General features: G+C 36.8%; 4 protein-coding genes across 8 annotated transcripts in view; 3 read left to right on the forward strand and 1 right to left on the reverse strand.

The window, feature by feature from the left end:
* The first annotated feature begins 17145 nt into the window (after positions 1-17145).
* LOC131165007 (cytochrome b5 domain-containing protein RLF) lies at positions 17146-31201 on the forward strand. 4 transcript variants are annotated; one of them, XM_058122613.1, is made up of 6 exons: positions 17146-17495; positions 17990-18083; positions 18495-18888; positions 20985-21119; positions 30251-30301; positions 30889-31201. In XM_058122613.1, the coding sequence occupies exons 2-6, from the start codon at positions 18051-18053 to the stop codon at positions 30963-30965; spliced, it is 690 nt and encodes a 229-aa protein (XP_057978596.1). In that variant the 5' UTR covers positions 17146-17495; positions 17990-18050; the 3' UTR covers positions 30966-31201. The 4 variants fall into 4 exon arrangements, with proteins under 4 accessions (XP_057978596.1, XP_057978598.1, XP_057978594.1 ...); XM_058122615.1 differs by having other exon boundaries at positions 17246-17500; XM_058122611.1 differs by having other exon boundaries at positions 17263-17495; positions 30251-31201.
* Positions 31202-32330: 1129 nt separating this feature from the next.
* LOC131165008 (protein DUF642 L-GALACTONO-1,4-LACTONE-RESPONSIVE GENE 2) lies at positions 32331-35417 on the reverse strand. The gene is made up of 3 exons (XM_058122616.1): positions 34777-35417; positions 33699-34196; positions 32331-33150 (listed from the first exon to the last, which is right to left on the reverse strand). Exons 1-3 carry the CDS (start codon positions 34853-34855, stop codon positions 32630-32632), a joined length of 1098 nt encoding a protein of 365 aa, XP_057978599.1. The 5' UTR covers positions 34856-35417; the 3' UTR covers positions 32331-32629.
* A 17020-nt stretch (positions 35418-52437) lies between these two features.
* Positions 52438-65188, forward strand: LOC131163591 (secreted RxLR effector protein 161-like). The gene is made up of 4 exons (XM_058120181.1): positions 52438-52504; positions 64468-64556; positions 64659-64917; positions 65100-65188. The coding sequence occupies exons 1-4, from the start codon at positions 52438-52440 to the stop codon at positions 65186-65188; spliced, it is 504 nt and encodes a 167-aa protein (XP_057976164.1).
* Positions 65189-71335: 6147 nt separating this feature from the next.
* LOC131165009 (DNA topoisomerase 2) overlaps positions 71336-72089 on the forward strand; it is a 7534-nt gene continuing 6780 nt past the window's right edge. For both annotated transcript variants that reach the window (XM_058122617.1, XM_058122618.1), the window contains exon 1: positions 71336-71958. In XM_058122617.1, the coding sequence (XP_057978600.1) occupies positions 71407-71958 (552 nt within the window). In that variant the 5' untranslated portion in view covers positions 71336-71406. The remainder of the gene's footprint in view (positions 71959-72089) is intronic.

The raw sequence follows: 72089 nt of genomic DNA on the forward strand, positions 1-72089 counted from the left end.
TGCCACTAGTAGACCTTACCTATAACAATAGCTTCTAGGCTAGTATCGGGATGGCACCGTTCGAGGCTTTGTATGGTCGAAGGTGTCGATCTCCTCTGTATTGGGATGAGGTTGGTGAACGTTAGGTGTTAGGACCTGAACTTGTACAGCAGGCGTCTGAGAAGGTGGGTTTGATCCGGGATAGGATTAAATCAACTCAAAGTCGACAGAAGAGTTACGTGGATGTTCGCCGTCGGGAGTTAGAATTCGAGTTGTGGGGTAAGATATTCCTGAGAATCGCTCTGATGAAAGAGGTGATGAGATTTGGGAAGAAGGGCAAACTAAGCCCGAGATATATTAGACCATTTGAGGTACTTGAGCGAGTGGGTCCGGTAGCTTACAGGATTGCACTACCCCCAGCACTCTTGAGGATCCACGATGTGTTTTACGTATCCATGTTGAAGAGGTACATGCTGGATCCATTACATGTTATTAGCTATGAGGACTTGGAAATTGGGGATACTTTAGCGTACGAGGAGATACTCGTTCGAATTCTGGACTGTAAAGTTTAAAAGCTACGTACCAAGGATATACCATTAGTGAAGGTGTTGTGGCAGAATCACGAGGTTGAGGAAGCTTTTTGAGAATTGGAAGCGGAGATATGTCGGAAGTATCCACAGTTGTTCTGAGTATATGAGTATTACCTTACTTTGTATTGGAATAGGTGGTTAGTTTTGGGAGTGTGTGTTATTGTGAATTCCTGAGATGATTTATGTGTGTAACCACGGTATTCCTTCGCCATAAGTGAGGGTATGTATATATATAGTGACGGGGCTATGTGGTAAATGGCCTCCGATCCTTTCTAGAGTCGAGTGTGTGTTTGGTTGTGTGAATAAGTTCGTAAATGAGAGATTACAAATTTCGAGGACGAAATTTTTGTAAGGAGGGGAGGTTGTAAGGACCCGAACCGTGATATATGGAATAAATATCCATTTGGTTGCTTCTAAGCTAAGAAATGAAAATTCCACCCTCTCTCTCTCTCTCTCTCTCTCTCTCTCTCTCTCTCTCTCTCTATCTATCTATCTAAGAACTCGAAATTCATTCACTCTCTCTAGATTTCTTTGCCGATCATTGCCTGAATCGACAATCCAATGTTACTACGAGGATCAGGGAAGGATTCTCTTCGAGATTTGTGGAATGGATCTTTGTTTCGAGCATTTTCAAGTTTTGTCTCAAAATCGAGGTAAGACTCGGTTTTCATTTCCGTTCCAGTAGTTCTATAGGGAATGGAATTGTGAATATGTTTTGTACTATGATTTGTAGGTTTTGGGAACTCGGTTCGCTATTTAAGAGTCGTAGAGTTTAGGTTTGGATATTTGGGGAAAGGTAAGGGGAATTCTGTTTATGTCGGTTATTTTTGAAATCGAACTCGATAGAACTGTGGTTCACGGTCCTGTGGAAGTTTGGCTACTCATTTAGGGGAATCTAAAGGGTAAAATTATGGGTTTTTCATGTTATAGTTTTGGGAAAAATGGGGCATTTGGTTACATATCTGGTTTTTTTGGAAAATCGTGAATATAATTGTGATATATATTGTGTTACGGAGATGGTCATGCCTTGACTTGTTTTAAACTGTATTTTGAAAACCATGATAGTTGTGATTACCAAATGAGTGTGGATTGATTTGTTATATAAGCATGCATATGTTGTGATTTTCTGAAATGAGATATAGGAACTAGGTTCCGAATTGTTCTAGGTTGTGAAAGAGTGTCCCGGCTCTATATTCGAGGGTGTGAAATATCCCCTGCCAATCAATTGGGAAGAATGTCTGACTCTATATCTAAGGGCATGCAATACCGCCTTTCCGGCTGATCACTGAAGGGTGTGGATCCACCAATTGTACCGGTACGATGCCATGGGAGCCTGGGGCTACGCCATGTGTCGGGGATGCCATGTAATGTGGGTCGGCTTTGGGCCGAAGGGTTTGACAACATCGGGTTACTTGATCATGTGTATGTGCGTGATGTGCACTATACTGGGACTGTTTTGTGAAAATACTGGAATTGTATTAAACTATGTATGTTTATGTCATGATAACACTCATATGCCACACACCGATATAACCTGATTCTTCCTTACTAAGAAACGTCTCACCCCTATCATACGTACATGTTTTTTAGGTTCTTCGAGTAACTAGAACTAGCGTCATTGTGTTGGAAGCGTAGTGGTCAGTGTACTGCGAGAAGTACTTGTGTAAGTACTAAGACATTGTCGGGTTGTCATTTTGGGTTTTAGTTGACACTTGGGTTTATGTTTTGTACCATGGAGCTCAGACTCGTTTTGTATGGACTCTGGTATGGTACAGTATATGTATAGAAAGAACATTTTCCGCTGCCTATTTTGTCATCAATGTGAATATGTTTAGGGTGTACGAGAACCCCACAGGGTTGGACCCTCATTCAATATGGTGTATCATTAGTATTTTGTATGATACAGGGATAGGTTAGGTTATTAATTCACCCCTGGGTCCCATTATAGGGTTCAGGGCGTGACATGTGTATTGATTACCGTGGACACTCATGAGCTAGATTATGAAAGGAAAATGAGAAATAAAAAAGTGTGGATTTAATGGTTTGAATAATTAGGGCGAAGTAAAACTCTCTATTTGAGGGCTTACTGAGTAAGATAAGTGCCCTAATAAGTATCAGTTATAACCGCATCCGAATTAATCAAGCAAGGTTACAAACGAAATCAGAGTAGAGGGGCGCTACATGTATGGGCATGTAATCTCCCTTCTCCTTGAGAACTTTCGTTGATAAATATTGGTTGCATGTGTATGAGTTTGAGAAATGGAATTAAAGCTTATGAAAGATTGTGTTATATATCTATATGATTATGAGTTCATACCTGTATATTTTCTCAGATGATATAATCACTTAATTGAGTATTTTATGATATAACTAAACTCATGTGCCACATACTATAAATAATTTATTCCGTCTTACTGAGAGGTGTCTCATCCAAATATTTAAATATTTCAGGGAACCATAACAGACCAAAAGATAGAGCTCTGAGATAGAGGGGAGCTGGTACCTTGATAGATTGGGTAAGCGTTTTGTGTTGGGGATGTGTTTTTGTAATCTCCTAGAGTATGTTTTGGATTTTTGGAATATATATGGATGTATAGAACTTTGGTTATTTGTGTTCGCGATTGTTTGTAAATATTAACTTCCGCTATTAGGTTTGTTTGTATGAGATAGGTTGATTACTAGATACCCTATTTCGGGTCGGGTTATATTGATATGGTATTAGAGTTTGTGACGTGGCAGATGATTAATTTATTGATTATTGTTTATATAAAAAAATTTGTATGAAAAATCAGGGTGTCATAGTTTGGCATCAGAGCTTAGGATGTTAGGTTCTGTAGACTTTAGTAAACAGCGAAATGCAATACTAGAGTATAGGAATGGATTTTGATAAGAGTAGAGGGTGGGTAGACTGGGATATGAGTCAGTTATTGTAGAGGATAAGATTGAAATTTAGGATTCTATCTTTCGATCTGGAGGCAGGAGTTCCGTGGTTGTTTCTGTATTTTCTTGGGGTGACGACTTCAGGTAAATCATAGTAAACTATCGTCGGTTCTTGTTTCTGAATGGTAGGATTGAATCTTAAATTGGGATTAAGGATGTTAAGATGAATAGTTATAGGAGATTATTTTTCGAGTTTTAGTTTGTTGGGTGTATTAGTGGTGTTACGAGGATAGAATTTTAAGATTGCTTTGTATCATTTTTAGGATGGAGCCTGAGAGTAGCAGTGCACATGCTAGAGGTGATGAGGTAGGGCCTTCCATTATGGGCAGGGGAGACCCCAATGCAGTACTACGTAGTGTCACCCAGCAGGTGATAGCAGAGATGGCTAGGAGCTCAAGGGAGCAGAGCTGCACGATTGAGCAGTTCACACGCATGAGACCCCTGCTATTCTCCGGAGGGGGAATCCCAGGAACTGAATCTGAACTGTGTTCAGTAAAATTTCTTTGCTTATTTTCTTTGGGATTACATGAAGTCTGGAATTAAACTGCATTCCCTGAGGAGACGATCTGACCCATTGAGCTAATTATTACACGACTGAACTCCTATACTTGGGATAGCCTTTACGCTACTCATTTTTAGAGTGAGTCACTTATGTTATTTTCTTGGCTTGGAAGTTGCCCGATCTTCTAAAGGAATTCACTTATGCCAACGCAAATATGCATTAGATATTTTGGCTGACTTAGGAACCCTTGGGAGCAAACCCACCAAGCTGCCTACTGATCAAAATTTTAAATTGAGCAATGATTCTGGCAACCCCATTTTAGATCCAAGCTCTTATAGGAGGCTCATTGGTCACTTATTGTATATATACCTCATTCGGCCTGATTTTTGCTATGTTGTCTAGCTCTTTAGTCAATTTATGGACAACCCGATGGCTCAACATTTAGCCATTGCGCACAAAGTTTTGAGATACATCAAAGCAACCCCGGGACAAGGTATTTTGCTACCTTCTACCTCTTAACTTCAGCTTAAAGCTTATTGCTACTCTAATTGGGCTTTATGCCCCGACACTCATTGATCTATTACAGGGGATATTGTATCCTTCTTCGTAATTCACTTGTTTCTTGGAAAAAAAAAAAGAAGCAAACTATGGTATCTCATTCATCAGCTAAAGCTGAGTACCGTTCCATGGCCTCAACTTGTTCCGAACTCACTTGGTTGCACTACTTACTTTCTGATCTCAGAATTCCATATCCACAAGCTGCAATACTTTATTGTGTCAACCAAGCCGCTCTTCACATAGTTGTCAATCCGATTTTCCATGAACGGACTAAGCATAGGTTTGTCACCTAATAAGAAATAAAATTCAAGAAGGAGCTTGTAACGACCCGAATAAAAATGTGTTGACCTTATTGGTCACGCCCGGTTTTGATTATGACAAATACTCATTGTATCTAATGAGTAGTTGAGCTTTTGTGCAGGAATCAAGAATGATAAAATCAAGATGTGCACAAAGCAAGAAAGGCTTGAAGACAATTTCATAAACTCTTAATTATAATATTTTCCAGTGAAATTGTCTGTAATAGTAATTAGGGTTTTTCGGTTTGTAATAAGCTCACACATATCACATGAATGATTTACTTTGTAAGCTCAAACCGAACCATAGAAAGATCTTAGGGTGTACGTCGACCGACACCGGACTTTTTCGGTGTCTTCAAAATTGGACCCCAAGTGACCTTAGGACACTCACCTTTGCACTTGTATGTAATAGGCACTTGAATAGGGTTTGAATGTTGCAAGAAGGGACCGAAATGCACACTTGGTGCACTTTCGGTCGACCGGCCAACTCAGTTCAATTTGTCTCGGTCAACCGAAATCGGTCCGGGTCAACTGTTTGACCCAGGCCCGGTCGACCGAGCACTTATAGGTCATTTGACCTCGGTCGACCGAACCTCCTGGGGGTCAACAGTTTGACCTCCCGGTCGACCGACCATTTTTGTTCGTCAACAACTTGGTCGACCGAAGGGTCTCGGGAAAATTCCCAGCGGTTCGGTCGACCGAGCCATGTAGTTCAAAAAGTGTCCGGTCGACCGAACCTCGGAATATTGAAAAATCGCCCTGCCCGGTCGACCGATCCCTTAGTTCAAAATGCCCCCGGTCGACCGAGCTACTTGAGTCCCGGTCGACCGAACCACTTTTGGTCGACCGGACCTCTCGGGTTGCTCCCATTTTTACCGTGGTTAATATTTTTCTAAACAGGGTTAAAATGCATTAAACTCTATTAAACTTTTCTAATAATACCCTATAGGTCCCCAATGGTCATATTTTCTCCCTTGCCTATATATATGCCTTCATTTGCAAAGATTAAAGGTGATTAGCCACTTTGATCAGGGAAAATTCTTTGAAAATCCAAAACCCTATAATACTCATTCTTAAGCCTCCTACACTCATACTTACCTTCTCATACAAATTAAACCCTTTGTAAGTTGATTGAGTGCTAGTCTAAGTAGGTTTGCTCTCCCATTCATATTTGATTGTTCTATTATCCTTGAGAGCTAAACCTTGAGTATTCTTAGGGGACTTTATTAATAAGTCTATCCTAAGAAAACTTTGATAGATCTTCTAAGATTTGCACCTCCATTGCAACATCTTAAGAAGATAGTATTTGTATTGTGGTTGCAAAACATTTTCAAATATCTACTGTGTTATTAATCTTGAAAATATTTGATGAGATATTTGATAGTGTGATAAAATCTTTGTTGCAATACTCGTTAACTCATATATCTTTTGCTGAATACAAAGATTGAATATCCTTTTGCAAATCAAACTTATACGTTGCTAGAGCTTCATATACATATGTGTATTGAGAAAACTTGTTGATTGAAATATATGAAGTCTGGATGATATCTTTGTTTGAGCACTTAGATTGAATATCTTGTGATACAAAGATCATTTGAGTTTGCACTCTCACGCACTCATTACAACGATAGTAAATCTATTTGAGAGTTGACATCTTAGACCACACTGAGCTTACAAATTATTTCATATTTGTGGTGTATATTATTGCGCGAATTTGGGTACATATCTGCTTTACTTGAAAGCACAATCACTGTACCATTTCAGTATAATACACATTGGTTGTATTTCCAGGCACGGGCCTGAAGAGGGAGACTAGCCCTGGAATAGTCCCGGATTGGCTTAGACCCGATTAGGAAAGCTAGGTGCGTCGTCCTGTTAAGGCGTGTAGGTTGAGGTCAGCCCCGCTAATTGACCTGGTTAAGGTTGAGGTCAGCCCTGTGTTAATTTGACCTGGTTGTAAACGGTGCCGCTCCACCCTTAAGTGAGCTCTTAGTGGAATCCTCTAGCTTGCGAGCTTGAGGCGGGGACGTAGGCACGGTTGGCCGAACCCCGATAACATATGGTGTGTTCATTTATATTTCCGCACTTTATATTAGCCGCACATGTATGTTATGGGTGAATGATGCGTATGACTTAAATTTCACATTATACTTATCTACGCATTTGGAAATTGAATAGGCAGACCCTAGGTTGTGTATATACTGCTGTTTATCCGGCTTAACCTAGGTGATAAATTTTAAAATTCCAATTCACCCCCCCTCTTGGGAATACACCAATTCTAACAAAATGAAATTTAAATAATAAAGAAGAAGAGAAATGGAGACCGGAAACAGAAGGAGGTTGTCATTGAACTTTGGAAGGAATAATGGAAAAAGGGGATCAGCAGAGCTTCGTCGACGAATACAGGGGATTTATCGACGAAGGCTTAAGAGAATTCGTTGACGAATATAGGGGACTCGTTGACGAAGAAATATCGAGGGGGGGTTGGAGCTAACTGAATTTCGTCGACGAAATTAATAAAGAATTCATCGATGAAGGACGGGCTCGTCAACGAAATCCCCTGTTCTATAAATACGAAAAATCCAAATTTTAAGCTTCTCTGAGAAGCTAACTCTCTCTCTCTCTCTCTCCTCTTCGGTTGTCCCTCTTTCTTTCGTCGATTTCGGGCCAGATTTACGTCAGATCGACAATCCGAAGTCATCACGACGCTACTCATGGAGTTCTCTCCAAAATTGCTGGAGCGGATCATTGGTGAAAGTAAGTTGGGAATCATCCCTAAGTTGGGGTAAGGCTTTTTAAGCCAAAATTGACTTTGTGGTAGTTATCGAAAATGTTGTACATATGAAAATACTGAACTTTAATACTGGAAGTTTTCATTTTCAGGGGTGTTGAGTTGAGAACCCTGCGGGTGCGGGGAGGATTTTCTGAGGGGCTTTTCAAGAATCAGGTAAGGGGATAAACTAAGCTAGTTTTGTTTTGAGATATATATATATATATATATATATATATATATATATATATATGATTTATACTTGGAAAATACTGTGAAAACGATCGTATGTTGAATATATGAAAACTTGTTAGTGTGGCATGAATATAAAATGCTGAGATACTGTTTCTGGAAATGTGTTTATGATATGGATTTTTACAATGAAAAACTGGCGTACGGGCCAAGATTTTTATATGTTTTGCAGGCGTACGGGCCGTGCTATGTGACTGTGATTTACCAACGTACGGGCTGTGCTATGGTTTGCCGGCGTACGAGCCGTGCTATGTGGATATGATTTGCTGGTGTGTGGATATGATTTGCTGGTGTATGGGCCGTGCTGTATGGATGTGATTTGCTAGCATATGGGTTGTGCTATGATTTACCGGCGTACAGGCTGAGCTATGATAAAATGTATAATACTGGCATACGGGCTGATGATTTTCATGATACCCGTATATATGCAAAATGATATGATTGCTGTGAAAATAAATGATATGAGATATCTATGTACCACAGTTTTAGTATATGTATATGATATCAGAACCTGGTTGGCTTGGTCTAGGCTAGCATTTGCACGATACCATTGCTATGTGTCCATGGTCTTCGTGATCATGATATCTGTGTTAACTCCGCTGTACGAAGTGGTGTAAGATTGGATGGTCGATGTGGTTATTTTCAAGAAGTGTGCTGTTATTGTCCCTAGTGTATGGACCAGGTCTGGCAGACCCATCAAACCTACAGACTACTGTTTGACTTGACAGTGGTCGGCCAACCATTATCAGGTCCCGCCTTTGGGCCACACAACCCAGTCATGTGGAGGTAATACATGACAACAGCCAACTAACCTACCATGATGGTTTTTATGTTATTATTACTATATGAGATGAGATATGTTTATGAAAATGCAATATGTTCTGCTATTATGATTTTTTATATACATATTTTCCTAGATTTGACGAAACTGTACTGAATATGTTATGTATGGTATGTGTAGAACACAAAATACTCATGTTGCCACGCGCTGATATTAGTTTATTTCCCTTATTGAGAGGTGTCTCACCCCTAAATTTCATAAACTTTTCAGGAGCCCCTCATAGGAGAGCGAGAAAAGCCCCACTGACCTAATGCTGATTATCTGCCCTTTTTGAAGAATAAGTTTTTGGTAAGGAAAATTAGATTTTGTGGGGTATGTCCCTAGATTTTATTTTTTTGAGATGTATATATGGAAATACAATGGGTATAGTAACTCTGGTATATTGTGATATATGGTATTTAAATGTACATGATTGTATGTTTTGTGCTACTTAGGCTTCTGCTGTATGTTCTGATGTATCCCTGGTACCCACGGGTCCAAATGGATTGTGACCTGTTGAGTTGGGATATGAGATGTGTGGTATTGGTTATAATATTAAAAAAAAAAAAAAGTGGAAAAATGAGTGGATCGTGACAGCTTGGTATCAGAGCCTAGGTTGCTAGGTTCTGTAGACTTTAGAATGCAGCAGAAACAATACTAGAGTTTAGGAAATGATTTGAGGTTTTGTTCTACAGACTAGAGGCAGGACTTTCATGGTAGTTTCTGTGTTTTTCCTGGGGTGACGATTTCAGGAAAACCATAGTAAGTTATTGTCGGGTTGTGTTTCTAGAATGTAGGACTGGGGGTTAAAAATGAGTTAGAAATGTTGAGATAAGTGGTAAGGATAGGTGGGTGAAATAGAAGGATAGGATTTCTGAGTTGTGTTTGTTGTTTTCTGGATGGATTCGGAAGGAAATAGTGCCCATGCCAGTGGCAGTGATGGAGCAGGACCATCAGGTGCAGCTGGGACCGACTCTGACGCGGTATTACGTTGCCTGACTCAGCAGGTTATGGCTGAGATCGCTAGGAGTTCGAGGGAGCAGAGTGGTCCATCTGCAAGCCATGGGTGCACCATAGAGAAGTTCACGAAGATGAATCCTCCAGTGTTCTCATGCAGAGTTGATCCTGCAGCCATTGAGAATTGGATGCAGGAGACCGAGAAGGTCTTGGCCATGTTGCAGTGTACAAAGGAACAGAAAGTCCTCTTTGCCACCTATAGATTGACAGGAGATGCCGAGAGGTGGTGGATTGCGGTGAGACTATTGGAGCAGCAAAAGGTGACTCCGATAGCCATGACATGGGACCAGTTCAAAGATTTGTTCTTTGATAGGTATTTTCCAGCTACTGTCAGGGAGGCTAAGGTAGAAGAGTTCCTGAGTCTGAAATAGGGACAACTATCCGTCCAGCAGTATGCAGCATGTTTCATCGAGCTCTCTCGTTTTGCCCCATACATTGTTCCTGATGAGGTGAGGAAAGCCAAGCAGTTTGAGAGAGGCTTGAGGCGGAGTATATTCAAGCAAGTGGTGGTGCTGCGGATCCAGGACTTTGCTGAGTTAGTCAACAAGGCGGCCTTGGCAGAGATTGGTGAGCGTCATGATGCAGAGGAGTAGGGGCAGAGGAAGAGATCTACATCTACCGACTACCAGCAAGGTCATAGACCGAGCCAGTGGAGGAGAGGAAATCATAGCAGAGGACAGAGACTAGATACGGGAGGACGTGAGGTGCAGACAGAGCAGGGTCCTCCAGTTTGTCAGACTTGTAGTAGGAGGCACTAGGGAGAGTGTCGAGCTGGTGGTGTAGTGTGCTATCGCTACGGTAGATCGGGGCATATAATGCGAGATACCAGATGCAGCTCCAGTGTGCTATCGCTGCGGTAGATCGGAGCATATGGTACGAGACTGCCCTACCCCACTAGATGCAATTCCAGCTCCTAGATCATATCGGGGAGGTTATCAGGCACCACGTAGGGGCCAGCAGAGGAATACGGCACCAGCTAAGGTGTTTACTCTGACGCCGAGTGAGGCTGAGACGTCAGGTGACGTGGTCATTACGCTTTCTTTTAAAGTTATTGCTTTGTTTGATTCTGGAGCTACACACTTGTTCGTGTCATCGGGGTGTTTTAAATTATGTGGGGTTGGAACGCGATCATTAGATGTTGAATTGTTGGTATCTACACCGACTGGATCGGTAGTGAGATGTAGTAGGGTGCTCTGAGATTGTCCAGTTGATATTCAAGGAAAGATCTTGTCTGTTGATCTGATAGTGCTAGACATGCATGGGTTCGATGTTATATTTGGCATGGATTGGCTAACAACTAATTTTGCCAGCATAGATTTTCATGCACGAGAAGTGATATTCAGACCCCTGGGAAAAACAGAGTTCAAGTTCGTAGGGTCGTAAGTGCAATCCTCGCCTCAGCTAGTTTCAGTTATTCAGGCCAAAAAACTACTGCTGAGTGGTTGTCAGGGGTTTGTAGCTGTTGTGAAAGAGATGTCGAAGAATGAACTGAAACTTTCTAGCATGCCTGTAGTAAAGGAGTTTACAGATGTTTTCTTAGATGAATTACCAGGCTTGCCACCCGACCATGAGGTAGATTTCCCTATTAATCTACCTTCCGATACAGCGCCGATTTTTAAGGTACCGGATAGCGCCAGTAGAGTTGGAAAAATTGAAGAAGCAGTTGCAAGATCTGCTTAATAAGGGCATCATACGACCTAGTGTATCTCCGTGGGGAGCTCCAGTGCTGTTTGTGAAGAAGAAAGACGGGACCTAAGGATGTGTATAGACTATCGGGAGATTAATAAAGTGACAATCAAAAACAAGTATCCTCTACCCCGTATCGACGATTTGTTTGACCAGCTCCAGGGTACATGGGTATATTCGAAGATTGACCTCAGATCCGGCTACCATCAGGTGAAAGTGAAAGCAGAAGATGTCTCGAAGACGACCTTTAGGACCAGGTACGGGCATTACAAGTTTCTTGTTATGCTGTTTGGTTTGACGAATGCTCCTATTGTATTTATGGACTTGATGAACAGAGTCTTTCACCAATACCTAGACCAGTTTGTTGTTGTGTTTATTGATGATGTACTAGTCTATTCGAGGAGCATGAAACGCACCTGAGGCAGGTTTTGTAGACGCTTTGGGAAAAGAAGTTGTACATCAAGTTCAATAAATGTGAATTTTGGCTGGAAAAGGTCGTGTTCTTGGGGCATGTTATATTTGGAGATGGTATTTCTGTGGATCCTAGCAAGATTGAGGCGGTAGTGAATTGGGCTAGATCGAGGAATGTTCAGGAGATTAGGAGTTTCTTGGGTTTAGCAGGCTATTATTGCTGTTTCGTTGAGGGATTCTCAGCTTTGTCAAGACCTTTGACACGACTAACGAGGAAGAATGTCAAGTTTGAGTGGGATGACAACTGTGAGTAGAGTTTTCAAGAGCTGAAGCAGAGGTTAGTCATAGCGCCAGTGTTGATCATCCTGTTTAGGGGTGAGGGTCATATTATTTATAATGATGCGTCCTTGAAGGGACTTGGCTGTGTATTGATGCAGCATAGTAGGGTAGTGGCGTATGCGTCCAAACAGTTGAAAGAATATGACATGAACTACCCTACCCATGATCTAGAGTTGGTTGCAGTGGTACATGCATTGAAAATTTGGATGCATTATCTGTACGGCGAGCAGTGTGAGATCTTCTCCAACCACAAGAGCTTAAAGTATTTCTTCACGTAAAAGGAACTGAATATGAGGCAGAGAAGGTGGTTGGAACTGATTAAGGATTTTGATTGTACCATCAGTTATCACCCAAGGAAAGCAAACATGGTAGCTAATGCTTTGAGCAGGAAATCCAGGGAACCAGTGTTGGCAGCTATAAAGATCCATCATCCGATCATGATGGATCTGGAGAGACTTGGCATAGAGTTGGTAGAGAGTTATCTTCCAGTATGTATTGCCAGCCTAATAGTGCAACCTACTCTACAGGAAATAATTAAAGTCGCTAAAAAAGGAGATCAAGAATTGGCAGAGGTGATAGACAGAGTGCAGAGTGGTCAGGGGGAGGAATTCAATATTGCAGATGACGGAGCCTTGCGGTTCCATACCAGGCTATATGTTCCTGCAGATACTGAGATCAGGAAGACTATTCTAGAGGAGGCTCACAGATCTTTGTATACGATTCATCCTGGTAGTACGAAGATGTACATAGATCTGCGAGAGTCATACTGGTGGAGTAGTATGAAGAGAGAGATCGCCGAGTATGTAGCCCAGTGTTTGACGTGCCAGCAGGTAAAGGCTGAGCACCAGAGGCCGGTAGGGCAGTTGCAGCCGTTGTTTATCCCAAAGTGGAAGTGGGATCATATATCAATGGATTTTGCGTCAGGACTACCGACGACATTACATGGCCAGAATGTCATCTGGGTGATTGTTGATTAGTTGACAAAGACTGCCCACTTTATACCTATCAAGATCAGCTACTCCCTCAGTTGTTTAGCGGAGATCTACATTCAGGAGATAGTTCGTTCTCATGGGGTGCTAGTATCGATTGTGTTGGATCGAGACCTGCGATTTACATCACGTGTTTGGAAGATCTTGAAGGAGGCTCTGGGGTCTCCTTTATCGTTTAGTACATCATTCCATCCACAGTCAGATGGGCAAACTGAGAGGACAATACAGATACTTGAGCATATGCTCCGAGCGTGTGTATTAGATTTTGGGGGTAGTTGGACTCAGTTCATGCCATTGGTAAAGTTCGTGTATAATAATAATTACCAATCCAACATTGGCATGGCACCTTTTGAAGCTTTGTATGGTAGGAGATGTCGATCTCCTTTGTTTTGGGATGAAGTGGGTAAGCGGCGAGTTGTGGGGCCAAAACTGGTACAGCAAGCGCGTGATAAGGTTCGGTTTAGCAGAGACAAGATCAGTGCAGCTCAGAGCCGACAGAAAAGTTACGCTGATAATCGCCGCAGGAATCTAGAATTTGATGTGGACAATCATGTGTTTTTGAAGATAGCTCCGATGAAAGGTGTTATGCGATTTGGGAAGAAGGGTAAACTTAGTCTTAGGTTTATCGGTCCATTTGAAATTCTAGATAAAGTGGGACCGGTAGCTTATAGGCTAGCTTTGTCACCTGTGTTGTCAAAGATCCATGATGTATTCCATGTTGCTATGTTGAGGAAATACGTCCTAGACCCTTTTCATATCATCAGTTATGATGAGTTGGAACTTAGTGATTCACTGGTGTATGAGGAGGTACCAGTACAGATGCTGGATAGGAAAGTGCAGGAGTTACGTAACAAGAAGATTTCTCAGGTAAAAGTTTTGTGGAGGAATCATACAGTAGAAGAGGCTTGTTGGGAGTCCAAGGAGCAGATGAGGTAGAGGTATCCACATTTGTTCCCAGAAGTTTGATTTGATAAAATGTAAGTAGTGAAGTAGTATTTTCTTTTGCAGGTACATGTAATGGTTAATTAGTGTAGTATTTTAGTTCTGAGAGAAGTTTTCTTTTGTACATGTAATCTTCCAGGACTTGGAATCTAACCACGGTATTCCTCCGCCATAAGTGAGGGTAGGTAATAAAATGAGTAGACCATTTTTCCTGGTTAAGGGATGACGAGTTGCGGGAACAGTAAATTTCGAGGACGAAATTTTTATAAGGAGGGGAGGATGTAACGACTCGAATAAAAATGGAATTTAAATAATAAAGAGGAAGAGAAATGGGGACCGAAAACAGAAAGAGGCCGTCATTGAACTTTGGAAGGAATAACGGAAAAAGGGGATCAGCAGGGCTTCGTCGACGAATATAGGGGCTTCGTCGACGAAGGCTTAAGAGAATTTGTTAACAAATACAGGGGACTCGTCAACAAAGAAATACTAAGGGGGGTTGGAGCCGACTGAATTTCGTCGACGAAGGACGAGCTCGTCAACAAAATCCCTTGTTCTATAAATATGAAAATCCGAATTTTAAGCTTCTTTAAGAAGCTAACTTTCTCTCTCTCTCTCTCTCTCTCCTCTTCGGTTGTCCCTCTTTCTTTCATCGATTTCGGGCCAGATTTACGCCGGATCGACAATCCGAAGTCATCACGACGCTCCTCGTGGAGTTCTCTCCAAAACTGCTGGAGCGGATTGTTGGTGAAAGCAAGTTGGGAATCATCCCTAAGTTGAGGTAAGGCTTTTTAAGCCAAAATTGATTTTGTGGTAGTTATAGAAAATGTTGTACGTACGAAAATACTAAACTTTAATACTGGGAGTTTTCATTTTCAGGGGTGTTGAGTTGAGAACCCTGCGGGTGCGGGGAAGATTTTCTTAAAGGCTTTTCAGGAATCAGGTAAGGGGATAAACTATGCTAGTTTTGTTTTGAGAAAATACATGTATTTATATATATATATATATATATAGCATTTGGTTTCAGGAAAAATAAATAAATAAATATATATATGTATATATATATATATATGATTTATACTTGGAAAATACTGTGAAAATGATCATATGTTGAATATATGAAAACTTGTTAGTGTGGCATGAGTATAAAATGCTGAGATACTGTTTCTAGAAATGTGTTTATGATATGAATTTTTACGATGAAAAACTGGGTACAGGCCAAGATTTTTATATGTTTTGTCGGCGTACGGGCCGTGCTATGTGACTGTGATTTGCTAGCGTACGGGCCTTGCTATGTGGATATGATTTGTTGATGTATGGGCCGTGCTATGTGAATGTGATTTGTCAGCGTACGGGCTGTGCTATGATTTGCCGGCGTACAGGCCAAGCTATGATAAAATGTGTAATACTGGCGTATGGGCCGATGATTTTCATGATACACGTATATATGTAAAATGATATGATTGATGTGAAAATAAATGATATGAGATATCTATATACCACAGTTTTAGTATATGTATATAATATCAAAACCTGGTTGATTTGGTATAGGCTAGCACTTGCACGGTACCATTGCTATGTGTCCATGGTCTTCGTGATCATGATATATGCGTTAACACCGCTGTATGAAGTAGTGTGAGATTGGATGGTCAATGTGGTTATTTTCAAGAAGTGTGTTGTTATTGCCCCTGGTGTACGGACCAGGTCTGGCAGATCCATCGAACCTACAGACTACTATTTGACTCTACAGTGGTTGGCCAACCATTGTCAGGTGCCGCCTTCGGGCCACACAATTCAGTCATGTGGGGGTAATACACGACAACAACCAGCTAACCTACCATAATGGTTTTTATGTTATTATTACTATATGAGATGAAATATGTTTATGAAAATGCAATATGTTTTGTTATGATTTGATATATACATGTTTTCCTAGATTTGACGAAATAGTACTGAATATGTTATGTATGTTATGTGTAGAACACAAAATACTCATGTTGTCACGCGCTGGTATTAGTTTATTTCCCTTACTGAGAGGTGTCTCACCCCTGAATTTCATAAACTTTTCAGGAGCCCCTGATAGGAGAGCGGGAAAAGCCCCGCTGACCTAGTGCTGATTATCTGCCCTTTTTGAAGGGTAAGTTTTTGGTAGAAATAGTTAGATTTTGTGGGGTATGTCCCTAGATTTTATTTTTTTAAGATGTATATATGGAAATACAGTGGGTATAGTAATTCTGGTATATTGTGATATATGGTATTTAAATGTACATGATTGTATGTTTTCTACTACTTAGGCTTCTGCTGTATGTTCTGATGTATCCCTGGTACCCACAGGTCTAGGTGGATTGTGACCTGTTGAGTTGGGATATGAGATGTGTGGTATTGGTTATAATATAAAAAAAAAAATGTGGAAAAATGTGCGGGTCGTGACAAAGCTGTCACCATAACCCATATTGCATCCTAATCCGAGCTAGCCAGTATTTTTGTAAAGGCATTGCCTTCCTACCTTCTCCAAAGGCATTTATCTAAGATGGGAATAGTGAATCTCTATTCTCCATCTTGCGGGGGGCTATTGCATAATGAGAGTCAACATCAAGCTGCAAAAGTGCTGAAATGTAAAGAAGGATGACGAGCTATATTCCTTTTATATGTTGATTATTCTTTTCATTATTCCTTTTATTATTCTTTTGTTATTTTGGTATGCAAATCAGTTAGTTTATTAGGAAATATGTGTATAAAATAGCTACTTGTATTGTATATAGCAATTCAATTAATCAAATACAACATTCTCCAAACTTCCATGCCTCACGCTCTCTGAGCTCTCTCGTCTATTTCCTCTATTCTCTTACACCGAATAAATTACTTATGTTAAATATGTATAATATTTGTTAGGTTTTTGTCATTTCTTACATATTCAAATAAGTAGAAAAGACTTATCTATGTATATATTTTAAAATTTTAAATTTTAATTTATTTATTACAAATGAAATTATTTTCTTTCCATGTACAAACTACGCTATGGGCTATATATTTTTCCTAGTCCCTTTTAAATTTAAATTAAAATTCAATCGCAAGTTCACAAATTCTAATACATCACATCCGGAAATTTGGAATCGGATTTAAGATTTAAATTTGAGTGAAGTGAAAAATTGTCAATAAGCAAATCCACAAAAGTACAATTTACCCCGAAATTACATGCCAAACACAACCTAACTTTCCATAGGGTATCGTATCAAAGTTTCAATACTCGCGAGCCGCACGCATGTCATGTAATTTCCCAGTTAGCCATTCAAGCTGACGACGTCGTAGACCCACCACCAGACCAGAGCTCCAAGAAGAAGAACAACAACAAGAAGAAGGAGGAGGCGGGAAGGAAGGAAGAAGAGGCACCTATCGATTCTCAGGTTAGGTAAAGAACGCATGGTAAAGAACGCATTATTGTATTATGTTTTTAGCTGCTTCGAATTCACCCCACTTAATTGTCTTTCTTGAATCGGGCAATCTGATCCAGAGGGCTAAAAAAATCATCAGATTGAAGAACACTTCGAGAAATTATCTGGGTCGTGTCTAATGAACGATAAATCCTAAAACCAAACTATCTACCTGATTTCTGCTTTAAGGAATAAACGATGTTGTTCCAATAAATTATATATCTGGGTTGTATTGCATTCGTTGATTTTAAACGCTGCTGAGCTAATAATTATTTGCTCTTGTTTGAGAAGGAAATGCTAATAATGGGTTGTTCAAGTGGGTAGATGAGAAATTTCTGTTTGGTTTCTGAGAGAGGCGAGGAAGGAAAATGCTTGGAATTGACTTCATTGTTCTCGAGGACTTTGTGAACGAATATTTCCGTTTGGGTTTCTTAATTTGTTATTCATTTGCAATGAAATTGTTGCAGTGAACGAAACAGTTCGATGAATTGATCCGTGTACAAGTTTAATCCATAAAAAATACGTGGGATGGATAAAGATAACGACTTCACCTTTTGTCAGGTAAGTTCAATTTTTATGTTCCACGGAATAATTTTCCTGCTTCGCGATATGCTTGCATTGAATTCATATTTTTTTGAGGCCTTTTGTCGCTCTGCTTGAAGCTGAACTTTGTTAATTGAGGGGACTTGGTGTCTTCTGGGCATGCCTTAAAACAAGCTATTTGTTTGAAGGAAAAATTTTCCTCATATAAAAAAAAAAAATAATGGATGTAGAGGAACTTTCCCCTGAGATGATTTGTAACATGATGAGTTTTTTTTTTTTTCAAAATTTCATGGTAAAATATCTGTTGTGATAATTGAAGCCTAAAAATAAATGAATGAATTATAATTTGTTGGAACAAGCTTGATTTTTTTGCTGCACTTATATTTCATTATTTCAGTGAGCTTCAAGACTAAATATTTGTATATATAGGTTGGTTCGGCTATGGACCAAGATGGTTTTGAGGCACAGAATTCTGTCCCTGATATTAGTGGTATCACTATAAAAGACGAATTCTCAAACAGCGCTGCTAGTAATCAGGATGGTGGGTTTTCATTGAGAGAGAGTTCTCTGGAAAAGCCTGCTTCAAACAAACAGGAAACAGTTGGTTCTTTGTCTTTTAATGTCATTGAGACTTCGCCTCCTATTCGATTGAGTGAATTGTCAAGACAGTCAACATCACAAGATGCTGGAAATTCATTTAAAGCTCCACAAGAGCAGAAAATTGTAGCAAGGAAGCCTGCACCTCGGGCAAAGGTTCCTTTTGAGAAGGGTTATAGTCAAATGGACTGGCTTAAGCTTACTCGGACGCATCCCGACCTAGCAGGTAGTGACTGACAAATTTATCTTGATTTACTTCACTTTTTTTGGTAGTTCTGGAGGTATATTTCTTGATTTTTCATTTTCTGTTGGTGCCTGCCTTTTTTGATTCATAAATGTTTCCTATTCTCCTTAAGTCGTGTGGAGCTCATTTAGCTTTGAGGCTAGCATTTCATACAATAACGAACTGTAAATTGTTTGAACTTTTAACAAACTTGGTCACTATTTCTTTGTTTTTAATGGGAATTGCTAAAGTCAATGCAACAACATAACCACATTGACTAACATAACCACATCAACTGTTATTTCCCCTTAGGTTTCATGGGATTTTATAATTTCCAATCCGCATTGATATGTTTATTTATTGTGACTGGTCACAATTGTTTCTCTGGCTTTGGCAATTCATCCTAATATAGGGCTATTTTTTGCCAAACAGTACTACATTTGCCCAAAACATTGGCCTAGGTATATATCGGCCTTTGAATTTTTCATTAGCACCTTAAATGTGAACAGATCTTTGCACATTACTTGTGTAGCATTATGTTTTAGTCATGCACGACCAACCATCTCACCTGTTTCTCTCTCCCCTCTTTCTTTCTCCCTCTATGTAATGATTCTTTCATCCTGTCCTCAGTTAAACCTTAATCTAGCATTTCTTGAATGTGTGTACCTTGTTTTATCATTTTTTGTGCAACTCATCCATCTCAACACCCTCATTTTAGTTATCTACATTTTATGAAATTGTTTCGTGACTGCTTAACATTTTATACTTGATCTTACTTTCCAAGCAATCCCTGTTGAAACATCCAAATGTCCAAGTTCTTTGTTGCAGGAACTTCTGCATAACCTCGATGTTGAATGTAGCCCAAATTCCATAATTTCCATCAAAATGGTGCATTTTACTAGTGGAAATAGCTTGATGTCAAAAGTTTAGGCATACTTCAATAAAAGTCATTGGAACTAAAGCAAATAAATATACAACATGGTACATTTTGATTGCAGTAATAGTTTGATGCAAACGTTTTGGCTTGCTTCAATAAAATTCATTGGAACTAAAGCAAATACATTTAAAAAATGCAACACATTTTGTTTCATGTTATGTTGACAGATGATATTGTATGGCTGATGGTATAACTGTGACTCAAATGGTACTTTAAGCCTGTCTTGCATTTAATAATCAAATTGTTTAGGTCATGCCTAGATATTCATGAAAAATGCTGCATATTTTGTCTTTCGAGTCAGCTCATGCATGACCAGATCAGCTTTAGTGCATTTGTTTTTCATCAACTCATAAGTCTTGTATTATTTGATTTGTAAACAAGTCTCATTGTTGTTGTTAGTTTAGCATACACTTTTAATATTTACTCCAACAAAACAATAAAGCATTAAGTCTCAGTTCGTGGATCAGCTATGTGAATCCTTCCCTGCCCTTCTACTTAACTGGGGCTAATCCTCCAAAGTTGGAGGGGCGTTAAATCATTTCTTACTACCTCATTCCAAAATTTTCTGGGTCCCTTCCCCTCCTATTATGACTAACCTCAACCGAATCCTTTCTTACTGCGTCAATTCAGGATTTTCCAGTCACTTCAATTCTTCTTCCGCAGGTGGATGTATTGGCCTAATATGTATTTGATTATCAATAATGCCCTTCTCTTCCTCAATTTGTTTTCTCAAGTTTCCTGTTATCAAGTCTTTCACATGTTTTCAGATTTGTTGCATTAAACTATCATTTTTATGCCAATGTCAATAACATGGCCAAACATTAACTTGATACCTTGATTCTGTGCCATAACAGTATTGGTGTTGCCTTCTTGCCCTTTGTCCTTTGTGTTATTTACCTAAGAACATGGGGATGCATTCATTTTATTATTCAGTAAGATGGTCATGAACTCTTTCCTCAAGTAATAAATTGATGATGATATATACGCTTACCTGTTGCCTACCCACCTACATTATAAGATCGGGAACTTTGCTTTAGAATTTTAATTACTTTCGCAGTGTGGATGCATACATCATGCCCTTCCCTGGCCCCAATATGGTGTGGGGGCTTTGTGCACTTGTACCATCACTTGCTTCTTGATCTTGCTGAACCTTTTGTTTTAGGATTGAAGGGACAGTCAAATAAGAGGCTTGTTTCTATGAATGAAGTCAAGCAACACCAAACCGGAGGGGCAATGTGGACTGTTCTAAAAGGCCGCGTATACAACTTGTCTCCATACATGAAATTTCATCCTGGAGGTGGGCATGATCTTGTTTCACTCAAGTTTACTCATAAGGGGCATGCATGTGTATATAAGGCTTGTAACTGGGTGTATTTTTGTTAATTGTGGCAATAACTTAGCTATGTGTGCCTTTGTTTGTTGTCACGATAACTGAAACAAAGTGGGCTTTTATAACCATGTGTGTTTTTGTTAGTTGTGGCTATAGCAGGAAAAAAAAAAAACAACAGCAACAAAGTGTGGCGCTGACACAGTATTAATTTTATGTGGTTATTCCATTAGTTTTAGGCTTTTTGCAAGTTTAAAGGCTTTTAAATCCTTTACTAGTTTCTTTCAATTGGCATCCCATGTTTGAGGCATTACATTTTAAACGTTTTACCACTGAGTTTCTAGCTTTTTGATTTTTTTCTAATCTTCTTAAATTAACACGCCCAAATCATTTGTATGTTATTTCAGTATGTTTTTCGGGGACAGAGAGTGATAGAGGAGAGATAGAGGCCTTAAGCCTTAAGCATATCTGCCACATCATAATAGAGGAGAGATAAAGAAGATTGGGAAGAGAAAACAGTAGGAGATTGTGGGTCTTAAGGTATTGGCACGTGGAACTTTTAGAAAGTGAAAAATATCAATGCATTGTTGGACATATTTATTGCCAAGGAAACGTGGTAGAACCCAAAACAAAGGTTAATGACACGTGGAGTGAACTTCATGACAGCACCTGAGCTCTTGTATTCATTATGATATGCTCTGTTATGTTATATTATGGTATGGTATGATATATGCTAGTGACGTAGGTTGATGGATTAGTGGATTTGAAGTTCTTAAATCTCAATTCACAATAATGGGCAAGGAATTGTTTCTAGGATTAATTTGGGAAGTTAAAAAACAACACAACAAGCTCTTGCTTCTGTAATAAAAGATTTACTGTTTATCAAGATGGTACTGGCCAGCTTGTGACTTGCTTTAGGTAGTTAGTGTCATGAAGAAGATGAGCAATTATTTGAAGAAGAGGACATCATGAAGGCCACCTGCCTTCTGGGCAAACTTCATAAAAAATAACAGCATGGCATTGGTTCTTAGGCAGCTAGGCTATTTCTAAACTGTCTGGAACATTTTGGTGCAGGATTATACATTACAGTCTAGACTAGGGCATCCTTTCTGCAACCCCCCCCCCCGAATTCTAAAAAATTTTGGGGCCTATTTATTTGTGGAAAACATTTTCAGCTTCCCATTTTTTATTATTCCAAAGAATTATAAAAATTTCAGCTTTTTTTTTTTTGTTAGTTTTCCAAGATTCATATTAAAAGGGTACAAGATAAAGAGTTTGTTTAGTTGTACAAAACAGTTTTTCATTTTTATTTCTAAATTTTAAAGTAATTACAAAAAAAACTTGTTTTCTAATTTTCCAAGAATTATATAAGGTAGTCTTTGGGATCATGAACTCCGCCTGTGATGCACTTAAATGTCCTAATTTTTTCACACACAGCCGGTCCCAAGCCCGGGTTAAGGAGGAGGGTTGCGTTAGGTAGTTGACAGCCAGCGTAAAATTTTTCAGATCACTATGATATGAATCCTTACCGAATATTTGTTGTGGCGTCCCCTACGAGCGACACGTTGCACTTGAACCACCCGGGTGGGCTAGGTTGTCGCCCCAAAGCGACGCGCCGTGTTGGCGCCCGGGTACGGTGTCAAATATGCGAGGGTTCCTGCATCATTTTGGACGTGGGCAGGTAAAGACGTTAGTTCAGGAAACTAGGATTAGATTAGCAACTTGGAATATAGGGACACTTACGGGTAAAAGCATGGAAATTGTGGATACAATGATTAGAAGAAGAATTAATATAATTTGCCTTTAAGAAACTAAGTGGGTGGGAGAGAAAGCTAGAGAAATCGATAAATCAGGTTTTAAACTTTGGTACACTGGAAAAGAAAAACATAAGAATGGAGTAGGCATTATTATAGACAAAAACTTAAAAGATAGCGTTGTGGATGTAATTAGAGTAAGGGATAGAATTATAAAAATCAAAATGCTATTAGGACAAGAGATAATAAATATCATTGGTGCTTATGCTCCTCAAGTTGGCTTAGCAGAAAATCTTAAGAGACAATTTTTAGAAGATATGGATAGTATTATACAAGGCATACCAAGGACTGAGAAAATATTTATAGAAGGAGATCTGAATGGACACGTTGGAAGAGATAATAAAAATTATGAAAGGATACATAGAGGATATGGATATGGAGACAAAAATGAGTCTGGGGAGATGATCTTAGACTTTGCTATGTCATATGATTTTAGTATAATGAATACTTGCTTTAAGAAGAGAGAAGAACACTTAATAACCTTTAAAAGTGGACAAAATAGAAGTCAAATAGATTTTTTTTTAACTAGGAGGGTAGATCGTGTATCATGCAAGGATTGTAAAGTTATTCCAGGTGAAAGTCTAACCACACAACATAGAGTCTTAGTGTTAGATATATGCATTAAACAATGGAAGAAAAAAGATAAAATAAACCAGTGTAGGAGAATTAGATGGTGGAACCTAAAAGGAGAAAATATAATAAAATTTAAAGATAAAATAATCAAAGATGGGGATTGGACCTTAGAGGATGGGATAGATTCAAATACTCTTTGGAATCGATTAGCTAACTCTATTAAAAAGATAGCAAAAGAGATTTTAGGCGAATCAAGGGGAAGATTCTTAAATAGCAAAGAAAGTCAGTGGTGGGATAATGATGTACAAAAAATCATAAAGACAAAAAGAATTTGGTATAAAACGTGGCAAAAATGTAGAAACAACAATAACTTTGAAAAATATAAGGAGGCTAGAAAAGATGCAAAAAGGGCCGTTAGTGAAGCTAAATATAGATCATTTAATAGTTTGTATAATAAATTAGGTACAAAAGAAGGGGAAAGAGATATATTTAAACTTACTAAAGTTAGAGAAAGGAAGAACAAGGACTTAGGAAATGTAAAATGTATAAAAAGTGAGGATGATATTGTCTTGGTTAAGGACGAAGATATTAAAGAAAGATGGCGAAGTTACTTTAATAAGTTGTTTAATGAAAACCAAATAGAAGACTTAAATTTAGAATTGTCAAATGAAGAAAAGACTAAAAATATAAGATTTATTCGAAAAATTAGAGTTAACGAAGTTAAGTTTGCACTAAAAAAAGATGAAAAATGGGAAAGCTATGGGACCAGATAACATCCCAATTGAAGTTTGGAAATGCTTGGGTGATAACGGAATTATATGGTTAACTAATTTATTTAATACAATTGTAAAAACTAAGAAAATGCCAGATGAATGGAGGAAAAGCACTTTAATACCTATATACAAAAATAAAGGAGATATTCAAAACTGTAATAACTATCGTGGAATTAAAGTTATGAGTCATACGATGAAACTATGGGAAAGAGTAGTTGAACAAAGATTAAGGTTAGAAACGAAGATCTCAGAAAATCAATTTGGTTTTATGCCTGGGAGATCTACCACAGAAGCTATTTATCTTTTAAGAAGATTAATGGAAAAGTTTAGGGAAAAGAAGAGGGACTTGCATATGATATTTATTGACTTTGAGAAAGCATATGATAGGATACCTAGGGAAGTTTTATGGTGGGTTTTAGAAAAAAAGGGTGTATGTTGTAGGTATACCGATGTCATTAAGGATATGTACGATGGAGTAATGACTAGTGTAAAGACTATAGATGGAGAAACTAGAGAATTTCCAATTACCATAGGTGTACATCAAGGATCTGCTTTGAGTCCTTCTCTTTTTGCTTTAGTGATGGACCAATTGACTAAGAGTATTCAAAAGGAGGTTCCATGGTGTATGTTGTTTGCAGATGATATTGTATTAATTGACGAAACTAGGGATGGAGTCGAGGCTGAGTTAGAATTATGGAGAGAAGCTTTGGAATCTAAAGGCTTTAAGATAAGTAGAAATAAAACAGAATATATGAAATGTAATTTTAGTAATGATAGGAGGAATATTGGAGACAAAGTTAAACTTGATGATGAAGAAATAAATAGTACTTGTAGATTTCGATACCTTGGATCTATTATGCAAGCTGAAGGAGAAATTGAAGATGATGTAATGCATAGAGTTAAAGCAGGTTGGGTAAAATGGAGAAGTTCTTCAAGTGTTCTATGTGATCGTAAAATACCCTTAAAATTGAAAGGGAAGTTTTATAGGACAGCTATAAGACCAGCTATGCTATATGGATCAGAATGTTGGGCGATGAAGAAACATAATATCCAAAAAGTAAAAGTTGCCGAGATGAGGATGCTTAGATGGATGAGTGGTATAACATTAAAAGATAAATTAAGGAATGAACATATTCGTGGTAAGTTAGGTATAGCTCCTATAGAAGATAAGATAAGGGAAGGACGACTCAGATGGTATGGACACTTGCAACGTAGGCCTTATAGTGCACCTGTGAGGAAGAGTGACGTAGTTACTGTGGGGGGCAGTAGAAGGGGTAGGGGTAGACCTAAAATAACTTGGGAGGAGATAGTGAGTAAGGATTTAATGTCTTTGAATCTATCAAAAGAAATGGTCCATGATCGCATAAATTGGCGGAAAAGGATTCATATAGCCGACCCCACTTAGTGGGACTAAGGCTTGGTTTTGTTGTTGTTGTTGTTATAATCTTTGGGATCATGGATTTTGGGGCTTGGATTTGGATTTGCATGAATTCGGAAGACACTCAATGCATAATCCATATAAATTAAAGTCCAAGATTTGAATTTCATGCTCCCATATGCAAAGTAAGAATTTTTAAATCTAGAAAATAATAAAAATATGTTTTTCACTTTTTCTATATAAGTTTAGAAAAATAGAAAACAAGGTGGCTTTTTTGTAATTGTTTGAAAAATTCTAAATGAAAAATAAAACTATTTCCACAAGCAAATAGTGCCAAAACTTTTTATGGTTGTTCATTTATTTGTATAGATGATGTAAAACTGAAAATTAGCTAACTTTCTTGCATTTCTTCAGAAAACCAAAATGGAAAATAAAACCTGTTTTCACAATTAAATGTGCCCTTAGTATTTCCCAATTCCTTATGGGAATTTGTCTATATATTTTTCTACACAAGGTTCAGTTGTGTTTGGGAAAAGTGAGCCCCAGAACAGTGTTGGAAATCCCATATCAACTTGCTTGTACCTCATGGATAATGAGTTGATAATGCAAAATTGCTTCTATTTTCACCTTTGGCCCTCATTGTTACGATGATAAATACCTCACAGACACAAATTTTGGAGAAGTGAATATTTTTACGATGCTATTAATCTTAGATTCTTAAAGGATATTTAGCTGTCATTTTTTGTTGAATTATATCCTTTTCTTTCAGTTAGACCTGGGGTGTCACTTCACAGTTTGACAATGATTCTTATTTTTTCAACAAAAAACAATTCTAAGAATATTTTCATTGAAACAAATGGAGGTGTCACGGGCTAAGCTTGTTCAAGGCATTATGCTTGCCTATGACCGCTTATCTCGTGTGTTTGGGATGGGTTTCCATCATGTAAATACTAGTGTAGGGTTATTTTCTAGTATTTATTTCATTGTAAGCCAAATAAGGCAGTATGACTCCTCGGTCACTTTGATGTTTCCTAGTGCCAGAGTGAGAATGGCCTAGAAAGCTCTTTAGGGGAGGGTGAGTGTTCATCAATCATTGTAAAACTCACTAGAAATTGTCAACGTGCTTAGCCTACTTGCCTCCCTCGCTAAGTACAACATGTCAACGGAGGATTTGTTAATGAATTACGTTTGCTTCAATATTTACTGCTTGGTTGCCACGGCTTTCATGAATTGATTATTATTTCCGCTACTATCTGATTGAATGTTAATGAAAGTGCTTCGTGGATGAATGTTGGTAAACAAAAGGCTGGCTAGTTAAGTAAGAGTGCTTTAGCTAGCGCCGCACGGCCCTTCACAATGGTGTGAAAAAGGCGGACCGTGACACTGTGGGATGCCATATTCCAAGGTAACACGCCGGGCATAGCAGTCTCAGTTGCTTCACATTATGCTGCATAGCATAGATGTTTAATGTTCACAACAATATGCACCCGTGGCCAACATATTATTTTCGGGAGAAGGAAAATTTCCTCAACCAAACAGAGTTTTACATAATCTGTATCTCCATTCTCTATGTGCTTGAAGTTTATAATGATTATGCAACATTTTCCATTTGAATCTGTTGTGTGCATGCATACATGACTAAGTAAATGGAAAAATCAGGAAGAACCACCAAAAGCAAAATCCAGGTCATCCATGATTGAATGTTGAGTGTCTTTGCGCAATGGCTCATGCTGCACATGAGCTGCTGTAGCCTTAATTCTTTGTTGACATATTTGCTATAGAGCAACTCTAAGGCAAATACAGTAACATTTACAGTGCAATGACCAAATGTAGAATTTTCAAATGGAGATCATGCTCCAGTGTTTATAGAATATAATGACAATTGTTATGAGTCATGTATTGTTAAGGCTTGAATGCTTAATATACATTGTTCGCAGACAACATGACGGCTTAGCTTTTATAGATCAAGTGGTGACTTACATGATTTCAGAATCCTAGAGCCACCATAGATACCAACATGTTTCGGGCACAATTCTTTATGAGAGTATTTACTCCATTAATATATTATTCCATTTGTAAATGTGATATGAGAATGTGGGCCATACACTAGGGGGCGTCTTACGGTGATATATTGTTATAGATCACAGTATAACAGCTTAAGCTTTTAGGTCTAGTGGTGGCTTGACTAATAAGCCTACAGCTTAATAAGAAGAGCATGAATTTGTCATAATTTTTAGACAATTTGTTACTAATTCTCATGAGGTGCATAGCTGATATATTGGAGAAGATCCCAAGGTAAGGTGAATGGTTAATGAGATGTTGAGAGCTTCACATCTTTAGTTGCTTGAACCATCAAGTTGTGCCTTGAGTTGCATATTCCAGGTAATATTATGCCGTCTCCTGATTCTCGAACTAGTGACCTAGACCTTTATGGGGTTCTTTGGAAAGGAACTGGTTTATATACCTCTCATTTAATTTAGATAGTTGTTGGCTATTCATTATTAAGTCCCACATAGACTTTGTCGCTTCTCTTTCTTCATCGTCTCTTCCAAAGGCTTGGCAGCATACCATGTTTGATACTGATTGGATGAAGCAGTTGAAGAAGCAATATATGCTCTTCGTCACATGAACATATGTGAGCTTGTACAGTTGTACCTCTTTTTCATGGAAAAACACAGTATAAGCAATTAAATTTTAGCCTAGACTAGTGACTACAGGCTGCACATAAACTTATGCCACTGATTATGTTGGCACCTTTTGTTCTAGTTGTTAGGATATCTGCTGTACAGGTTCTCAATTTTTGTTGCTTCCAAATGCCAATTATTATTGGACTTCCACTAAATAATAGAAATGTTCTTTTCATGGTGATTTACAGCAGGCGCTTTATATAAGCAGCTACTGGTTTGTCACTTAGGGAGAGTTAGGGTATGTTTGCTGGTTAAAGAGAGTTATCCCTGGTTTCCAGCAGTCTCCTTGTCAGTGGTTGGGATGTTCAATGAGATTGTTTGAAGTTTGGGATAAAATGTTACCAATCTGATTGGACCATATTTTGTTGGAGTGGATATTGGGAGAACAATATTAGTTTTCTATTTGGATGATAGGGTATTGGTAAAGATGTAGTTGGTAATTTGGTATTTATGAGTTGAAGTTTTCACTTAGTTTCACACCAAGGGTGTGGGAAAATTGGGATACTTTTTGGGCATCAAAGTGGCTCATTCTCTTAGAGGTTCATCTAAAGGAAATATGTTCTTGATCACCTTGAGGAAACAGGTTGACTGGAGTGAAACCAGTTGATTCTTCTGCATCTCTAGTTGATAAAAGGGATCGATGGATCATTAACTTAATAATAGAATTTAATGGGAGTTGTAATGTTTGATATTTACTCAGCTAGACAATTTCCTTTTTGTTAGTACCATGAGCCAATTTTTGGGTCAGTCTCAAGTGCCTCTTTGGAATGCAGTGAATTGCATTTTACATTATTTGATGAAGGCCCCAGGACCTGGTTTACTCTACAAATTCCATGGTCATGCAGATTTCTGGTTTCACAGATTCTGATTGAGCAAGTTCATAATCTGTTGATGATCAACCACTAGACATTGTATAGTTCTTGGATGAAAATTAGTTTCATGGAAAAGTGAAAAAACAAACAATTTGTGCTCAACCTAGTATAGAAGCAGGGTATAGGGCAATAACTCTTACTACCAGGATGGTCTCACTTTTCCCCAGATTCACTTTCAGCCTGGAGACTGCCTCAAACCCAACCAAAATGCTTTGAAGATTGAGTTTTTTTTTTTTTTTTTTTGGGGGGGGCGGGGGGGTGGGGGGTAATGATAGTGTCATCCACAAAATGAAGATGTGAAAATTTCATAAATCCCCTGTTTTTCCCATCTTGACACCTTTAAGGAGCCCTCCTTTGTTAGATTTTTTCAACATGAGTATTAACACATCCATCACCAAGATAAACAAAAAGGGGTCAGGGGATCACATTGTCTCAAGCCTCTAGAAGAGCGACAGAAGTCAGATAAGCAGCCATTAATGAGCATAGAGAAGGTTGGGGTATTGATGCATCGTGCAAAAAATTCCTTGGCAGAGATATCTATGCTTTATGTGTCTCTTCTCAAACTCAACTAGCTGATTTGTTTTTGAAGAAATTAGTTTGAGCTGTGTGAATTATTATATAACAAGCTTGGACTATGTAATATATATAGTCCAACTTGGGGGTGTTTATGAATATAAAGTTTAAGACTGTAAAGATAGGGGAGTAATCTAATCTCCCTCCCACATAGTTTAGTGTGAGGATCATTATTTTTCTCTTTCTTCTCTCTCTCATTAGTCTTGAGAATATCAATGGAAGGTTGTCATCTTATGGATTCCTAGCTGTAGAGCATTGGACCGTATTCATGGTGCATTCATGCGTGTCCAGTTTATTTCAATTTCATCCTGAATGTTTTGCAGTGGCAGATTTACAACAAAATTTCAATTTTGTCCAGAAGTTCATACTTCCTCTTTCACAACAAATTGCATCTGTGGGCTAACTTCTTAATTGTATAACTGCATTCTCAGGTGTTGATATGTTAATGAAGGCTGTGGGAAAAGACTGCACTTCTTTATTCAGTATCCTTTGCTGGATTAGATTCTATTTAATGGTCTCTGGAGTTTATAAAAAAATATTGTTTGTTCATGTTTTCTTTTATGCAGTTAATAAAGTCTTTCATCCTGAATATACAGTTTGTCACTTTTTATCATCATCATTCTAGGCTTCATTTGTAACAGTGGATATATTACTGAAAAAATTATGATGTCTTTCAGTTAGCTTTTTGAAAACAAATTCTTAATGGTATTTTATTTTTAAATCTTCCATAGGGGAAGTGTGCTGTAGAAATATTTTTGGCTCGAAAGTGAAGGAAAAAAATCACGGGCCGTTTGTAATGTGATTTTAATCTATATTTCCCATCCATGAAGTAATTTGTGTTGCGAAAATTGCAATGATTAGATGATTTTAATCTATATTTTTTGGTTTTTTGTTAGTAATTTGTGAAACTAATAATTTTCCCCCAAGGAAATCTCCTTTTCAGCTTGGTCAGTTTCATCTCACAAGCTCTACATACACTATTCTTTTGGTTATGTCTGTATTTTGTGTATTTTTCGATTTTTAAAATTTGGCACTCATGAGAATTGCTGCCCCTTAACATTATTTTTAGACAAGTACCATGCTTGGGTGAATGCTGAATTCTTGTTGGAGAAGTGTCTTGTAGGTCTTTTAGATGATAGCCATTGAAGTAGCCAAAGTTCCATTAATAAAGTTGTCTGCATACTACCAAGCTGATGGATGTACAATTCCTTTGAGAATATTGATTTGATTTGTAGAACTGAATGTAATCATGGATGTAATAATTTACACTACTCTTGACTTTAAAATTTTTTTACTGCTCTTTGGAACTTTTGATGTTGCATTGCAATGCATTTTTGTGATGAATCCAACCAAGCTATGAATGTAATTATAGAAACTTCTGATATTGCATCTTCCTCCAACAAGAGCAAGTTGAAGTTACTCTTAAACTGTAAACCCAATTTATGTTCATGGTTGAAAGCAGTGAGAGTTGTGAGAACGAGTTGTTTCCCTTGTCAAAGTTGGGGCCTGCTGATAATTAATGGAATGTTATGGGTAAATTGCATCGTTAATCCTCGAAATGTTCTGTTAACACTCTAACCCTCTTGATATTTCATTTGTAACCACTTCATTCTTGAAGTTTCTCTCAACCTGCAATGTCATCCTTGGCCTCGACTCCTTGACCCAATTCATGGTAAATTTTATAATTTGGAAAAAAAATTGTCTTTAAGTTAAAAGAATTTTGTTTCAGCCAAAGATTGAAAAAAATTGTCTTTAAGTTAAAAATTGTTACAAAGTATGATATTTAAAAGATTATTCTTTAACAAGGTCTAAGACATATGTACCAGTTAAGATTAGTACATTTGATTCATTTTTGCTATGAGAACTAACGGTACATTTAATTGTGGAAAATAATTTGTATTTGTTGTTTTTATATTTTTTTTAATACAAAAATTAGATAATTTTTCATTTTTATAACATTTATATGAATCAAATAAATAATAATAAGCAATTTTAACACTATTTTCTTATGAAAATAATTTTATTCTTCATTTTAAAATTTTCAAATAATTATAAAAATATCACCTTATTTTTTAATCTTTCAAATTTATATAAAGATGTTGAAAAACATCTTATTCCTAACTCCAGCATAGGGTTTGGATCTGAAACTATAATTTATGTAAATTATATATAAATATTCTTTTAAATACATACAAAACCAAATTCAAATCTCAAAATTTATGATTCTAAATTATATCTTACACAAAATTTTAAAAAGAATTAATACAAAAAATTATCTTTTGTGATTATTTTAAAATTTAAAAATAAAATAAAAAATCATTTTTCATTTAAATTTAAACAAACTCTTCATTTTCTATATTTTTAATACCAATCTTAAAAATTTGCAATAATAAGCTAATTTTTTTAGTAATTATCTGAAAAACTAAAAATTAAAAATATTTTGCACAACTAAATGGACCTAAGTTGCGATCAATTTAGGGCTTAATTCATTACGAGAGTTAGAATGATGCATTTGAAGCCTAAATGAATCATAAACTTTGCAAAACTTTATGCAGAAATGCAGTACAAAACTACCCATAACACACTTCACATCACAGTAACTACTACAGGGCTCATCCAGCCTCCCTTCACCAAGGAAACAAGAAGACAAAGCCACTTCAAGTACTTCAGACAATTACACAACAAGAACAACATTGTACCTCACCACAAAAGTTCAAATTTTACAGAGTTCGATCAAACAGCCGCTGCAAAATCCTGTATTCCCTAACTTGTGATCCCAACTTGGTTTTAGATATTATAGAACTAAACATCTAATGGGCAGGCAGAACTATAACATGATCAAGTACCGGTCCGCAGAGAGACCCGAGGTCATCAACCCTTGTGTGGTAGAAAGAGCTGTAGAATGTGATTCTTGTCCTGGCTGAAATTGCCTTGAACTTGAAACCAACAGCCCTGAACTCGCCCTTTCCACTGGACTTAAATGGAACTTTCATCGTGTCTTTGGCTGCAAATGCTTCAACCATCATTGATGCATGGCAACCATTTTTCGCATCTCCCACGGTGAATGTCAGGTTGTAAAGTTTGTTTGGTATAGTCCTGATAATTTGAGCAATTGCACTTTCTTTCCCTGCAACAAGTTCGACTGCAGCGCGACCGAAGGGGATGTTGAAGTGCTTGGAATCAATGAACTTAACAGCTTTAAGGGATTCAATGATCCAGGCAGGGAGAGGAGACGTGATATCTTCCTGTCTAGGAGGGAGGAGGACACCATTTGAAGAGTTTACAATTTGATGGGGGCCTTCTTCAAAGCCACTGTTCTTCACAAGATTATCTGCAAGATATTGTTCAAACCTCAAATTGTGCCACACAATTCAGGAAGCAACTATAGAACAGAACACACATTTTTATTGGAAGTGTGTGTTATGTTGGTCAAGTTAGTGATACAACTTCCAATCATAAAATGGCCGAAATAATCATAGGGATGAACTCATTGAATTTCAGAAAATATATTAGGACTAAAACTACAGATCAAATTGCAGAAATCCATGTATCAGCTCAATTTCTACACCACAGTGAAGTGAATGGACCAGTGCATATCAAAGTAAAAGTATCCGAGACAACAAATCTGAAGTAACAAGAGCTCAGCAGGGACATCTAGTTTGTAGAGAGGAAAAAAAAAATACCCAAAGGAGAATAGTGCATCAAAAACCCAAACTGCCTCCAAAACAAAATTTTTAGAATTAGTACTCCACACGTGGACTACCTGAAGAGTATAGCAAATCAGCAAAACCAACTTAAATGATGAGCATAAACACACACAGAGATACACATGGATACACATGAAGAAAACGGCATAACATAAATATATTCGACATATACCTTTCGTAATCCGCGGAGGAAAGAGCTCTTTGATGGCAACTATATCCAGCAGAGGTCCACAAGCTGGATTCTCTTGAATCCCAGGATTGTGGAAGCTCACCTTGGCAAAATTGGAAGTGGGTCTGAATCCCCAGGCATAAACATCACCTCCATTGCTGCTGTACAGAGTCTGCAGGGGAAGGTCCCCTGTTTGGGGAAAGACAGAGACCCTCAAAACCTCATCTTGAGCACAGGTCCTTGTGGCCCCAAATGTGAGGGCATAGAGAGAGCCCGGCTTAACCGGTATGGTCTGAGAGATTGATGCCTCATTCCCCAGCCTCACGGCGTGGACTCCATGAGCTACCGCGAAGTACATGCCCCCGGGCTGAGGCCCGCCCTTGATGTACTCGACGAGGCCCTTGATTTCCCATTTGGGCAGTGAGTTTTTTCCTATGATTACTGTTTTCTTGAGGTTGGTTCGCTTTGGAGGGATTTCAAAGTTGCCATTTGGAAGGAGTCCTGGTGGAAACAAGCACAGGAAGAGGAAATGAGACAGAGAAGATAAATATGGGAGAGCAAAACAATAACCCTTTGTTTGGAAGGTGGATATATATTTGTATTAGCTTGGACAGAATGCAATGCAAAATGGTATTGAGTTCTGTACACAAATTTAAATCAAATCCATGCTTCCAAACGCAGCACAAGTTCGAAACAAATCAAAGCTACGCTTTTTAAGTATGCAGAAGGCAAAATCTTGCAGAGGGTCTGTGTAAATAACAGTCGGAGAGAACTAATCAACGCGCGCGCACACACACAGTCACACAGATCCAAAACATACAAGAGTAGATTTTGCACTATAGCTGAAAAAAAGAAGCAATAGGGGGAAAAGGCAAGGAAAACCAGCTAAGTAAAACAGATCAAGACTAGCATCTACTCCATGTTGAGCCAAATGGGCTACTAGATGTGAGCACTACCATCCAAGTGAGAAATAAGCAGATTGAGCAAAACCCCAACACATCATGAGAACAGAGAGGGTTCAAGATGACCCATCTTCTCCATTTCCATACTAAGCCAAACAAGAGTTAGATATGAGCATTACCTTCAAACACAGTAGCTGCTAGAGCAGAGCCAGCGAAGAGCGAGCAGAGAAGCAACAGAACTGAGATCCCCACAGCCATTTCCACACAAAGAGAGAGAGAGAGCGAGGGAATGTGTGAACTGTATGAGTAGCTCACAGAGATGGGACAGGGTAGAGAGGCTTAGTGGGTATGACATTCATTTATAGAGGGAGTCGAGCAAACAATTGAAGTGGGAAAGCAGCTGGAAAACCTAGAGCAGCATCTTATGCAATGAATTAAATCTTTTAATTTGATGTAACTTCCCACTTTATTGTAATGTTTGAATTCAACTTTCTCACAATCACTTAAATTTCCAGCATTCATTAACTTAATTCAACAGTTTAACCAAATAAATTATCACTCAAATACTGATGAAAAATAATTGGGTCATCTCCCGTTACCTAGCTCAAGCTTAAAATGATTAAAAAAAATTATACATTTGATAATTTCAAATCAATTAAATTAAATTAAATTAAATTAATCCTAATTCAAATTAAAGCTTCATAATACATGTGTCCAAACACAATCTGGAACCCAGTTAGAGTCCAATCTCAAGAACACATAGTCATCCATAGCCCAAAGGGTCACTGATGAAGTGTGATGGGTTTCGTCAGCTTGTCCCAGCTTTTGCCAGACCGGCTTTCCCTCCACCATTTATGGCATGAACTCTCCTAACCCCCAATTCCAATTTCACTCTTTTTCAATTTTTTACAACAGAGGCGGCGGCTCCACCTCCACCCACCTTCTATTATTATTATTTTTAAATTTTTTTTTTAATAATTAGTATTTCTTCAAAGAAGCTCAAGGAAAATTAGTTTTATAAATTAAAACTCATTTTTCAGAAAAAAATTAATAATTTAAGTCGTGTGGAAAGATTAGCAAGCTACCTCTATTAGATTTGTACGCAGATATATGAAATCCATTATTTGAAATATTTTCATTGGATAGTTGGATGTAATGTAAGGGTGATGTTGATTTTTTAAAAGAATCTAATTTTTTTTTTCATAATTCAAATTAATGGGTTTTTATGTTAGTGAAAATTTCAAACTTTTTCCAATATTTATTGAATAGGAATGGACCTTTTTTTGTTTTTAATTCATTTTATGATGTTAGGTGTTTTTGTTTGTCCTTAGTGTTCATTCCAAGTAAGTTCCTTATTCTATTTTTAATCTCTATAAATATTATTTTAAAAATAAAAAATTAAATATGTGTCATATTTTATTTTTACCAAGTATTATTAAAATATTTTATTTTAGTATAATTAAAAATAATGTTACTCTATTTTTTATCTTGAAGTGATAACCTAATAGTTTAAGTATTAGGCATTAGGTAATTTTTGTGATTAAGTATCAAAATAGGTGGCAAAATGTACATAAACAAATGATAAGGTAAAAACCTAGGTCAAAAATAAAGTTTAGTTTTCACCTATTAAAATTGTCTATGCTCAGATCATCAAATGTAATTGAGGTAATTGTTTTATCCCATTGTATTCTCAAATATGAATTTTTTTTATGCTTCGTGTTTTCTAAATAACTGAAAGCATGCCCCTTACTGTTTTCTAATTTATTGAATATTTTAAATAATTATTTTAAAGCAACTCAATATTAAAGGTTTATTGAAATTTTTTTAAAAATAATATTTAAAATATATGAAAAGTGTCGTTAGAGCTATGTTTAACAACATGATTAAATTATATGAGTTAACTTATAAAACTAAAATTTTATATTTTTAAGATACTAGAATATAATTGTAGGAAAACTCACCTCGACACATGTGACGAACGCATGCTTCACCGACCTCTAAACTGACTCCTAATCAACCAAACGAACTCATCGTCCGCACCTCGATGCAAGTGAAGCGCACATGCTTGGCTAGCCTCCAAGCCGACCTCCAAACCAACCTGACCAATCCGACCTCACCTCAACACAATTGATAAGTAGATGTCTAGCCAATCTCCAAACCAACTTTACCTCACCTCTACACATGTTTAGTTGACCCCCTGTATGACTTGACCAAACCTACCTCACCTTGATACATGTGACTAGTACATGCTTGGCCGACATCCTAATGAACCTCACCTTGACGAGTGTTACGAGCGCATGTTCGCTCGACCTCCAAACCAACCTCACCTCACCTCAACAGAAGTGACAAGCATAAGTCTAGTCAATCTCTAAACCAACTTGACCTCACCTCAGCACATGTGAAAAGCATATGTCTAGTCGACCCCCTATCCGACTTGACCAAACCTACCTCATCTCGACACATGTGACTAGTACATGCTTGGCCGACATCCTAACGAACCTCACCTCAACAAGTGTCACAAGTGCATGTTCGCCCGACCTCCCAATCGATTTGGTAAATTGCCCATCCCGTGATTGGGGGACCCATGTATCCATAATAATAAAACTTAACAATCCATCTCTTAATGGTGGGGAGAGAGAGAGGGACTCACATATTCACAGCTATGGCTCTTAATTGTGCATTCATTGAGAAAATGACCCACATCTTGAAGACAATTAACTCTTAAAGAATCAAAAAATAAAAGCGAAAAGAGAGAAAGAAGGAGGTAAATTCATTCTTTATCTAATTTTGTTTCTCACCTTGATCTTAGTTCTCTTCACTAACTTAGATATCAAATAAATTTTGAGAAAGCTACGAACACCTTCCATGGGTCAATTCTCATCTTTACAACTCAAAGAAAATATGAAAATTTTTCACTAACATTCAGTCAATCAATTTTTGAAGTGACAACTTATTTTCAAACATAAATACCAATAACTTTTATTAATTTATTTTTAAAAACATATCCCCAACATGGCACAAATTTTGCTCTTATATATATATATATATATATTAAAACTAAGTTTGGAAAAAAAAATTAATTGTATTAATTTGATCACATCAACATGGACAGATGTAGCATAAATGTAGTTATCACTTTTAGACCAAATTTACCCTGTGCGTACATGTGGGTGGATGCACTCCAAAATTTTGGTAGGTCCAAGAAAAGTGGGTATTCGGTCAGATGCATTCAAGCTTTAATTAATGGGGAGTAAATATTTAGTTTGGATGTTGAATAATTAATTAAATACTTAAAACTGTAAGTAGTTGTAAAATAATTTAATAAAAACATATATATTAAAATTTATTCCCAATTGAAGTTTGAGCAACTGATTTTTTTTTTTTTTAAAAGTAGTCAATATAGTAAGTTATGTAACTGAAAATTATTTATTGTGGGCTGATACACTAGAGGTGCGTCATTCTCGATACTCTTGTATTAGGGAAAAGTCATCTCAATGTTCTAACGCCCATACCAAATATGGATCGAATTGTCTCATGACATTATAAACCTAATTCACGAATTGCTTTAATGGGCGAACAACTCAACCCTTGGAACATACTATAACCCCAGGTAATAAAGAGTCGACATCGAAGTGTGAAACCTTCCCGTTGATATGAGTTATAGGGGAAGATCAACTTGTTATCCCTTTCTCAATATAAAATTGAGTAAAAGAGATTAACTTCTTTTAAGATTTGATAAAAAAATGAAAATCTCATATAAAGTTTCAAAAATTCTACAGAACTCCCATAACATTTGATTTTCGGAATACTTACACCTCTTAAAAAACTTATCTTCTACAAATATAAGGGCGTTATGTCCTATTGATAAATTTCAAAGATGATGTGTAAAATTCTTGAAATTTTAAGGAAAGTTTTTAAATTTTTCAAAATGAGAGTTTATCATCTTTTTATTAAACTTCAAGAGAGTTGAATGTCGTACGTCTTATAAAAATTAGGATACCTTTAACTTTTGAAATATATATATTTTTTTATAGTTAAAAGAGTTTTTTTGGTTTCTTTTTTTTTTTTTAGATAAATATATTGATTTATTTTTTTTTTTTTAATAAAATAAAAGAAAGCCTAGATTCTGTCTATATTGATTTAGTTTTTTTTTTAATAAAATAAAAGAAAGCCTAGATTCTGTCTATGAGATTTAATAATTGAGATTTTGAACTTTTTCCAAAGTAGGGTGAATTAATATTAAACCAACAAATTATAAAATTGTGGAGTAGGCCCAAGACAAATGTTCAAATATGGTATCTATTAAGTCTCTGTTTGGAATTATATAGTAACATTCTAATTCTTGAGTGATCAATTTTAGATTTGCAAATTACTTGGTGTCATTTTTTAAGAGAAATTATACAAAGAAATATACTTTTTAAGTATGAAAAATTTATGTTTTTTTTTCATAATTTATTCAAATAAATTTTTTTTTACGAAATAGGATTTCTTCCAAAACACATCTAATTGCACTTTAAATTAATCACTTTGTTAGAGAGAATCTTCTACATTTTTAAATATTATAATACTATTATTTGAAATTCAATAATTTGCACAGATGGAATTTTAAATATCGCTTCCGAATTAAAATTTCTCTAAAAATGTTCTTTCTAAATACGAAACATGGTGTTAGGGATAATATTTTTAATATCAAGAATTTGATTGGTGAAATAATTTCTCAAGGCTCGTATCTTATCATCTATGTAATCTTTAAGCACTTCTTACTGTTCACTGAATATTTATTTGGTTGAAAAAATTATGCATGAAAATCTTCGCACCAGATGTATGATTAATAAAGTTATATATATACTCTCAAAGAATAAATAAAATTATTTATGCATTATTATTAATAAAGTGTATGATTTTTTTAATTAAAAAAATCATATTATTCCAATCTTGTCCAAACATTTTTTATTTTATTTTGAAGAAAAGAAAGATAAAATGCACCGTCAAGTGAAGACAAAAGTGAAGAGAGATGGATTGCATTAGGTAGAGTAGAAAGGCCCATGGGCCATGGCAGCATGTGCTCATGGGCCCTCCAGTGAACATGTAGGGCCCAATAAATCCAAGAAGTCAGAAGAAAGCACATGCTTCAACCCAAATCCCACCATCTCCACACGGCTTCTTTTCTTCTCTTCCTCTCTCTTTCTTTCTTTTTCTTCTTCTTCTTTATTTTTTATTTTTTAAAAATAAAAATATGAAGGCCATGTTTGTTTCTAACAAATTTTAAAGATTTTCAAGAACGTCACACATACACACAATATCCTATTCTCATATTATCATGTTTATCGGAGGTTTAAAAAGCAACACGATGATAATATTAATTTCTTGAGAATCAAGCAAAAATAAAATTCTTATATATTGAAAATTTATTAAAAATAAAAAATTATGCAAACCAAACAAGCATTCAAAAATAAAATCCCGTTGAACTTTTTTTTTTTATTTTCTACAATGCGAACTTAAAAACTTCAACATGATTGTTTGCTATTGAAATTAAAAATTAGATTTAATAATTGAAACCATATATTAAAAATTCCACTTGTGTTCTTAGAGATGTTTTAATTAAGTAAATTAGATTTGATGAGCCATTCGGTGTATTTACTTTAGAGATGGTAGCTATTCTCGATTTGAATGTGTTTGAAAATAAATTTTTTTAAAATTTTTTGTTAGTGGATACTATGACGTGGTACCAAATTCGGGGGTAAAAGTCGTTGTCCACTGACGCACCCTTGATAATTCATCAAGGTAAACTCTCAATGGGGAATCGAACCTGAGACCTTGGGTTCACTAAAGTCATAAGTTGTTCTTACCACTTGAGTCAATCCGACTAACTCCTAGGAGAAAAGATGATAATAAAAATAGGATTTTCTATATAAAGAACAGACAAGACAAATGGTAATTTCAGGAAACTTCTCTAATGAATTCTATTGTTGACAATAGAAGGAGGACTACATTGGTTCTTTAAGAGGATCTAATATTTTTTTTCCACAATTCAAATTAATGGGTATTTATATCATTAAAATTTTCAAACTTTTTCAATATTTATTGAGTAGGAATGGACCATTTTTGTTTTTTTAATTCATTTTATGATGTTGCGTATTTTTGTTTTTGTCTAATCCAAAGTGTTCATTCTAAGTAAGTTCCTTATTGTATGTTTAACTCTATAAATATTATTAAATCACATCATCTAGATTTAATTATATTTTTTAAATCACATCATCTAGATTAAAATTCTTGTTTACGTTTGTCAAGTTTATAAATTGATGTTATCATTCTAAAATTACAATTTAGCTATACCTTATAGTTAATTTAAGTTTGAAATTATTTTTAAAAATCTTATTTTTTTTAATAATGATTGTTACATATTTTAAGGTAGGTAAAACTTTAGAATGAAATTATAATTTGACATGTGAGAGAAATTAATTTTTAAAAGGTATAATTTAACTAACAAATCTCAAAATATAATTTTTTTTATTCACCAATAAAATGGTGATCATCAAAAGTAATTAAGTAATTGTCTTATCTCATTGTATTTTCAAAAGTCATAAGTTCATTCATTATCTAATTTTCTTCTTTACCTTGATTTTAGTTATGTTCACTAACTTAGTTATCTGAGAAATATATATATATTAAAACTAAGCTTAGAAAAAAAATTATAATTATTTATTTGATCAAATAGTAGGTTTCTATGTCTTAATTAGTTTATTTATTTATTTATTTTTAAAAGGTGGGCGACACCTCAATTTATTTATTGATATACCCTCACTTTTGACGGAGGAAAACAGTGGTTACAAGACAAGCATTAGGAGAATACTGATAAAAAATATTAAAAGCTTTCAAAAAACAACACCAACAACCACCCAACATAAGACTACAAATCCAAATAAAGCTAAATAAGAAACAAATCTAAGTAGACATAACAAAAACAAAAATAAAAAAATAAACTAAAATAAAAAAATCAATGACAAAAGGAAGTGAGACTGAACTTATCCATTCAAAGGATACCTTTCAAAAAACGTGGTAAAAAATGTTGTTTTTCGTAGATGACATTGTTTTCCATTTCTCCTTCTCTAGCGAGAAAATCAGTCGCACTATTACCTTCTCTATATTGATGGATCACCATGAAGTTCACTCATTCTAACTCCCCCACGAGATCCTTTCAAAAAATCTCAAAGATACCACAAGGTACATATACCTTTTCGAAGTCAATTTAAGAGCTAGACAATTGTCTGGATTCATTAAAGTTAATAATAGTTGATTGCTTATTTTAATTTACTTGGTCATCTTATAAATTAAGAATATTAAAAAATCTCGAGTCCTAGCATTAAAGAAAGATTTATAAAAAATTTGAAGCAATTGAAATGAACATTGAGACATTTTTATTTTTATTTTTATTCTTAGCTTGTTATGGATTTCTATTCAACATTACCATTTGTTTAGAAGTTTTGACTTCATATTTTGCATTTTAATTTATATAAATTTAATATGAAATTGGGTTGAATTTTCTTCAAATTTATACAAATGAAATCTAGGATGGAATCTATACATCTAAAAATGATCTAAGAGATTATAAAGAAATTACAACATTGTTCATTGCGAACAAATTTTTATTTTTATTTTTATCACTGTGCCGGATATAAATAGTCTAAAACAGATTATTCTATGTTCGTCCGATTCCACGAAAACAATTTTACCATTATTTTGGTATATGTAGACAATATCATCATGGCAGGAAACAACTTGGAACATATTGATTCACTTAATAAATACTATGGAGAATGTCTCAAACTCAAAGACCTTGGTACTTTGAAATACTTTCTAGGGATAAAAGTGGCTCGCTCAAAAACTGGTATCTCTTTATCACAATGGAAGTATGCCTTGGAGATAATTGAGGAAATTGGATTTCTTGGTGCTAAACCAGGAAACCTACCCATGGAACCAAATCTGACTCTTAGTGAGACAAATAGAGAACTACTTGCAGAGCCATCTTCATATTGACGATTAGTTGGAAAATTCATATTTAACTATCACAATGCCAGACTTAGCATACGCAGTACACGTACTGAGTCAATTCATGGACAAACCTCAAGCATCTAATTTAAATGCAGCACATCGAGTCTTATATGCATATTTTGATGCGAACTAGCTCAATGTAGAGATATTCGTCTATCTATTACTGGGTATTGCATCCTATTTGGAAAATCACCAATCTCTTGGAAGAACAAAAGGAAAATAACAATTTCATGAAGCAGAGTACCGATCTATGGCATCAACTTGTTGTGAAGTCACTTGGTTAAAGCAACTTTTGACGAATCTCCAAATAGCATATCTGTAACGACCTTAAATTTCTTAACATAAAATGTAATATAATGAATAGAAAAATCAACCCGAACCCGTGGGTAACGGGGACACCTGTCATTCACAGCGGAAACCTAAGCAGCAGTAAAATAAAATCTCAATCATCTATCCAAAAAGCATAATAAAAGAGTTATTTACATTCTCAAAATACTATATTTATTTATATTTTTTCAAAAAGTCAAAATAACACTAGGATCATACAACAAAATCTCCTGATTCTAGTTCAATGCTTACCCTTCTAGTAGGGAAGCTCCAATCACTCAACGGCGGCCCTGGTCCACCGGTCTCTCTGGATTTCTTGAAAATCATTTAATGTTCGGGGGTGAGACACTTCTCAATAAGGGAAAATAAACTAAATACAGTTGTGTGGTAACATGAATAATTAAGGCACTTATACATATACAGTACATTTCATAACTCTGTAAACATTCATCATATCATACTGGATAAACATATACTTCCATATTTATTAATAAATCATAACATACATAAAACATTTGTTATAACTGTAATACTGAAAATATACCCAGGATGAATAGCTAGCTAATGTCATGTATTACCCCCCATGACGGGTTGTGCAACCCGAAGGCAGGACCCGACAATGGTTGGCCGACCACTACCGAATCAAATATGTCTGTAAGTACGATGGGCTCGCCAAACCCTGGTCCGGACTGCCAGGTGGACGTCCACACTCTACTGAAAGCCACATCGACTATCCATCTCCCACCCCCTCATGGGGCGGTTAGCACTAATCTAATCATAAACATCTGATCTATAAGCTACGGAACTGAGCCCCTGAACTGAACTAAACTAACATCCTGGTTGTAATAACATATAATACATGATCATATATAACATCATTATGACCTCATGCCGAATATAACATAATTACGGCCTCGTACCGAACATAACATAAATTACGGCCTCGTGCTAAACATAACATATATACATGGCCTCGTTCCAAAATCGTTTCAAGTATATACATTCTGAAAATAAATCATTTATCATATATTCATCAAAATCATCACAACATAACTCGTATTTTCATGATACCTGAATACATGCTTTGCTTGTAATATCTTTCATATCATAATACAATTCTCGTAAAATAATATTCATGTCATACATATGCTGTTAAAAGTCATACTTCATATTCTAAAATCGTGATTTTCTGGTATCTCTTACATACATATACATTTTAATCATCATAGCAGTATTTTTCCAATCGTACATTTCATTTGTAATAAACAGATATAACATATGCTTTTCTGAAAATAGATTTACTCATAATTAATAATAATTTGTATGGAAAAATAACTACTTTTGTTTATTCCCTTACCTGACTACTGAGAAAGCCCTTAAAAATCCTAGCCTAACCCCCACAGGATTTTTTGCTCAATACCCTGAAACTGAAAATTCCCAGTATTAAATCTCAGTATTTTCATGCGTACATCATTTCCTATAACTATCGCAAGACCAAATTTGGCTTAAAAAGGCTTACCTCAACTCAGGGATGATTTCCAATTTTGTTTTCCCAACGATTCGCTCCGGCAAACTTGTACAGAACTTCACTAGAAGTGTCGTGGTGACTTCAGATTGTCGATTCGATGTATATCTGGCCCAAAAATAATGAGAGAGAGAGAGAGAGAGCCGAAGGGGAGAGAGAGAGAGGGTGAAGATTGCTTAAGAATGAAGATAAAATTGGATTTTTGATATATATATATATATATATATATATTTATAGGGCCAGATTCGTCGACGAGACACGACACCTCATCGACGAGTCCTTCATTAAATTCATCGACGAGACCATGTATTCGTCGACGAAATTCAAGGCAACCAAAACCCCGCTCGATATTTTCTTGTCTACGAATCCTGTATTCGTCGATGAATTTTCTTCTACACTCATCAACGAATCCCTGTATTCGGCAATCTCTTGAAATCATTTTTATCCCCCAAATGCAATGTCATCGACGAACGCAGAGCGTTCGTAGACGAAGTCTACGACCTCCTTCTATTTTTTTTTCTATTTCTCTCCCTTTTAATTATTCAAATTCCCTTTTTCATTCGGGTTGTCACAATATCCATAACCAGTTAAGCTATATTGTGACAACAAAGCAGCTATTCATATTGCATCAAATCTAGTATTTCATGAGCGAACAAAGCATATAAAGATCAATTGTCATATCATTCGAGAGAAAGTCTAAACTCAAGTTATTCAGACTGTCCACATACTAACAAGTCAGCAGCCGATAGATCTATTTACCAAAGCACTTGGACCAACACCATTCTATCTCTTACTTAACAAGTTGGGTGTCATTAATATCCACTCCAACTATTAGGACCCTGTGAGCAACCAAAAAATAATAGAATACCATAAATTTACGCGGTTCGGTCAAGATCGACCTACGTCCACAGAGCACACCACAAATTCACTAAAAAACCGCCGAAAAGAAATACAACTCTCTTCTTCCTCTCACTCTCTTCTTCACACTCTCTTCTTCCTCTCTTTTCTTCTTTGTATCTTCTCTGTGCATCTTACAACTCTCCACAGCTCCTCTATTTATATGGCTGATAATTAATTACAACTTATTACAATAAATCAAGAATTGGAGGTTACATTCATCAAGATAAATGGAGATAAGGGTTACATTCATAAAGATACATAGAGATAAATGACACAACTTGCACAGCTTGCAAACCGTGTTTCCAACTCAGCGTCTCATGCGTCTCCAGCTACAACAATCTCCCACTTGGAGATGGGGACGCCTCCTCAACCAGTATCATGAATAAATGATGTGCTCAAAATATGTCTTCAAGCATGAAGACCAACTGAAGTTGAACACAACTTCAATTTCTCTGTAGTCACCACCTTAGTTAACATATCTGCTAAATTTATGCTACCTTGGATTTTTTCAAGTGTCAACACGCCGTCCTTTATCAGAGATCTGACGAAGTGATAACACAATCCAATATGTTTAGTTTTGGAATGAAATGCGGAGTTCTTTGCCAGATGTATCGCACTCTGACTGTCACTGTACAAAACATTCCTCTCCTGCTTTAATCCAAGTTCCGTTAACAAACCCCGAAGCCAAATTATCTCTTTACTGGCTTCCGTCACTGCTACATACTTAGCTTCTGTAGTGAATAAAATAACAATCTTCTATATCTGTGACATCCAACTAACAGCTGTTGTGCCAACAGTGAATATATATCCGGTGGTGCTTCTGCGATGATCAATTTCCTGCAAAATTAACATTTACAAATCCTTGGATTTTCAAATCGCTTTTTCCGAAACATAGGCACTTATCAATAGTGTCACGTAGATATCTAAAAATCCACTTCACTGCTTCCCAGTGTGTCTTCCTTGGACTTGACGTATACCTGTTGACAGCTCCCATTGCTTGGCCAATATCTAGTCTAGTACCAACCATAACATAGATTAGGCTTCCAACGGCTGAGACGTATGGTACCTTGCCATGAAGTCTTTCTCTTCATCTGTATGGGGAGACTAATCCTTAGAGAGACGGAAGTGACCTACCAATGGTGTATTTACAACATTGGCACTGCTCATGTTGAACCTCTGTAAAACACGGATGATGTACTCTGGCTGCGATAACTGCAACGTTCCTTGTTGCTTATCTCTAGAGATCCGCATCCCAAGAATATGCTTTGCAGGACTTAAGTATTTCATATCAAATTCCTCTGAGAATTGCTGCTTCTATTTTCTGATTTCTTCTATATCTGATCCTGTGACTAGCATATCATTAACATATAATAGTAGAATAATATAGCTAGTACGATACCTTTTGAAGTAGCAACAGTGGTCGGCATTACACTTTTGAAAATTGTTCCTCTACTTTCAACTGTCAAATTTCTTGTACCACTGTCTAGGAGCTTGTTTGAGACCATACAAACTCTTTTTTTAATTTACATACAAGATTCTCTTTACCTTTTACTGAGAAACCTTTTGATTGTTGCATATAAATTTCCTCATTAAGATCACCATGAAGAAATGCCGTCTTCACGTCCAACTGCTCAAGATGTAAACCCTCTGAGGCAACAATACTCAAAATAGATCTGATGGTTGTCAGCTTGACAACTGGTGCAAAAATATCAGTGTAGTTAATTCCTTCCTTCTGTTTGAAACCTTTGCCTACTAACCAAGCTTTATACCTCTTGGATCCATCATGCTTTTCTTTGACCCTGTACACCCATTTGTTGTGAAGAGCCTTCTTACCATTGGACAACTTAATTAGTTCCTATGTTTTGTTGGAGTTAAGAGACTTCATCTCGTCTTTCATTGCAAGCTCCCACTTGCTCGAATCTCTTGCCTGACATGCTTCAACATAGTATTTAGGTTCTCCTCCATCTGTAAGAAGTAAATGGTTCACATACCATCTGTTTGGTACATGTTGCCGAGAAGATCTCCTAAGCTCTAGTGCTGGAGTAGGAGGAGGTGGTGCAACAATCTGCTCCATATGTTCCTCTGCCCAAGGATTCTTGGTATTCTGCTGAGGATTCTCGGTGTTCTGTTGACGTGTCCTTACACCTTCTAAAACATCATCCACATCTAAAAAGGTTGTTTCAGACTTTGTAGATTCTGTTATGTGTCTATCTTTGTACATCACCTTTTCATCAAAAATCACGTCTTTGCTTTTGATCACCCTTTTGTTTTCATCATCCCAAATGTAATATCCATATTCTTCTCCACCACAACTGATGAAAGTGTATTCCGGGATTTTGAATCCAGCTTATTCCTGACATGATCATTGATATGTACATATGCAACACAACCAAAAACTTTCAAATGTGAAAGTATTACCTCTTTTTTACTCCATACTTCTTCTGGTAGACTATAGTCTAATGTTACTAATGGACTTCTGTTATTCAAATAAGTTGTTGTGTTGACTGCTTCTACCCAAAACATCTTTGGCAAGCCTGACTGCATACGCATGCTTCTGGCTTTTTCTATCAACGTTCTGTTCATCCACTCGGCTACGCTGTTGTGTTGAGGCGTACCTGACACAGTTCTTTCCATTTTGATACCATGCTCATAGCAAAATTTCTTGAACTCGATGTCAACATACTCACCACTGTTATCTGTTCTCAGCTTCTTGATTTTCAAACCAGTTTCATTTTCTACCCTTGCTTTCCAAATTTTAAAAGCATCAAAAACATCAAATTTATATTTTAGGAAGTAAACTCATACCTTCCATGAATGATCATCGATAAATGTGACAAAGTAATGCTTCCCATCTGTGGAGGAAATGGTTGTTGGTCTCCATACATCTAAATGGACTAGCTCAAGTCTCTCCTTCTTTGGGGTACTGATGTTTGTCTAGAAACTGACTCTTTTTTGTTTCCCAAATATGCAATCCTCGCATGTTTCAATCTTCACCGACTGTAAATCACTCAACTTACCCTTTGAGTGCATCACCCTGAATCCCTTCTCACTTAGGTGTTCGAGTCGTTGTTGCCATAAGTTGCTATCATCATTTCCCATAGCAACTTTAATAGACATGCATGCATCAAGATTTACATAAAGAGTACCACTTTTCTTACCTCGAGCAATTGTCAATGCACCCTTCGAAATTTTCCATTCATCAGCAATGAAAGATGCGTCATATCCTTCATCTACCAATTGACCGACTGAGATCAAATTCTTCCTCAAATCTATAATATACCTGACATCTCTCAGTTTCCATACTGTCACATTCATTTTGATCTTCACTGGAAGAAGTTACACTTACCATTGAAGGGTAAGTCAGCATTTATGAACAAGGACGAGTGGGAGTTGTTTGACCGAAAAACTCTCAGAGCCATCAGAATGACGTTGTCAAAGTCTGTGGCATTCAATATCAAGCATATATCATCCACCAAGTCTCTGATGGATGCGCTTTCTAATATGTACGAGTAGCCGTTATTCGCTAACAAGGTACATCTTATGAAAAAATTATTTACTATGAGTATGTCTGCAGGTGAAATTTTTAGCAGGAATTTGAATAATTTCAACGAGTTGTCAGATCAACTCGCCTCAGTCGAGATAACATTTGATAATGAGATTTGTGCCCTACTGATTCTCAATCAGTTGCCCGAAAGTTGAATGATGTTGTTACTGCAATCAATAGCTTCGCAAGGAAATCAAAGCTTGCATACGATGAGGTTGTTAACATGATTTTGACGGAGGAAATCAGAATGCAATCAAACCATGGCTCCACTTTGAGTTCAGCCTTGAACATGGAAAGTCGAGGCAGAGGAAACAGGCATGGATGATCAAACAACTGCGGCAGATCTAGGCCCAGGCAGTCTAAATCTAGAAATCCTAGAGGTTCTCATGACATAGGTTCCCAGAGCACAAAAATTATTGAGTGCTGGAACTGTGGAAAAATTGGTCATTACAAGAACCAATGCAGAAGTCTGAAGAAAGAATATGAGACGAGGGTAAAAACAGAAGTCAATGTTGCTTCAAAAAATGATGATTTGTTGATCTGCTTTTTGGAGAGCAAAAAGGAGTCTTGGGTGTTAGACTCTGGAGCTTCATTCCATGCCACTTGCAATAGAGATTGCCTAGAAGAGTATATATTAGGTAATTTCAGTAAAGTATATATAGGCAATGATCAACCAGTGCAGAACCCTGTGGGCGTGGGACATATTTTCTTAAGGGTTTTTTAGGAATCGAGTAAGGGGATAAACTAAGCTAGTTCTTTTTAAGAAAATGTATGTATATATAGCATTTGATTTCAGGAAAGTAAATATGTCTATATATATGATTTATATTTGAGAAAATGCTGTTGAAAATGATGGTATGTTGAATATATGAAAAACCTGTTCAGTGTGGCATGAGTAGAAATTGTTATGAAATACTGTTTTCTGAAAATGTGATTATGATATGGATTTTTATAATGGAAAACTGGCATACGGGCTGTGTTATGTACATGATTTGTCAGTGTACGGGCTGAGCTATGTATATGATTTATTGGCGTACAGGCCGAGCTATGGATGTGATTTGCCAGCGTACGAGTTGTGCTATACTATAATTTGCCGACGTACGGGCCGAGTTATGGTAAAATGTGTAATACCGGCGTACGGGCCGATGATTTTCATGATAAACGTATATATGTAGAATGATATGACTGATTTGATAATTGATGATATGAAATATCCATGTATCACGGTTTCAGTATATGTTATATGGTATCAAAACCTGGTTGGCTTGGTCTAGGCTAGCACTTGCACGGTACCGTTGCTATGTATCCATGGTCATCATGATCATGATATCTGTGTTAACGCTGCTGTACGGAGTGGTGTGAGATTGGATGGTCGATGTGGTTTTTAAGAAGTGTGTGAGCACCCCTGGTGTACGGACCAAGTCAGGCAGACCCATCAGACTTACAGACTGTACTTTTGACTTGGCAATGGTCGGCCAACCATTGTCTGGTCCCTCCTTCGGGCCACACAACCTAGTCATGTGGGGGTAATACATGACAACAACCAGCTAACTTTCCAGGAATGTTTTTGTATTATTATTATATGAGATGAAATATGTTTATGAAAATGCAGTATGTTCTGCCATGTTTTGATGAGATATATGTTTTCCTAGATTTGACAAAACAATTACTGAATATGTTCTGGATGGTATATGTATAACACGGAATACTCATGTTGCCACACATTGGTATTAGTTTATTTCCCTTACCGAGAGGTGTCTCACCCCAAAATTTTATAAACTTTTCAGGAGCTCCTGATAGGAGAGCGGGTAAAGTCCCGCTGATCTAGTACGGTAGATCTACCCTTCTAGAATGGTAAGTATTTTGATAAGGTCGGATGTATTTTGTGGAAATGGCCCTAAGACATCTTTTTGGGTTGAGTGTTGTGTATATATATGTATACAGTGATTGTAGTAACTCTGGTGTTGTGATGTATGGTATAATGAAATGTATATGATTGTATGTTTACTGCTGCTTAGGTTTCCGTTTTGTGTTCTGATGTATCCCTGGTACCCACGGGTCCAGGTGGATTGTGATCTACTGAGCTGGTATTTGTGATATTGATTTTATTATACATATATATATATATATATATATATATGTGAAGAATATGCAGGACATCACACTAGGATACTAGGTTCTGTAAACTCTAGAGTGTAGCAGAAATAATACCAGAGTATAGGATAAAAGGATTTGAGGTCTGGTTTTGTAATCTAGATGCAGGACTTTCGTTGTGGTTTGTGTGATTTTCCTAGGGTGACGATTTCAGGAAAGTCATTGTAAACTATGGTCGGGTTGGATATCTAGGTTGCAGGATTAAACCTTGAATTAAGATCATGAGAGATGAATTAATTAGGAGAATATATTATATGAGATAAGTGATATGTATAGTGAAGGGGTTTTGAGTTAAGTTATTTGTTTTCAGGATGGACCCTCGTGGCAATAGTGCCCACGCCAGTGGCAGTGAGAGTGCTGGACCCTCAGGCGCTGCGGGTAGTGATTCAGATGTCGTCTTACACAGCATGGCACAGCAAGTCATGGCTGAGATTGCCAGAAGTTCGAGGGAGTAGGGTGGTACGTCTGTAGGCCACGGTAGCTCGATCGAGAAGTTTATTAAGATGAGTCCTCTAACTTTATCAGGAGGGATAGATCCTGCAGCCGCTAAAAATTGGGTGCAGGAGATGGAGAAAATATTCGTAGTGTTGCAGTGTTTAGAGGAGCAGAGGGTGCTGTTTGCCACCTACAGACTAACTGGGGAGGCTAAGAGATGATGGTCGGCAGTGAGACTTTTAGAGCAGCAGAGGACAGTACCTGTGGAGATGACGTGGGAGCGGTTTAAAAAATATATTCTTTGACAGGTATTTTCTAGCCTTGTCTAGGGAAGCTAAGATTGAAGAGTTCCTGAATCTGAAGCAGGAACAGGTATCAGTACAGCAGTACGCGGCAAGGTTCATCGAGCTATATCGCTTTGCCCCGTACATCATTCTAGATGAGGTGAAGAAGGTACGACAATTTGAAAGAGGCCCGAGGAGAGAAATATACAAGCAAGTGTCGATTCTGAAGTTACAGGACTTCGCCGAGCTAGTTGACCGAGCCACTATAGCAGAAATTGGTGATCTGTTGGAGGCTAAGGAGCAGAGACAGAAGAAGAGGTCCACACCTTATGATTCCCAGTAAAGGGTCGGACATGCTTCTTGGAGAAGAGGTGGCTATTATAGAGACCGGAGACAGTAGATCGGGAATAGCGGTTTTCAGGGTGTGCAGCCATCTCAAGCTTGCCCATCTTGCGAGAAGAGACACCTGGGGGAGTGTCATGCTGGGCGAGGTGTCTGCTACAGGTGCGGGGAGCCAAGACATATGATGAGGGAGTGTCCGACACAAATTGGTGCTGCTCCTGCTCCTAGACCTGCTCGAGGAGGCGACTAGGCGCCACGTGGAGGCCAGCAAAGGAATATGGCCCCAGCCAGGGTCTTCGCTTTGGCGCCGGGCAATGTTAAGGCGGCCGGCAACGTGGTGACAGGTATGGTGAATATCTTTTCATTTAAAGTTATTGTACTTTTTGATTCTAATGCCACACATCCGTTTGTGTCCTTGGGGTGTGTTAAATTGTGTGGGGTTGAAACACAATCATTAGATGTCGAGTTATTAGTGGCTACACCAACCGAGTCAGCAGTGAGATGTAGTAGGATGCTTCATGGTTGATCAATTGATGTTCAGGGGAGAATTTTATCTGCTGATTTGGTGGTGCTGGGTATGCACGGGTTTGACATCATCTTCGGCATGGATTGGCTAGTAGCTAATTCTGCTATTATAGATTGTCGTGCTAGAGAAGTGATATTCAGACCTCCAGGGAAACCAGAATTTAGATTTATAGGGAGTGCAATCTTTACCTCAGATGGTCTCAGCAGTCAGGCAAGGAGGCTGCTCCAGAGTGGCTGTCTGGGATTCGTGGTTTTTGTGAAGGAAATGCTAGAAAATGAATTGAAGCTTATCAATACACCTGTGGTGAAAGAATTTATGGATGTGTTCCCATATGAATTACTAGGTCTACCACCTAATCGTGAGGTAGATTTTCCCATTGATCTACTTCCAAGTACAGCGTCGATCTTTAAAGCACCGTACCGAATGGCGCCAGTAGAGTTGGTAGAACTGAAAGATCAGTTGCAGGATTTGCTTGATAAGGGCTTCATACAACCTAGTGTATCTCCGTGGGGAGCTCCAGTGCTGTTTGTGAAAAAGAAGGATAGGTCTATGAGGATGTGCATAGACTGCAGAGAGATTAATAAAATGACCATCAAGAACAAGTATCCTCTACCCCGTATAGATGACTTATTTGACTAGCTCCAAGATACACAGGTATATTCTAAGATCGACCTTAGGTTAGGCTACCATTAGCTAAAGATGAGAGCAGAGGATTTATCGAAGACGGCTTTTAGGATGAGGTATGGGCATTACGAGTTCCTCGTTATGCCATTTGGCCTAAGGAATGCTCCTGCGATATTTATGGATTTGATGAATATGATTTTTCATCCATACTTAGATCACTTTGTAGTTATTTTTATTGATGATGTACTGGTCTATTCGAGGAGCTATGAGGAGCACGAGGTACATTTGAAGCAAGTTTTGTAGATGCTTAGGGAGAAGAAGTTGTATGCAAAATTCAGTAAATGTTATTCTGGCTTGAGAAAGTTGTGTTTTTGGGGCATGTTATCTCAGGAGACGAATTTTCTATAGATCCCAGTAAGATTGAGGCGATAGTGAATTGGGCTAGACCGAGGAACGTCCAGGATATCAGGAGTTTCTTGGGATTAGCTGGTTATTACCGTCATTTCATTGAGGGATTCTCAACTTTATCAGTGCCTCTGACACGATAGACTATAAATAATGCCAGATTTGAGTGGGACGACAGCTATGAGCAGAGTTTCCAGGAACTGAAGTAGAGGCTAGTCACAGCGCCAGTACTGATCATCCAGTTTAGGGGTGAGGGGTATACTATTTACAGTGATGCGTCTTTAAAGGGACTTGGCTGTGTATTGATGCAGCATGGCAGGATGGTGGCATATACGTCCAGACAGTTGAAAAAATATGAAAAGAACTACCTTACCCATGATCTTGAGTTGGCTGTAGTGGTACATGCATTGAAAATTTGGAGGCATTATCTATACGGTGAGTAGTGCGAGATTTTCTCCGACCATAAGAGTTTAAAGTATTGCTTCACACAGAAGGAACTGAATATGAGGCAGAGAAGGTGGTTAGAGTTAATTAAGGATTTTGATTGTACTATCAGTTACCACCCAGGGAAAGCAAACGTGGTAGCTGATGCACTGAGCAGGAAATCTAAGGAATCAGCGTTAGCAGCTATGGAGATCCAGCATCCGATCATAATGGATCTAGAAAGACTCGACATTGAATTAATAGAGAGTAATACTCCAGTATGTATCACCAGCTTAGTGGTACAACCTATTCTGCAGGAAAGAATTAAAGCCGCCCAGAAAGAAGATCCAGAATTGGTAGAGGTAATGGACAGAGTGCAGAGTGGTTAGGGGGAGGAATTTTGTATTTCAAATGACGGAGCTTTGCAGTTCCGTTCCAGATTATGTGTTCCTATTGATATTGACATTAGGAAGACTATTCTGGAGGAGGCTCACAGATCATTGTATATGGTTCATCCCGACGGTACGAAAATGTACAAGGATCTACGAGAGTTCTACTGGTGGAGTGGTATGAAGAAGGAAATTGTTGAGTATATAGCCCAGTGTTTGACATGCCAGTAGGTAAAAGCTGAACACCAGATGCCAGCGGGTCAATTGCAGTCGCTATTTATTCTAGAGTGGAAACGGGATCATATATCTATGGATTTTGTCTCAAGGCTGCCGTCGATATCGCATGGCCAGAATGCGATTTGGGTGATAGTATATCGGTTGACTAAGTCCGCCCATTTTCTTCCTATCAAGATCAGCTATTCCCTTAGCCATTTAGCAGAGATTTACGTCTAGGAGATAATTCGTTCTCATGGGGTGTCAGTATCTATAGTGTCAGATCGAGACCCACGTTTCACGTCCCGGTTCTAGAGAAGCTTGCAGGAAGCTTTAAGGTCTCAATTATCTTTCAGCATGGCATTCCATCCTTAGTCAGACAGACAAACTGAGAGGACGATACAAATACTAGAAGATATGCTCTGTGCATGTGTATTAGATTTTGGGGGTAGCTGGACTCAGTTTATGCCGCTGGTAGAGTTCGCGTATAATAACAGTTACCAGTCCAGTATTGGCATGACACCATTTGAAGCATTGTACGGTAAGAGATGTCGATCTCCTTTGTATTGGGATAAGATAGGTGAGCGGCGAGTTATGGGTCCAGAGATGGTGCAACAGGCATATGACAAGGTTTCGCTTATCAAGGAAAGAATCAGTGCAGCTCAGAGCCGACAGAAAAGTTATGCCGATAATCACTGCAGGAATTTGGAATTCGACGCTGGTGATCATGTGTTTCTGAAGATAGCTCCATTGAAAGGAGTTATGAGATTCAGAAAGAAGGGTAAACTTAGCCCTAGGTTTATCGGTCTGTTTGAGATTTTAGAGAAAATGGGGCCGGTGGCCTACAGGCTAGCTTTGCCACCTACACTATCTAGGATACACGACGTGTTCCACGTATCTATGTTGAGGAAATACGTCTGATATCCTTCTCATATTATCAGTTATGGTGAGTTAGAGCTCAGTGATTCGCTAGTATATGAGGAGGTACCGATGTAGATTCTGGACAGAAAGGAACAGGAACTACGTAATAAGAAGATTCCTCTAGTAAAAGTTCTATGGAGGAATCATGCAATAGAAGAGGCTTCTTGGGAACTCGAGGAACAGATCAGACAGAAGTATCCACAATTGTTTCAAGAAGTTCTTACGTAATTAAGAAATGTGAGTAAATATGTAATGTTTCTTTTGCAGGTACATGTAATATTCTAGTAGTAAGTGGTGTTTTAGTTTTGGGGAAAATTTTCTTTTGGTATATGTAATCTCCCAAGACTTGAAATGTAACCACAGTATTCCTCCGCCATAAATGAGGGTAAGTAATAAACTAAGTAGACCATTTTGCCTACTAAGGGATGATGAAATATATGAATAGTAAATTTCGAGGACGAAATTTTATAAGGAGGAGAGAATGTGATGACCCGAAGAATAATAGTATTTAAATAATGATTAAGAGGGTGGAAAATGGAAACAGTAACAGAAGGAGGAAGTTGACTTCGTCGACGAATCCAATCCTATAAATATCGAAAACCCGGATTTAAATGTAAAAATTTAGAAAAATTTCACCCTCTCTCTCTTTCCCTACGGTTTCTCTCTCTTCTCTCTTTGATTTTGGGTCGGATTTCCGCCGATTCGATGATCTGAAGCCACCACAACGCTCCTAGGGAAGTTCTCTCCAAATCTACCGGAGTAGATCGTTGGTGAAAGTAAGTTTCCCTGAGTTGAGGTAAGACTTTTTATGCCGAATTTGGTCTTACTATAGTTATAGGAAATGATATACACGTAAAAATACTAAAATTTAGTACGGGGAGTTTTCATTTTTAAGGTATTGATCAGGAAATCTTACGGGTGTGAGTCTAGGAATACATAGGGGCTTTTTAGTTGCCAGGTAAGGAAATAAACTAAAACAGTTATTTTCCATACAAATTATTGTCATGTATGAGTAAATTTATTTTCAGAAAAGCATATATTATATCTGTATATTACGAAGGAATTGTACATTTGGGAAAATACTGCTAAAATGTTGAAATGAATATGTATGTATGAGATGTAAAAAAAAAAACTATGATTTTAGAATACAATGTATGGTTTTATACAACAAATGTGTGGCATGAATATTATTTTACGTGAAAAAAATATCATGATCTGACAATGATATGAATGGAAATATGTTTTGAGAAATTATGAAACGTTACAGTACAAATGATGTTGAAAATACATGATAAATTTGTCACGACCTACTCATTTTTCACATATTTTTATTTTATTTTATTTTATTTAAATCAACATCAATATCACATATCTCATATTCTAGCTCAGCAGGTCACCTTCCACCTGGACCCGTGGGTACCAGGGATACATCAGAACACAATCGGAAGCCTAAGCAGCAGGAAATATATATATATATATATATATATATATATATATTCATAATATTGTAAATACAAAACATCCATCATTTTACAACAAATACCAGAGCCACTACAACCACCGTATTTCCATATATACATCTCAAAAGTAAGACCTAGGGACATTTCCCCAAAAATTTAGCTGTCCCTACAAAACTTACCCTTCAAAAGGGCAGATACACAGCACTAGTTCAGTGGGGCTTTTCCCACTCTCTTATTTAGGGTTCCTGAAAAGTTCATGAAATTTAGGGGTGAGACACCTCTCAGTAAGAGAAAATAAACTAATACTAGTGTGTGGCAACATGAGTATACCGTGTTCTACATATACCATACATATCATATTCAGTATTGTTTATCAAATCTGGGAAAACATATGTATATCAAAACTTGGCAGAACATACTGCATTTCATAAGCATATCTCATCTCATATCATAATAATAACATAAAACAATCCTGATAGGTTAGTTGGCTGTTGTCATGTATTATCCCCACATGACTGAGTTGTGTGGCCTGAAGGCGGGACCTGACAATGGTTGGCCAACCACTGCCAAGTCAAACAGTAGTCTGTAGGTCCGATGGGTTTACCCAGACTGGTCCGTACACCAGGGGCGATAACAACACACTTCTTGAAAATAATCACATCGACCATCCAATCTCACACCACTCTGTACAGCGGTGTTAACACAAATATCATGATCACGAAGACCATGGACACGTAGCAACGGTATCGTGCAAGTGCTAGCTTAGACCAAGCCAACCAGGTTTTGATATCATATACATATACTAAAATCATGATACATGAATAACTCATATCATTAATTATCAAATCATTCATATCATTTTTCACATATACATATATCATGAAAATTATCGGCCCGTACGACAGTATTTCACATTTTATCATAGTTTGGCCCGTACACCGGCAAATCACATAGCACAGCTTGTACGTTGGCAAATCACATAACTCGACCCGTACGCCGGCAAATCACATGGCACAGCCTGTACGCTGGCAAATCTCGTCCACATAGCACGGTTCGTACGCCGAAAAAATATCCACATAGCACGGTCCGTACGCCGGTTTTCCATCATAGAAATCCATATCATCCCCATTCCCAGAAAACAGTATTTCACAATATTTTTATACTCATGTCACACTGAACGAATTTTCCACGTATTCAACATATCATCATTTAAACAGTATTTTCCAAATATAAATCATATATATAAATATATTTATTTTTCCTAAAACTAGATGGTACATATATATACATGCATTTTCTCAAAACAAAACTAGCTTAGTTTATCCCCTTACCTGACTATTGAGAAAGCCCCCAAGACAATCTAGTCTAACCCCCGTAAGATTTCCTGACCAATACCCTGGAACCAAAAATTCCCAGTATTAAACTTTAGTATTTTCGTACGTACAACATTTTCTATAAGATCCACAAAGTCAAATTTGGTTTAAAAAGCATTACCTCAACTTAGAAATGATTCCCAACGTTCCCAATCAACACCCTTGGAAACAAAAACTCCCAGTATTAAACTTTAATATTTCAACGTGTATAACAATTTCCTCAACTGTCACAACTTCAAATTTGACTTAAAAAGTCTTACCTCAACTTAGGGATGATTTCCAAATTACTTTTACCAACGATCAGCTCCAGTAGCGTTGTGGTGGCTTTGGTTTGTCGATCTGGCGTAAAACTGGCCCAGAATCGAAGAGAGAGAGAGAAAACACACCAAAATCAAAGCAAGCTTCCTGGAGAAGCTTGCACAATTATATATATATATATATATATATATATATAATAATATCATATTAACTTGCTAATTAAAGCAAAACTTCTTGAAGAAGCTTGTACACTTGATATATATATACCTTTAACTTATATATATTACATATATATCATAATAACTTACTTATATATATATATATATATACATACATATATATATATATATATTCCTTATCATACTATTCATTTTGCTTGTTAATTTAATTAATTTATTTTATTATTATTATGTTTTTAAATTTTATTTTTCCTGGTTACTACAAAATTGATTATTTTCATACTGATATGCATATATGAAATGATTTCAACGCGAGGCTGTATTTTATATATGATTTCGACGCGAGGCTGTATTTATGAAACGATTGGCACGAGGCCGTATTTATAAAACTATGAAAGATGCTATATTATCATGTATTATATGTTATCAGAACCCGAGATTTAGTTTAGTTTAGTTCAGTTCAGGAGCACGGTACTGTAGCTTATAGATCAGATATCTATGATCAGATTGGTGTTAACTACCCCATGAGGGGGTGGGAGATGGATAGTCGATGTGGCTTTCAGTAGAGTGTGAACGTCCTCCTGACAGTCCGGACCAGTGTGTGGGGCCCATCGTACTTATAAAATTTTTGACTCAGCAGTGGTCGGCCGGCCATTGTCGAGTCCCGCCTTTGGGCTGCACAACCCGTCATGGGGGGTAATACATGACATCGACTAACTATTCATCCTGGGTATGTTTTCAGTATTATCATATATAATAGACAATTTATGAATGATATGAGTTATTAGAAAAATATGAAAGTATATGATGATTAGTATGAATTATTAGAAAGTATGAAAGTATGTGATTATTCCACCATGTTATGATGTATGTTTTTAGATATATGAAATGTATTGAGTATGTATAACTGTAATAAATATTCATGTTGTCACACAATTGTATTTAGTTTATTTTTCCTTACTAAGAAGTGTCTCACCCCCGAATATAATTAATTTTTCAGGAGACCCTGAGAGACTTGCGGGTCGTGGCCGCCGTTGAACTTATTGAGTTACCCCACTAGGAGGGTAAGATTTTGATCTAGGATCAAGAGATTTTTGTTGTATGATTCTAAGGTTATTTTGATGTTTTGGAAGTTGTATATAAATACAGTATTTTGATGATGTAGTAAACTCTGGTATTATGTTTTATAGTTGGATGATTGGGAATTTATACTTACTGCTGCTTAGGTTTCCGTTGTGATTGACAAGTGTCCCCGTAACCCACGGGTTTGGGTTGAGTTTTCTATTTATTATGTTACATTTTATATTAAGGAATTTGAGGATGTTACACTTAATCCCCATTTAAGATTCAATCCTACCAATCAGAAACAAGACATAGCAATAGTATCCATGGTTTTCCTGAAATCGTCACCCTAGGAAAAACACAAAAACAACCCTGGTACTCCTGCCTTTAGGCCGCAAGATAGAACCCTAAATTCTCACTTCATTCCATAACAATCACTAACTCACATTTCAATTTACCCATCACCTATTTTATTCAAAACTCACTCCTATACTCTGGTATTGTATTCCATTTTCTACTAAAGTTTATAGAACTTAGCAACCTAGGCTTTGATACCAAACTGTGACGCCTCGATTTTCATACAAATTTTTGTTCTCAATAATAAATAAATAAATTAAATATTCACACTTCATCCATAACATTCACAAATCAGTCACGTCAACAACCCTACTACCATTCGTACGACCCGACCTGCATTGGGTACCGGATAAAAAGTCATTTTATTTATAACCCAACAACGGAAGACATTATATACATATCAGTTAGAATACAATTCCTAGAGTATCATACATGTATATAAACATCACCATCACAGACTCAAAACAACTCAACACTAGGGGAATTACACCTCCCCTAGTCCAAAAACTCATTCTGTGTGTCAGGGTCTCAGCTCCCAATAGTCATGGAGCTCTATCACCTGACCTATCTCTGTCCCCTGAAAAATTTAGATAATTTGGGTGAGATACATTTCAGTAAGAAGGAATAAATTATTTACAGTGTGTGGTCATATGAGTTCAGTCATAATATGCTTTACTTTTCAAAATAACATTTCACCTGAGAAAATACATTGCCAAATATATTCTCATAGTCATATAGATATACAACACAAACTTTTTATAAGCTTTAAAACCATTTCTCAAATTCAATGATTTCCAACACATATTTACTCGCGAAGTTCCTGAGAATAGGGAAGATTACCCGCCCATACAGGTAGCTTCCCTTTGTCCTAACACGTTATGCAGTCAAATATAGCCACATCTGATATCTATCAGGGCACACATTTTACTCAGTAAGCCCTCAGGCGGAGAATTTCACTTCGTCTCAATTATTTATATTATTAACTCACACGGTTCCATTTCTCAATTTTATCATTCTTTATTTCTTAATTTCCATTCCTTCTTTCGTTTCTCATTTTAGCCAATTTTATCATTCTTTCACTTTCCATTTTCATTTTACTTTTCGACTTATGAGTATCCTTAGTATCAAATACCAACATCGCGTCCGTAACTCATGGCCACCCTAAGGATCTTTCTATCCATGTCATGCTTCCCCCCATAGTCAAGGTTGTGTGGCCTGAAGGCTGGATCTAACAGCGGTTGGCCGACCAGGTTAGATCAAAATATCATATCACATATCGCGTCTGTAGTACAACTGGTCGACCTATAGCCCTAATCCGGATTCAGGTAGCCCACAACCCTACAAAATGGCTCAGTCGATTGTCACACCACAAGCTCCAAGAGTCTGTGTGGTTGCACTAATACCACTAGCAACGGTACCGTGCTCAATATCATAACCATCCATCAAGGTTCACTACCATATACCTGCAATCATTATGCGGTATTGACATTTCATTAATATCATTTCAGTATATCACAATTCAGTTCAACATACATATTCTCATCATTTTCTGTGCACATTTCATTATCTCGTAATAATATATATATATATATATATATATATATCATATTTCACGTATTTTCACATTTTCCTAAAATACTCATACCAGTAATTTGTTCAAACTTATTTCTCATGCAAATAATTTTTACTCACATATAAATATCACATTTCATTATTTTTCACTAATCACATCAATCATTCTCATTTCAATATTTTCTCAGAAAATACCCATCGTTATATTTCATATTTTTCAACACATGTCATGTGCCACACAATTTTCATTTAATATTCATAACATATTATTTTCACAATCCAAAATATCACAATTTAAAATCACTCAAATGCCACACAATTTATCTGATATTTATATCATAATAATTTCCAGAAAAAATATCATAAACACATTTTCACATATTTATTTAAACAATAATTCTAAAAATACTGTTATAATTTATTACCCTTACCTGGCTTACCGAGAGATTCGTTAACACCCAGATTCTATGCCCTTGGTGCTCAAAACTCAAATCTTGAAATTCACATTTTTCCTAAATTAATTAACTCATTTCCCACAAAACAATACTCAACTAACCTTTCCTAAACTCCATATACCCCGAATTATCATTTAAACTATTATTTAACATCCCCACTTAATTTTTTGAATTTTGCCTGCAAGTCCCAAAATTACGCCCGCGATGCTCACCTGGACCCTAAGTTTCAAAAATCCTACTTCAACCCCAGATGCTCAACATTTTAGCATTCCAAATTAATCATAATTAATTAAAAATAAGCCCTTTAATAACCCCCGTACCCCAAATTTAAGGTTTTGCCCACGACGACCCACGAGAATTTCGTCCTGCTAGACTTGTAGAGAATCATCCCTAGATTCTCGTGGTGGTGTTTGTTCATCGATTATACTTATAATTTGCAAGAAATTAAAGAAAAAAGAAAAATTGGCTTACCCCTAGAGATACATCTTCACCACTCTTACGATCGATCCACTCCGGTAGAAATGACAACAGCGGAAAATGGAGTCCAGCGGTATCTTTCGATTTTCGATCGGACGAAAATTCGTCACGAAATTGATGAGAGAGGTAGAGAGCATGAGAGGAGTGAGAGAGCGTGTCTACGTGCAGAGCAAAAGAAGAAGAAGAAGAAGAAGAAGAAAGAAAAGAATAAATGAAAAAAAAAAAAAAAAACCTCTTTGAAGCTTCAGGAGAATAGTAATAATAATAATAATAATAATAATAATACATTTAATTAATAATAATAATAATATATTTTATTAATAAAAAAAATAAAAATAAATTTTAATTATTTTTTTTTATAAATTCAATTAATTAATTAATTATTATTATTATTTTGAAAATTACTCCACTAATCTTCTATACCCTTTTTGAGGTTATTACAATAATAATAATAATAATAATAATAAAATCTTGAGCGAAATTTGAAAGATGGGGAGATTTCCAAAAATCTCTCTTGCCATCGCGATTTCTAATCCCGAGGTCAGTCTGTGTTAAAGAAACCAGAAGCCCAATTGTGTTTTAAAAAGAAACCCAGACCCTCCTGTTTTCAAAAGTAACCTGAGACCCTTTTTTTTTAGTAACCCGAGGCCCTTTTTTTTTTAAGTAACTAGAGGCCTGTTCCCAAAAATTGACCTAGGCCTATTTAAAAATAATAATAATAATAACCGAGCCCATTTTCAAAAAGCCAAGACCGTTTTTTTTTTAAAAAACATCCCAAGCCCAAAATTTTAAAAGACGAACTCAGGCCCAATTCAAAAAAACACCATAAGCTCACTCGGGCTCACCGAACTAGGGTACGAGGAGCTAAAAAAAACTCATACCCTTTTGTTGAATTCATAGAGATAAAAATTGAGAAAATAACTCTCACATTTATTTCAAAAAAAATTATAAATTTTTTCTAAATATTAAGTAATATTTTCAAAATGTTCTGGAAAGTTTTTGGAACCCATTTCGATTTTTCCAAATGCAAAAACTATTTCCATAAATTTTATATTTGGATTGCAACGTCACTGCCTTATATGATATGAAACTTGAACAACTCGATGTAAAAATTTGTTTTTTTTTTCTTGGTGACCTTGAATAACAGATTTACATGCATTAGCCTGATGGTTTTGTTGTCCAGGAAAAAGAAGACCAAGCTTGCTTATTGAAACTGCATGGGTTAAAGCAATCTCTAAGATAGTGGTATAAGCGGTTTAACTCGTTTATGATTGATCATGGTTATTGCAGGAGTAACTATGACAGTTGTGTGTATTTCTAGAAGCTCTCTGATGATTCGTTCATATATTTATTATTATATGTTGATGATATGTTAATTGTTGTCAATAACATGTCAGAAATTTCTAAGTTGAAATCTCAACTCAACTCTGAGTTTGAGATGAAAGACTTAGGTGCAGCTTGAAAAATTTTGGGCATGGAAATTTACTGCGACCGTCAAACTGGAAAAATTTGTTTATCTTAGAAAAATTATATTGAGAAAGTGCTTAAGCGGTTTGGGATGGAAACGTCCAAACCGGTTTGTACATCGCTTGCTACACATTTTCTTTTATTAGGGGAATTGTCACCACAGACTAATGAGGAGAAGGAACATATGTCACATGTTCCTTATGCTAGTGTTGTTGGCAGTCTTATGTATGTCATGGTATGTATTCATCCTGCTATTTCACATGCAGTTGGTGTTGTTAGCAGGTATATAGAAAATATAGGAAAAAAACATTGATAGATTGTGAAATGGATACTGCAGTATTTACGGGGTACTTCATATGTTGGTCTGGTATTTGAGCGTAGCAGCGTTGACACTTCTAAAAGTGTTGTTGGATTTATGGACTTTGATTATGCAGAAGATATGGACAAAAGGAGATCCCTGACTGATTATATTTTCACTCGATTAGGATCTGCTGTTAGTTGGAAAGCAACTTTACAACCAACCGTTGTTCTTTCCACTACTGAGGCAGAGTATATGACATTGACTGAAGTAATGAAAGAAGCCATTTGGCTTAGAAGTTTGGTTTCTGATTTGGGCATACATAAAATTTAATTGTTGTTTACTGTGATAGTCGGAGTGCAATACATTTTACCAAAAATCAAATGTATCACGAATGGACCAAACATATTGATGTCAGGTATCACTTTATTCCAGCTATTATATCTAATAATTTTATTAATGTTGAAAAAATTGTTACAGCTGATAATCCAACAGATATGATGACAAAGGCTGTTCAGACAAGCAAGTTCAACTACTACTCAATCTTGGTTGGTGTCCGCAAGACGTAATTCTTTATTGGAATTTTCGAGAAGATCGGATCAGTAGTTTTGTTTTTCTGTCACGGGGGAGTTGTAGTTTGCAATTTTCTCCCCATATCTACTAAGGGGGAGAATTATTGGAGCAACCGTTGTTGAATTTCACACCCATGTAGCCGCCCATGCAACAACTAGCTGCCGATGAAATTCTGTAGTAACCGGAAAAAAAAATAATAAAATTAAAAAAAAAATAAAATAAAATAATAAAATAAAATTAATTAATTAAATTAACAAGTAAAATGAATAGTATGATAAGGAACAAATATATATATATATATATATATATATATATAAATATTAAAGCATGTATGTATATATATATATATGTGTGTGTGTGTGTGTGTATATATATATATATATATATATATATATATATAAAGTATGAAAGCTTCTTAAAGAAGCTTTACTTTATTTAAGGTTTATTATTATATATAGGAAATGGAAAGCTTCTTCAAGAAGCTTACTTTGATATTTTTTTTTGGAAGTGCTCTCTCTCTCTCTCTCTCTCTCTCTCTCTCTCTCTCTCTCTCTCTCTCTCTCTCTCTCTCTCTCTCTCCTACGACTCTCTCTTTCTTCAATTCTGGGCTAGTTTTACGCCGGATCGACAAACCGAAACCACCACGACGCTCCTGGCGAAGTTCTCTACAAGTCTGCCGGAACGGATCGTCAGGAAAACGAAGTTGGATTTCATCCCAAATCCAAGGTAAGACTTTATATTCAATATTTGGATTTTTGACAGTTGAAGAAAGTGATATACGCATAAAAATATTGAACTTTAATACTGAAAATTTTCAGTTCCAGGGTGTTGATTGGGAACGTTGGGAATCATCCCTAAGTTGAGGTAAGACTTTTTAAGTCGAATTTGACTTAGTGGTAGTTATAGAAAATGTTGTACGTACGAAAATACTAAACTTTAATTCTACGAGTTTTCATTTTCAGGATGTTGAGTTGAGAACCTTGTGGGTACGGGGAAGATTTTCTTAGAGGCTTTTCAGGAATCAGGTAAGGGGATAAACTAAGCTAGTTTTGTTTTGAGAAAATGTATGTATATATATATATAACATCTGGTTTCAGGAAAAATAAATATATTTATATATATGATTTATATTTGGAAAATACTGTTTAAATGATTATATGTTGAATACGTAGAAAATTTGTTTAGTGTGGCATGAGTATAAAAATGTTGTGAAATACTGTTTTTTTTTGGGAATGGGAACGATATGGATTTCTATGATGGAAAACCGGCGTACGGGCCGAGATATTTTTTATATGTATATGTAATTTGCCGGCGTATGGGCCGTGCTATGTGGATGAGATTTGCCGGCGTATGGGCCGTGCTATGTGATTTGCCAGCGTACGGGCTGTTCTATGTGATTTGCCGGCGTACGGGCCGTGCTATGTTAAAATGTGTAATACCGGCGTACGGGCCGATGATTTTCATGATACATGTATATATGTGAAATGATATGATAGATGTAAAAATAAATGATATGAGATATTTATGTATCACGGTTTTAGTATATGTATATGATATCAGAACCTGGTTGGCTTGGTCTAGGCTAGCACTTGCACGGTACCGTTGCTATGTGTCCATGGTCCTCGTGATCATGATATCTGTGTTAACGCCGCTGTATGGAGTGGTGTGAGATTGGATGGTCGATGTGGTTATTTTCAAGAAGTGTGCTGTTATCGCCCCTGGTGTACGGACCAGTCTGGGTAGACCCATCGGACCTACAGACTACTGTTTGACTTGGCAGTGGTCGGCCAACCATTGTCAGGTCCCGCCTTCGGGCCACACAACCGAGTCATGTGGGGGTAATACATGACAACAGCCTGCTAACCTACCAGGATTGTTTTATGTTATTATTAGTGTATGAGATGAGATATGTTTATGAAAATGCAGTATATTCTGCTATGTGTTGATATGCATATATTTTTCCATATTTGATAAACAGTATTAAATATGTTATGTATGGTATATGTAGAACACAAAATACTCATGTTGCCACACACTAGTATTAGTTTATTTCCCTTACTGAGAGGTGTCTCACCCCTAAATCTTATACATTTTTCAGGAGTCCCTGATAGGAGAGCGGGAAAAGCCCCGCTGATCTAGATCAGTTGTTTGCCCTATTTGGAAGGGTAAGTTTTTGGTAGGGACAGTTAGGTTTTGTGGGGGATTGTCCCTAGATTTCATTTTTGAGATGTATATACTGTAAGATAGTAATTGTAGTGACTCTGGTATGTGTTATGCACATTATGATGAGATGTATATGATTTTATACTTTATGCTGCGTAGGCTTCTGCTGTATGTTTTGTTATATCCCTGATGCCCACGGGCCCGGATGGATTGTGACCTGCTGAGTTGGAATGTATGATGTGATGATAATTTATTTATATATATAAAAAAATATATGTGAAAAAGGAGCAGGTCGTTACAAATTCACACAGCCGCAATTGTTGAAAATCTACCGCCATCGTTGTTGAAAAGTAGCTACCAACCGAATTTGATTTTTTTGTGCCATCCGATTGCCTATGTAAGGACGTGGTGCTCAGTTGTGAAATCATCCCCCAAACTAGGAAATATTTGAGAGATTTGTTGTAGTGACCCGAAGAATAATAGCATTTTAATAATAAGAGGAAGAGAAAATAGATACAGAAACAGAAGGAAGCCGTAGATTTCATCGACGAAGGTTTAAAGAATTTCGTCGACGAATACAGGGTTTCGTCGATGAGAAGATACCGAGAGACGGTTCGGGCTTCTCTGAATCTCGTCGACGAATACAGGGCTTCGTCGACGAATTTACTGAAGGATTCGTCGACGAAGTGACGTGTTCGTCGACGAACCTGGCCCTATAAATAGTGGAAACCCGAGATTTTTATCATTTTCACCACGCCTCTCTCTCTCTCTCTACGCCACTCTCTCCCTTCTCTCTTCGATTCCAACCCCACTAGTCACCGGATCGATGATCCAAAGCTACCACGACGCAAAATTCTTTGTAAATCTGCCGGAGCAGATCGTCAGGAAAACAGAGTTGAATTTCATCCCAAATTTAGGGTAAGGTCTTTTAACCATTTTTTGGCCTTATGACAGTTATAGGAAATAATGTAGGCAGAAAAATACTGATATTATGTTCTGGCATATGTTGTTTCAGGGTGTTATGTAGGAGGCCCTGCGGGAGTTAGGCTAGTATTCCATAGGGGCTTTCCAGTAGTCAGGTAAGAGAAATATGCTATGCTAGGTATTTTTTAAAATACTATACAACTTATTTAATTTTGAAAATTAAGTATTTAAGTATGGTGTGACTTGTGAATATGAATATGTTACGGGTATATGTTTTACGAATGCTAGTTTCATGATTTTATGAATTTCAGTACCATGATTATGTGAATTTCAGTACTATGATTTCATGGATTTTAGTACCATGATTATACGGATTACAGTACCATGATTACACGAATATCACTATTATGATTATGCAGCTTTAGTATTATGATTACGTAGTTCTCAGTATTACATATGAACTATAGTTACAATTTACGCAACATCATGGTTATTTCAGTACTTCAAAATCATGGTAAATCAGATCAATATATATATATTATATGATATCAGACCCTGTTAGACTTGCACCTACAAAGCACGATACCGTTGCTACAGATATTATGATACTTTATGAGGGCTACCACTTATTCAGATAATACGTGGTAAGGTCGATCACCTACGCCCTTGAAGAGGTTAGGCTCCCCATCCAGATATGGGTTGAGGTGGGCAGGTCGACTGACGGAGTACAGTGATTTATTTCTGGTTGGCCAGCCAGGATAAATCCAGCCTACGAGCCGCACAACCTTGTCATGAGGGGGCAAGTCATGACACAGATAGCCACAGGAAATAGTTTCAGTTACTATTACATACGTACGGATTTATAGAAACAGGGACTATACTTATATACACTAGAAGTATTTTGAATTATAACCTATAATACTGCTATGTTAAATAACATGGAAAGGGGTGGTGTATTTTATTATTTGTACTATACTTTTGTATTCAGTTATTCAAGTTTATATGAAAACAGATTTCATGATATATATAATAACTCATTTGCCACACACTAGTAATAACATATTTCTTCTTACTGAGCGTTGGCTCATCCTAGTGTTGAAACATTTTTCAGGTGATCCAGGTAGGCGAGCAGACTAGGCTCGCAGATAGAGGGGCGTCTGTAGTGCCCTGTCAGCGAAGTGAGTATGTTTTGGGAGAATTTTTGTATACCTTAGCTAGTTGAGGGTATTTTGGGAAATCAGTGATATGTGTATATTTTGGGAAACATGTAGTACTCTGGTATTGAGTGGTGTTGGTTCTGGTATTGTATGTAATGATTTATGGTTATGTTATACGATTTCCGCTTCTTGCTGCTTAGGTTATGGTTGGGTTTACCCCCAACATCGTATTGGAGCAAGTAGAATATTAGTGTAAAAAAAAAAAAATCAGTTTATTAAGCAGGTCGTTACATTTGTATACCTAATTTTGTATACTATCCTGTGGGGATTAATGGGTGTATTTGGGTTTTGGGTTTAAGAGTGTGAATTGCCATTATTTTATATTTTACTATATTTTTTAGTGGATACTTCTAATCCGTCTTAGAGTAGGCACATTGTTGAACCACGTAAATCTCCTGTGTCTTGTGTGTGCTATTTTATTTTTTCATTTTACCATTAATTTCTCAAGATCATATTCAACTCCAAATTCCGATCCTATTAGAAATAGTATTTAATTTCTGGGCCAAATTCTGTAACAATTATTAACACCGTATTTAGTTGAAATGAATTTGAAGGGTTAAAGCATAAAAATTTTATACCATTAGACATTACCTAAAACAAATGTGTATTTCGACTGGAGGATTATTATTTAATCTCAAATATCCCTACATATAAGATAATTTGTCTTTGTTTCTTTGAGTAAAAATTATGAATTGGGCTAAATTGAACAGTACTTGACTACATTGGATACGATAATTATCATATCTTATATTTGGATTGCATAAAATATTTGTCAATTATTGAAAAAATCAAAATATCCTTAATGAAAAGAAAATAACGCAAAAAAAAAACAAAGGTCAATTCAATTCTCTTGGATATTTTTTCTCCTCAAGTAAAAGATATTTTTTTTTTTAACTTAAATAATTTGACGTAACCAAGTCACCAAATGATGTTCAATCGGGTCTATTTGAGGTCAAGTTGATTTGTTAATGCATCTTCCTTAAAAAGGTTAGGTTTGAGAATCCCATTTTATAAATAGGTGAGTAAAATTTTGTCAGTAAATTATAAATTTTAACCTGGTTGGGTTGTCTTTTTACCAAGTATGAGAAAAAATGCTCATTTTCATCTTAAATCAAGTATAGTTATAGAAAAGTGATTAAAATAATAAAATTTCTAAACATATAAATTAAAAATACTAATTATATTATTTTAATTAATTGTTCTATTTTCAAATTTTACTTTACAATAACACACTTATTGTACATGACAATTGAAAAATAGTAAAATATTTTGTAATTGGATTTTATTATTATTATTTTTAAAACTACATATATTTATTTTAATTTCATTCAAATTTATATGATCATTTTTATTTTTATTTAAAAGTGTGTATAAATAAATGATTTAACATAAAAAAATATTTTTAGATATTAAAATTTTTGTCAGTAAATTATCAAAATAAATGAAAATCATAGAATTTTATTTTAAACTTTTTTACAAACAGTTAAAAGTTAATAATAAAAATAAAAAATTAATAATATAAATAGACCAATTTTTATAATCTATTTTTTAACTATTCAAAAGTATAAATAGTAAATAAAAAGGAATAGAAAGAGGGATTTGAAATGGAGGGAGAGGATGTCGATGCCGCTGATCGGACGGTGGCGATTGTTTACGCATTGGAACGCGGGTCCTCCCAAGAGGAAAGAAAGGAGAACCGAAAACCCCACCGTTCGATCCACCCCAAAGAATCCCATCCGTCCATTTCCAATTCCCGCCCATTTCAAATTTCAAATTACAAACCCAGTCGACCGTTGCTGCTCCCGATCTATAAACCCTCATATTCCCCCATCTCCATCCTGGCTTTGCATCCTTTCTTTCTCTTTAGATCTCGAGACACCATCTCTGTGTCTCTCTGTCTCTCGTCCGCCATGGCCGTAGACAAGAAGCTTCCCCTGCAAACAAGCAACAACGCCAACATCGCCGTTGCAAAAACCATCGAAGAAACGTACCAGAAGAAGACTCAGCTCGAGCACATCCTCCTCCGGCCTGACACTTATGTGGGTTCGATCGAGAAGCACACACAGACCCTATGGGTTTACGAGAACGACCAAATGGTTTACCGATCGGTGACCTACGTCCCGGGTTTATACAAAATCTTCGATGAGATCCTCGTGAACGCTGCTGACAACAAGCAGCGAGACCCCTCGATGGACGCCGTGAAGGTTACAATCGACGTAGAGAAGGGATTGATCAGTGTGTACAACAATGGTGATGGGGTTCCCGTGGAGATTCACCAGGAGGAGGGCGTTTATGTTCCCGAGATGATTTTCGGGCACCTCTTGACGAGTAGCAATTATGATGACACGATGAAGAAGACTACGGGTGGAAGGAATGGGTACGGGGCGAAGCTTACGAACATCTTCTCGACAGAGTTCATAATTGAGACTGCGGACGGGAGGCGACAGAAGAAGTATAAGCAGGTACACTGAGTTATTAACTAATTATTGGGTTCTAACTTTTGGATCTTGATCTGGGTTTTTAGGAAGATGGGGTTTTGCGTTTTTTTTTTTTTTTTTTTTTGTCTTTGATTTTTGGATTCCGCTCTTTCTTG

This window comes from Malania oleifera, chromosome 9 (genome assembly GCF_029873635.1).
Source record: "Malania oleifera isolate guangnan ecotype guangnan chromosome 9, ASM2987363v1, whole genome shotgun sequence".
Lineage (NCBI taxonomy): Eukaryota > Viridiplantae > Streptophyta > Magnoliopsida > Santalales > Ximeniaceae > Malania > Malania oleifera.

Bases quoted from the DNA above. Each gene is read 5' to 3' on its own strand.
- LOC131165007 (XM_058122611.1), top strand. From the start codon at position 18,051: ATGGATAAAGATAACGACTTCACCTTTTGTCAG. The intron at 18,889-20,984 runs GTAGTGACTGAC...CTTTTGTTTTAG, and splicing joins GACGCATCCCGACCTAGCAG to GATTGAAGGGACAGTCAAAT. The intron at 21,120-30,250 runs GTGGGCATGATC...CTGCATTCTCAG, and splicing joins CATGAAATTTCATCCTGGAG to GTGTTGATATGTTAATGAAG.
- LOC131163591 (XM_058120181.1), top strand. From the start codon at position 52,438: ATGGCCCCAGCCAGGGTCTTCGCTTTGGCGCCGGGCAATGTTAAGGCG. The intron at 52,505-64,467 runs GTATGGTGAATA...TTCTTTTATTAG, and splicing joins GGCCGGCAACGTGGTGACAG to GGGAATTGTCACCACAGACT. The intron at 64,918-65,099 runs GTTTGGTTTCTG...AAATTGTTACAG, and splicing joins AGAAGCCATTTGGCTTAGAA to CTGATAATCCAACAGATATG.
- LOC131165008 (XM_058122616.1), bottom strand. From the start codon at position 34,855: ATGGCTGTGGGGATCTCAGTTCTGTTGCTTCTCTGCTCGCTCTTCGCT. The intron at 34,197-34,776 runs GTAATGCTCATA...TGTTTCCACCAG, and splicing joins AGCAGCTACTGTGTTTGAAG to GACTCCTTCCAAATGGCAAC. The intron at 33,151-33,698 runs GTATATGTCGAA...AATATCTTGCAG, and splicing joins TCCTCCGCGGATTACGAAAG to ATAATCTTGTGAAGAACAGT.